We start from the raw sequence: 60,948 nt of genomic DNA on the forward strand, positions 1-60,948 counted from the left end.
TTCAAGGTGAGTCAAACACACTTTGTCATAATTAGTGTGACTGCTGAAGCAGTCACACTATTGTTCTTCTGTTTGGCCATTTTCTTCCGCCTTTTTACGGTCTTCTTCTAGTCCTTCATACTTTGTGCTATTTCAACAATTCATATATCAAAACGTGCAGCTTTTTTTGAACTTTATCGGCATTACTTTTCTCTTTTTAACTATTTATACTTTTTCAAATATTTAACTTTTTCACAAAAAATCTCACATTCATCAAAGTCTCAACCTCTCTTCTTCACAACTCCACTGTAGTGTAGGGGTTAGGGTGGATGCTTGCCAACCCTAAGGTCACTGGTTTGAATCCAAGGGAAGAATTCTTGTTATGTTATGTTGAATTCTGCTCTCCTCCCCCGCCTTCAATTGGTTACAGGTGTTTGTTATCTCCTTGATTACTCATACCAGTTTGCAGCACATCATCACATTACGATGAATGACAACAGTCTTGAAAGCAGTGTGCTCTCTGTAGCCGAGTGGCAGAGTAAAGGTTTAGTGATCATATGGTCATGGGTTCGATTCCTGCCTCAGTCTTTTCACTTCATTGCTTGACTTTTGATTCCAATTATTCAGCTGTCATTGGACAGTCTTTGATTCCTCATAGTATAAAGCTCATTGTAACTCAGGTTCTCTGTGGCCATATGGTTAGTGCTCAGCCTGAAATTCACAGACATTTTCATTCTAAGTCATTCAAGCTTGACTCTCAAGCTTTCTTGATGTTGACAGTGTGCAGATCATTAACAGACAACAGTCTCTGCAACTGTGTGTGCACTGTGGCCTAGAGGCAGAGTGGAAGTCTAATGACCATGAGGATGTGGGTTCGGTTCTGACCTTGGTCAAACATTTGTATGGTGATCACTGCTTGCACTATTTGCTAATTCTGCAACAGCGTTCAGTTGCTGTCAGCAGTCACACCATTTCCATTCTTGGAAATGCTTTTTCTAGTTTGTCAATTGCTCTGAATACAAGTTATTTAATAAGGTATTTAAGGATCCACCACCACTGGTATGTTTTTCAGTTTTCATATATTTCTGTAAGTTCAGACATATTGAACAAGAGGCCTCACCAGACCGTAGGCTGTACTCCTCTCTCTTTCTGTTGTCACATCAGCAACATAGGCGAAGATGACGGAGAAGGTGACAGAGAAAGCTCCAGACATGGAGATCATGGCGAAGTACCACCTAGAGGATGAGCAGGTGTGAAGACAAACATTGGACAACTTGAGTTCTCTCTCTTTTCAACCTACAATGAACCTGTAACATGATGACTGTATCTGCATTAACATCAGCAGGGAGTCTTACCAAGGGCTGAGCCTCATCAACGGGATTGGAGCGCAGGTGAAGAAGACGGTGACCAGCAGGAAGGAGCGCCGGCCCCACACGTCCGACAGTGCACCAATCAGAGGAGCCGACATGAACGACAGCAGGCCCTGGACACGAGGAGATGAAATTAGAAACAATAGAAACTAGGGGTGTCACGATTTCGATTTTTTATCGAAATCGATCGAAATTACGTCACGATCTCGAGCATCGAAGTCAAAGAGAGGATCGACGATCCTCCCCCGCAAAGCTACAACTGCCCGTTATCCCCATTGCGCACCAAGCGTCTTGTCAGTCACTGGTCCGAGTTCTCCTTTACTTTTTATTTCGAGACAACACTCATTCTCTCTCTCTCTCTCTCTCTCTCTCTCTCTCTCTCTCTCTCTCTCTCTCTCTCTCTCTTTTTTTTTTTTTTACGGCGGTGTCAGCTGATGTGCACGTCTGCAGCAACCCAAACAAATGCACATGTTGACTGGCTCTATTCCAGCCACGTGATTGGTTCGGCACGGCGCAACTCTCAATATCATTGGCTATTTGCCAAAACATGGATGAATGAAAACTATCGACCACGTCTCATATTTCTATCGAAGAAAAGTTTTTTCACAATTTATAGCGTTTTATCACCCAGCCCTGGTGGGCTACTGTCCCTCCGACCTGGGAAACAGGAGGGAGACGCAGCTCTAACTACACAACACCGACACGCACTGAGAGCCGCATGTTGCAGAGACGTTATAAGATTAAAAAAAAAAAAAAACCCGCAAATAATAAGCCGACGAAAAGGTGCAACTTGCCACTTTTTGTCGATGTATTATTTGCGGGGGCTTTCAGGGATCTGGTGACGGTGGAGGATCCGGGACTGATTGACTGTGGGCACCGCCAGTCTGATCAGGTCCTGATCATCAGGTCCATGGCAGCACAGCAGCTGCAGCTCTGCCCCGCTGTCACATGACTCTCCATATCAGCGCAATCTCGTTTACATTAAGCCGACATCAGGAGAATAATGAGACACGACGGTAAATTAATAAAAATAAAATTATGATAATGTACAGATATAAATATATTTGTTTAAAAACCTTGGGGGCAATTTTGGCCCCTGGATCATGATTTTTGGGGGCATGTTACCTTTACATTGTAAAGAAATTATTTAAATGTGACCATTAGTGCCTAATGTGATACATTATGGAAATTGCATCACTTATATGTAGCCCGTCTTTTGAAATAAGATTTACTGTACAAAATTTGATGAATAAAACCAATGATCGTAGACTAGACTAGTCTGAAAATAGCATAGGCGTCTGTGCTGTAAGAAAAAGAAAAGAAATCGAGAATCGAATCGAATCGTGACCCTAAAATCGAAAATCAAATCGAATCGAGGATTTGGAGAATCGTGACACCCCTAATAGAAACGCTCCATGGAGACAAGAACAAGATCCCATATGGATACAAGACAACCTTATGACCCCCACCATCCTCACCAACTAGCAGATTTATAATTAACACCATTTCCTCTTCCAATGTATTCATGCAAAGGTAACAAAACCAACCCAAAACTTGAAGGAGAAGTGTTGTTTTTTACAATCTGGACCTTATTTCTGGCATAAAATGCGCTCGTTTACTCCCCCATATAACTTTGGTGTCATTAGGATCCTTCAGACAATATTTAGATCCATTCAAGATCTGTGTATATCAACATAGTGGGAGTGATCAGGGTACCAAAATGCAGCCTCTAAATAACACATCATCTGCTGCAAAACTGGTTCATTTCACCAACATGTTGTTATGTTTCACTAGTGCTGTTCCCCAGTCTGGAGTTTCCTGTAACCATCATCCAAACAGCTCACTCACTCTTCGTCTATCTTCGTCTATATCATTCATATAATACAGCTGGCTTAACAGTATTGTTCTGTATATTCTGCATTGCTGCTCTCAGGTCAGTGAAAGATACATCACCATTTATCACGGTCAATCACTTCAATCACTGTCTATCACGTTCAAACGCGGTCAGAAAAGTTTCTGCTTTCCACCTCCACACACACCTGAGGCTCATCACGCTCTTCCCTCTATCAACTTCACCAACAAAATACCCCACCTGGTGGTCAAAACACAAAACTAAAAGCTAAATGGCTCCAACAATCTGTTTTATGTGCATTTCTCCACATCTCCAGGCAGCAGGGGGATGTATGGACGAATGAACGAGCAGAATAAGATGCAAAACAAGATGCTCAGTGCCAGACCTTCGGTCTTATCTAGTGTTGCTATCGACTTTGCTCAAATGGCAGCACAGAAATGATGGTGGGAGCCAAAATCAGTGGGTTACTCTCCCTGACCGTGGTGTTATCTCTGGTTATCTACGGTTCTTACCTTCACACCCTGAATGAGTCCATTCATCAGGAACGTGTGCTGTGGAAACGTCTCGTGTAACACCTACAAAAACAGAAAACATTTAGAAAATCTGAACAAAAAACAGAAAGATGCAAACTACCATATTTCTCCTGCTTCAGTGAGCAAGGTTAAGCTTTGATGTTTTCTGTCTTATTTAAAGGTTTAACATGGTCAATGCTTATTAAAACCTATATTTAAAAAAAAATACACTCACAGGGCATTTAGAGGGGTGCAGAACACAAGTAAGTATTTATTTAATTTAAGAAATTTTGACGGTTCGACAACGACTTCCAGTTTACATCGTACCAGCCAGTAGCCGTCACTTCTCACTGTGTTGCTAAGCCTTCTCCCGGTCGTGTGCATTTGTTTCAAAGAAGCCTTTTATAATCAATCAGTGGATCGATGGATTATCATAAAAATGTTATACAATGTGTGTATTTGTGTAGTCGTATCTCTCATTAACAGGAGATTGCGGTTTGTGTCGCGGACCCACTAAGACGAGAGCAGTGACACCAGGTCAGAGGCTCTGATCATGCAGGTTTGGTTTTACTACTTCTTGGCCACATGTCAGTGAACCACCTGCTCAGTCAGACATGACAGTAACCTCTCCTCCTCAAGACTTGAAATATGTCATTTCACTCCATTTGGCTTCAAAAGGAGAAAAACATATTCTGATATCTGATTAGATCATTAGGTTGAAATTAGGGCTGGGAATCAACAGAGATATTACCAAGATTCTTGTGTCTCGATACGATATTATGGTGATATATAGCACTATGCTGAGACGCGCTAAAGGTAGAGACATACAGTACGTTCATTTCTCCTTTCTACTGTAGTATGTTGTGGGACACTCATTGAAACTATCTGAGTCTGTCAGTGTGAAAAAATGCAGGTTTATAGGGCGAACTTTGATGGGAGCCACTTGCCCGGTTGAAGAGCGTTAGCTGGGCTGCAGGCTGCCTGCCCGGCTCAATACTGCAGCCACCTCAATAAAAGCAGGGCTCCAGACTGCGACTAAATGGTCGCATTTTGCGACTAAAATTTGATACAGTGCGAGTAAATTTTTCATCTACTCGCGCATGTGCGACCAGTAAATTTGCAGATTTTTTTTTTTTTTTTTAATGACTAATGTGTGAAAAGAATAGTGTGTTTCTCTTCTCTACATCTCGGAGGAGACGTCTTTCCGCAGCGCAGCCCCGTGTGAAACAGCAGGAGACACACAGACCGGTGACCTGCATGTGTGTGTGTGCGCTGTGTCACCTGCATTTTTTTTTTTTTTTTTCGACGGCTCGCTACAAACCTTAAACATCCCATAATATGCTCACGCTCTCAGCAGCGGTACTCAAATGGTCACAAGGCAACGAAGCAGGTTGACTCGCGCTGCAGAACGCGCTGCACAGACTAGGCTCGGAAATGATTGATTGATTGTTGATCGATAGATCCTTTTTTTTTTTTTGGGCCGTGAGGAGGAGGTTGGGGGGGGGGGGTGTCGACGAGTTTGATGCCAAGGAGTCCGTGCACATGTGGCTCAGTCAGGGTCAGCAGACAAGGAGGCCAACAAGGCCTACACAGGCACCTTATCCCCAATGGGGGGGGGGGGTCTGTTCTAGGATGAGTTTACCACAAGTGGTGTGTCTACTTGTTCTGTTATTGGTCAGTGCAGCCTAAACATTAACTTTATATTTTCAATATTTAGACTATTGCACAATAAAATGTGAATTTAAAACATTATAGTTTATGCATTTATGCAGTATTTATCAGTAATACAGTGAAAATTAGAGGAAATGTGCAAATTTACTTTGCAAGTCGATTTCGGTGTGCGCCCCTAAATTTTCTGCTTGCGCTCCTAAAATTTTAAGTTAGGGGCCACTGTGCTCCTAGTCAAAAAAGTTAGTCTGGAGCCCTGAAAAGTATTATCCATCACTCACGTATACAGAAAAACATATGAAAACAGGGCCCAGGTTTTAAAAAAACAAAGTTTCCCTCTAATCTACTTGCTTTTTAGCGTCCTCTCACAGTTCACCTAGTACTCACTAAGTAGGTTAGTGACACACTGATTTTAATGGAACAGTACACTGATGACAGTGAGCTGGGGATGAGTCTGTAAAAGGACACTGCTGAAAGGATGACAGGTCGGCCAATGAATCATTCATTTGTCTTTGTTCAATCTGGTCATCTAGCTAGAATAGTTTGTACAAACCCATTTAACAGCTTAGTTACTAAAATTGCTTTGTCACTTACAGTGAGCATGGGTGTGGTGAGCAAACCCCATGCGAAGAACTCCAGGAAGATCACCACCACTGCATGATACACGCTGGGCCTGCCGATACCCTGCTGGAGCGGAAACACACACACAAACACACACATTTCATTAGTTTAATAACTGGCTTGTTCGTAAAATTTTGTGAAAATGAACAACAACAAAAAAAAATGGTGGAGGAGCCTTTAACCTCCAGGACCAGACTGCCTCATCTCTGATCATTTTCTATATTGCTAGTCAGGTTTTAGATTGATCTCCTTCTCCTTCTCCCAGGCTGTGGTGTGTTTTTGTCTCCTGTGGCTCTGACATCTGAAATATAATCTGTCTGTTTCATCATGTCCACTGGTCCACACTGTGTTTAATGCATTATTCACAGGTTAAGACCACGGTTACAACAAATCACACTTCAACAGATTTTACCCCTGCAAGGGGTGAAAACATTGTGATCCCTTCTCACAGACCTCAGCAGTGTAAAAATGACTCAAACTTGGTGAGGCCGGACGCCTGCATGGGAAAAATGTGTGAGCCAAAAGGTTTTGGTTTGGTCCCAGCATAGATTACAACCAAGATTACAAAATACAGCCTTTAAATGATTACACTATACAACTACAACTGCCAAACTACAAACTAGAAAATAAAACCATTTTCTCACAGCTTAATATTTTGGTCAATTAAAATACAGCAGCATTACATTAAATCTAAAATACCAGAGCCATAAAATATCTTGTTTTTGCTTTTATTTTTCCCTATTCTTTTCCTGCTTTATCCTTTTCTATTTAAAGGACAGCAGTCTGTCTGCAGACTGGAAGAGACAGACTGCAACTTGGGAACATAAATGCAAGCTATCCAAATCAAACAGACCCACATGAAATGTCAAAATGAGATGATGAAAAATAAAGTTTTGAACTGTTTTCTCTATGATCTGATTTCATGAATGCCCATAAATAGAAACAATACAATAACATTATATAGTGATAGATGACCAGACTGACAAATTAATAGCTGTTTCTAAATGCCTCCTCTTGCTGATGCTGAGTGAATATTGTGAATGCTGTGATACATTAATGCTTTATTTGTGATGACAGATTTGTTTTAATAAGTACAATCACTCCAGGAAGGGTTATCAGCCATGTGTTGGTGCTCCTGTTAGCACTGGAGCTAAAAACAATACGGAAATTTTAATTTTCAGAGTTCCACGAGCCCCCCTCTATTCCACATGTTTGAAAGTCCCACACTGAAGACATCTTCATGTTCATAATTAATGCTTAAAGGTCCCATATTATGAAAAACAGTTTTTTTCTGGTCTCTACATACATAAACTGATCCTCCCTGAGCCTACCAACTCCTAGAATGAGGAAAGCAAACGGGTCCTGCATCGACTCTGCAGCCCACCGACTGGTAAAACGGTGCTCATACAGGCTGTTCAGACTCAGCTCCTGTGGTGATGTCACGATGGGAGTGAGGCCGGCCCCTCAGCGCGATAAAACACCTACCACGTCTATTTCTATGGCTGCAGTGCACAGCAAGAAACTCCTGAGCTAAATTGATGAAATACCAACCAATTGTAAGTCATAAAGTGGTAATAATCTTTGCCGTGTTCAGTAACCATGTTACTTAAAGGTGCAGGCACAGAAACAGCTTGTTCTCAGTAGAGCTCATTTGAGCGACTTTTAGACAGCCGACATTCAGGACCACGGATCAGTTTGGGGCAATACATTTCGAATACAGTTTAGTTGGACGTCTGACAGCTGAGTGAAATTGAGTAAAAAGAGTATAATATGGGATCTTTAATGCTCTATTGAATGTCTGTGACTGGCTGGTGCCGATCAGCAGCACAGTCCTCTATCGGCGATTGAAAGGATCGTCGACAATGTTTTTTTTTTCTTGCTGTTATAAAACACACACGCTGCTACAGCTGTGCAGCTCTACATCCATTGAGCTGTGGCTCAGCTGATCGGTGCTCAGATGGAGGTTAGATCTTCACATGTTGAACTTCTTTTGTACAAAGTGCAGCCAAACACCAGGCTGAAGAGAGAGGAACAGCAGAGCTCCTCTGACAGCTCAGTCAGCTGCAGGTGAACCGGCTGGAGAGCACAGCGACGTCCTTTATTTTATTTTTTTTAAATATACTTTTTAAAAAGTTTAAACATCATCACGTTGCACCCTCTTCTTCTTTGTTTAATGACATGAGTGGAGCGCCACAAACTGTTTCTCAAGGAGCTTCATTTCTAATGTTTGACGACCTCATTTCGATGAGCATCTACTGACATTACCATCATGGATGCAGTTGCAAACAGAAATGCAGTTTTTATTTACATGTTCCAGTGTTTAATGACAACAAATGGCTCTTCTTCTTGATACACTGTATGCTGCCACTTCTATAGCAGGACTTTCCACTGTCACCTGCTGCCAAATTGCAGACATTACTCTTATTTACTGGAAATCCAGTTCTGATTTGCCACTTGAAAACAGTGACTGCACAGCACAACATTTATAGACTACTGTACGGGAATTGATTTCTGGAAAAACTGCCATTTAAGTGTGAAACATATTAGGGCCGTTGCTAGGAATTCTGGGCCCCCTGAAAGTATACTAAAGTGGGCCCCTGCCCCCTGACTTTTCCACTTTTTCTCTTTGACTACGTATATTATCATTTTTTATTTAGCCTACTTTGTTTTGATGCTAATGCAGCATTACTATTCTATTAGTCAGGGTCTCATGCAGAATAAATCAGTCATACAAAGATTAGACTACTAGGCTTTTTTGTGGGCCCTACTGGGCGCTGGGCCCCTAGAATTATCATCACCTTTCTCCCCAACGGCCCATATGGTACAATACAGATGCTCAATCTAGTATCAGAGGCATTTTTATTATGAGCATGAACTTTACAATTTACCCAGAAAATCCATCATCAGGGTCAGGATCTGTTGGGCTGAAAACGCACGACACAAATATAAAGGACATTTTCGTGTTTGTTTTGGAATAATGTAAAGTGTTGGTGATGAAGCAGCCATGGAGGCAGTCTGCCTGCCCTGAGCCCTCCCATGTATTTCAGGCAGAGAGCTGTTACGTAACAGATAATGGCTCCATCCTGACCACATCAGCATCCTCACACTAAGCCGAGCTGCTGTCGTGGGGCCGGCCCACGGTAAAGCCGCTCTGCTCTGCTCTGCTCTGCTCTGGCTCCATTACACCGCACACTCATCCACGCAGCAAACAATGCCATTTTGTACCAGACCGGCTCAGTTCGGGCCCATTTTACCTCCACTCACTGACTCATTTATTCATTTATTTTACCGTCGGTGACATTTTATCAATTCAATTTTTATCGCTGGTATAAAAACAACAGACCCAATAGGAAACGTCAACAGACAAAATCAGCTGTGCACTTTCCCAACGATGCTGTTGTGTCCTATGTTACAGTGAAAGTAGAAATGTCCGTTGATCCATAAGTCATGCGTTGTGTGATGATACCCTGTTATGTCACCCACACACACGCACGCATACACGCACACTGAGCGTTTTCCCCCCAATACAAAATACATTACAGACTATATTAATTTGATAATGAATCCTGAGATGATACGACGGTCATTGAATCTAACACAGCCCACACAGTTAAAGAATGAATGAACGGATGAACACACAACGGCCTGGATAACAGAGGCTGACAACAGCAGCGACAACAACATCAATCTGTGTATTTATATCATCTAATCAAACGGGAGTAAAATGGCGGGCTGTCCACCCACCGCGCCTCCGTCCTTCATGATGATCTTCTTGACCAGCACCACCCGGCCGGGGGCCGCCGCGGGCTCCGCCGGCATCTCCTCACACCTGCCGTGCTTCACGAAGCAGCCATGCCGCGTAGATATCCGCGGTTCTCCGACTTCTTCCAGGATGTCTCCTTGTTTAGCCCAGAAGAGGCTAATAATACCGAGTGAAAGGATGAAAAACAAAATGTGCTCCCTCCGTGACGGATGTAAATCCACAACCTGTCCCCGCAGACTGTCCGTCAGGTCGTCGGTAGTTCGCAGCTCGCACGGTACGGACACTGACACCGTCAAGTTATTAGACTGAGTCGGCGGAGGACTTCCTGTTTCTTTTCACAACAAAATCGTCATTTGTGCTACGCCACGACGTCCCTGAACTGACATCAGACTCCGCAGGTTTTACCCATGGATGTATTATATTATAGACCCATGGTTTCACCCAGCCAATCGTTATTTACACAGACAATATGGATATTAATATGAATTTAGGTGAACTAAGAGAAACCCCAGCACATTACCGCGGTAAAGTGAGCCGCTGTTTGCGAGTCAGCCGTTGATTTTCGTTGCGCCCGAACTAGAGTAACTACGGTAGGCTGAGCAAAGTGAAGGTCCTGAAAGATACATAAAGCCTACGTGCGTTTACTGGAGAAATGTGGAGAAAAATCACATCCAAGATGAGTCAAGTTATATTAGTTATATGTTATATATATTATATATTATTGGTTATATTTCACTGCCTTAATGTAGAGAAAAATCGGGTTAAAACCACCCTCATGATTAATTCTATTTACATGTGCTCCTCATTTCTTTTGCATATTGTTCCTGGGGTCTTACTCTACTTCTGCTATCATTTTGGTGGCATTTTACTGTAGCAATGTGGAGAAAAATCATTTAAAAAATCCCACCCATAATGACTCAACTCCATTTACAGTATGCTGACCTTTGACCTTACGTCACGTCAATTCCTTCATACATGTGCTCCCCATTTCTTTTGCAAATTGTTCCTGGGGTCTTACTCTACTTCTGGTATCATTTTGGTGAGCTTTTACTGTAGCAATGTGGAGAAAAATCATTTAAAAAATCCCACCCATAATGACTCAACTCCATTTACAGTATACTGAACTTTGACCTTATGTAAAATAAATTCCTTCATACATGTGCTCCTCATTTCTTTTGCATATTGTTCCTGGGGTCTTACTCTACTTCTGGTATCATTTTGGTGAGATCTTACTGTAGCAACTTGGAGAAAAATCAGATTAAAACCACCCTAATGATTAACTCAATTTACAGTATGCTGAATTTTGACCTTATGTAAAATAACTTCCTTCATGTGCTCCTTATTTCTTTTGCATATTGTTCTTGGGGTCTTACTCTACTTCTGGAATCACTTTGGTGGCATTTTACTGTAGCAATGTGGAGAAAAATCAGATTAAAACCACAACTCATGATTAACTCTATTTACAGTATGCTGACCTTTGACCTTACGTCACATCAATTCCTTCAAACATGTGCTCCTAATTTATTTTGCATATTGTTCCTGGGGTCTTACTCTACTTCTGGTATCATTTTGGTGATATTTTACTGTAGCAGCATTCTGTAAATGGAGTTTATTATAGGGGTCATTTCAAAATTATTTTTCCTCCAATTTCTACAGTAAAACGTTACCAAAATTGTACCAGAGGTAGAGTGAGATGTCAGAAACAATATGCAAAAAAAATGAGGAACACATATGAAGGAATTGATGTGAGGTAAGTTAAAAGGTCAGCATACTGTAAATGGCTTTTATTATAGGGGTGAATTTAAGGGGATTTTTCCCCACATTTCTACAGTAAAATGTTACCAAAATCGTACCAGAGGTAGAATGAGACGTCAGGAAGAATATGAAAAAAAAGAGGAACACACATATGAAGGAATTGATGTAAGATAAGGTCAAAGGTCAGCATACAGTAAATGGCTTTTATTATAGGCGTCGTTTTAAACTGATTTTTCTCCACATTTCTACAGTAAAATGTCACTGAAAGGTGATTTTTCTCCCCTTTACGGCAGTGAAATATAACTAAAAAGTTGACTCATCTTGGAGGTGATTTTTCTCCACATTTCTCCAGTAAAAGCACGTAGGCTTTATGTATCTTTTAGGACCTTCACTTTGACTCTCGAGAACCGTGACTACCGTATTTACTCTAGCGCGCGCCCAACGAAAATCAAACAGCGACTCAATTTACCACTATCTCGCAAACAGCGGCTCACTAGTGGACATAAGCCTTCTTGACTACTGTGCGTGCGTAATTTCTCTAGTATTACAGTAAACTGTTTTTTCTCGGAAACTTTTTCTTTTACTCCTATTCACTGTGTTTCTACTTTTGGCTCCACTATAGGCTACATCAGTGTGGATCACAAGAGAAAAGTCAACTTTCCTAAAATCATGTTGTTGTAATGTTGTGTTGTCGCTAACCTGGCAGAGATGTTCTCCACCTATGGCAAACAGGAGTACAGATTCATGTTGTTTGTAGTTTTCTCAATCACTTTAACGCAATTCACACAAATACATAGCCTATTCAATTAACATAATTTATGTATTTATTTAGGTGTAGGCCTACCTGCAATCTGTATTGAATTTGGCCTGATTCTGTTTCATGAATCAACATTTAAAGGCAAGGAGTTATTTATATAATCATTTTTTTAATTCCATTCTTTTCTTATTCTTTCATATTATTTCTTGAGGTAAAATTACGGTTTGGCTCCTGGACTGATATTCTACAGGCTACTATGAATAAAGAACGTCTTATAAACAAACAAACAAACAAACAAACAATAATTTAAATTCAGGTGTATAGCAGAGAAAAGGCAAAAACTAAACCCCTTAAAAGCACTCTAATTCCATAAGCTTCACAATTTAAACTGTGGCATGCCATTTTTAGTTCTTAAATCATGCAGAGAAGTCAATTTATCAATTACAGATTCCTTTAAATTCCCACAAACAATAGCTTAGTCAAATAGCATTGGGTGTAGGTAGGGTTTGCGATTGATTTAGAAAACAGTTTAGAAATCAGTTTTTGCTTTGGTACATTTTGCACATTGAAATAGTCAATGTAGTTTTCCCATTGTAACTTTTTTCTCTCTTTTAGCGCACATTTGACATTTATTGTGAAAGTCAAGTCAGCTATATCCTGTGTCGGTAGCAGGCTTCACTATTCACGCTGCAGAACGGTACACGGAGCAAAACGCCAACAAAACAAACACAAAAAGGAACAATAATAATATTTATTTTTTAAAAAGAAAAGAAATAAAAAGGTAAGCTTGGTTTGATGACTCTGATAACGACATTAAAGGGATAGTTCACCCAAAATTCAAATTTCACTCATTATCTACTCACCTTCATGTCGATAAGGGCTAGGAGAAGTTTCAGAGTCCTCCGTGCCTTCTCTGAGTTACAGCGGGGCTCCGTGCAGCACTGCATGTCCATGTGACGGTTGCGAACGGAGCTCACTTTTCTTCGTCCAAAAAGACACACCAAAAAACATCCAAATACCTCCACAGCTTGTCTGTAATGTCCCTCTTGTATTGAAGCCCCAACATGAGAAATTGTTTTGGTGTGTGTTTTTGGACGAAGGAAAGTGAGCTCCGTTCGCAACCATCACATGGGCATGCAGTGCTGCACGGAGCCCCGCTGTAACTCAGAGAAGGCACGGAGGACTCTGAAACTTCTCCCAGCCCTTAGTCGACATGAGGGTGAGTAGATATTGTTGAATGAATGAAATTTGAATTTTGGGTGAACTATCCCTTTAACAAATAATTGGTAACACATCGAACTGACAAGCACAGAGCTGCACCTGTTGGCCTGAAGGAGAGATTTGATGGATCAACAACAACGTCAGACAGGAAATAAGATCTGGGTTTCACAATCAAAGCTCCCGATAAACTAAATGTACAAATGCATTTACAACCAGAATTGATATATTGATGTTATAATCACAAACCAGCTTCTAACGTGTACGTTATTATCTCCCATCTCTCCTGGGGAGTTTCCCATGGGCTTTTTATTAGATAGTCAAAATGTGTACTTTATTTTGAAAATCAAGCAGTATTCCTGTTCCATGTTTCTCACGTGCCAGTAGCTGTGGTTGTGTGTTGTGTGTGTGTGTGTGTGTGTGTGTGTGTGTGTGTGTGTGTGTGTGTGTGTGTGTGTGTGTGTGTGTGTGTGTGAGAGAGAGAGAGACAGAGAGAGAGAGAGAGAGAGAGAGAGAGAGAGAGAGAGAGAGAGAGTGAATAAAACATGAGTGGTGACCGTGGGAAACGTGACTGCCTTAGCCTATATGTTATGTCATTTTCTTTTTCTTAATCTCTCAGGGTTACAAAGATAGAAGACAGACAGACAGACAGATAGACAGATAGATAGATAGATAGATAGATAGATAGATAGATAGATAGATAGATAGATAGATAGATAGATAGATAGATAGATAGGATGTATTTGTACAGAGGAGGAAGAGGAGGTGGGAGAAGAGAGCTACAGAACATGAGCAGCAGTCAGCATTCATTACCATATGTTGTATGTTAATAACAACTAAAACAAACAAACAAAAAAACCCATACCCATAGTATATAGGCCTAATGGCGGTATAAGTGCTGTTGGTTGTTTATTGTTATAACAGTCATGTTATTACCTAGGGAGAGACCTTGTCATCACAGTTAACCATCACCACATAGGAACCACACACACAATTTTACACACATTCCCTGCAGTACAATGCATAAAAAGAAACACCCTGCATAACATTTCATCTGTCTGTTCATACTCATCTCATTTTACCAGTGTCACCAAAATCATATGTTCTTCACCCCCACTCTCCCTGGACTGACCCCGTGTTGGTAATTCTACCTGTACCCATAGTGTTCAGAGTGATATGCAGTTACATTTAGAGCACTTGTAATCCAGATTTGGTAATCTTGAAAATATTATGTCTGGATCAGAGTCAGTTCAGCTTTGCTTTGAAAAACTGTGACAAATTAGGATGGATTACATGATCCTTAATGGCAAAACAATGGATTCCAAAATCCAGATCATTGTGATCCAGATTAAACCTTTTGAACAACTGAGCCCGTGATTACTAAAGGGGTGAACTACCAATGAAGGATGGCCATCTCCTGTACAGAGGAGGTACTGCAGCTGGCAGAGCTGCAACACAACAATGCTACACAGGTTCAAATCCAAATGTCTCATAATACAATAAGCAACATGGATCACATGGAATAGAGAGTAAATGCTGCATATTTTGACTTCCATTGATTTCATATAAGAGTTGTGTATCCAGGTAGTTATATAAAGACTTGAGTGTCTCTAAAGTGTGCGAAGCATGACTGACAAATGTCATTCATTGATAATAAAGTTCAATCAATGTAAGGTTCTTCTGAAGACAATTATTTATCATTTATCTCTTGGCCCCATCAGTGGGAATAACAGTAGGAACATGTGTATTAGCCTTTGTGGGATTGGATAACTTTAGTTGGAGACTCCATGCATGTGCAGTGCAGATGTAATGAGATGATCATAAATAACTAACGAAACAGTAATAATTAAATGAGTCTCCTTCCCTTGGCTGAGCTGTTACACAGTCTGATAGTTGTAGGATCCTGCTCCTTATGTTACATGTATCTCTCAACAACTCAGACTCCTGTTATCACAGACCAGTCTTGTAGATCAGTTTTGAGTTTTCTCATTTACAAACACGCCACAGAGCAGATACCTCCGGTGTGTTTGAGGCGTTGCTAAGTAACAGTGTTCCTGCAGAGAAAAAGTGTATGTTACCTGTAAGCTGAGGCGTAGACGACACGACAGCTGTTGGACTGTGAGCTGAGATGACTCATCCATGGCTCAGTGCAGCTTCAACAGAACGACGATAACCAAGAGAGTGATATCCTGAGTGACAAACCTCAGCAGGTAGGTTTCATCTGGATGATGCTCGTTTTATGATGGAAAACTGGAAAACATCCAGAGTGGATACATCCACCAAGGCCACACAGCTGTTTCAGTGCAGAGAGAATATAATGATTCTTTTGCTGATATATCAGTTTGGCCAGTCCAGTTCCTCTGTCCATGTCGTGTTATTTTAAGTGTCTTACTGTAACTGTTGCTTCTTTTTTTTTTCAACTCTTTGTTAGAGGGTTATATATACTCTGGATATTGTGTGTCTTCATCAGCAACACTGTGGTAGAAAACATGTTGATTCAAGTGAGAAGCTGCAAACAACAATAGGACCTGCTCGCATTGTTCAGCCCATATGAGACTGTGGTAAAGCCAGCTTCCTCTGTGAAGAGCACAGTAAAGCTAGTCCCCATTTTTGTTTTGTTATGTGAGCATAAAAGGCATATGGTGAAAACTAATTTCAAAATAAAAGCAACCAAAAAAGTGACCAGGATTTCACAGTCATACGGCCTATCTATCTATCTATCTATCTATCTATCTATCTATCTATCTATCTATCTATCTATCTATCTATCTATCTATCTATCTATCTATCTATCTATCTATCTATCTATCTATCTATCTATCTATCTATCTATCTATCTATCTATCTATCTATCATCTGTAGTAATTAAGAGGTAAAACAGCATGAAATTTTCAACATCACTCACACTTGCACCTGCACAATTTGTAAAAGTGATTCTGTGAAACTGGTTGTGAAATGAAATTTTGTAACAATTGGGAAAAAAAATAGTCCCACTTACAGAGGGGTGTGTGTGTGTGTGTGTGTGTGTGTGTGTGTGTGTGTGTGTGTGTGTGTGTGTGTGTGTGTGATATACGTAGAGATGGCATTAGCCAGTGGTCAGTGGCTGGAGAGAGAGATTAAAGGAGCAGCCCCAGGTCCCAGGTGAGTCCCATTCCTCCTCAGTGGTCAACAGCAGTGACAGTGTTACTGTAACTGGGCTGGTTGTGTTGCCTCATGTTGTGTACATTATAGTAGCTGTCACTGTCTAACTGTAATTGTAACGTTAAATAATTACTGGGTCAGTTTCAAGCTCATTGTCTTACTGAAATAGTATGAATTGTCTCATTGGAAAATTGTCTCATATAAGAAAGGTTCAGATGCTTTGTTGATGTCTCTCTCTCTCTCTCTCTCTCTCTCTCTCTCTCTCTCTCTCTGTGTGTGTGTGTGTGTGTGTGTGTGTGTGTGTGTGTGTGAACCCTCAGGTATGGACACACATTAGCTTTGGCAGGAAATGTTGCCTTTCTGTTTGGAGGAGCCTCCAGCATCAACCAAGAGGTGACTTGAATGTTTCTCCTCTTTTTAAAGCCCCTCTTTGTTCAGGTTGACTTGACATAGGAACAAAGAACACGTGAAGCTGCACAAACATGACAGAACCTTGAAATCTGGAGGGTACATTATTGTTTCTCTCATTTCTTTAGGAGGACAAACCTGTTTACTTCAGTGACTTCTACATGTTAACAGGTACAAATAAAAGATGTCTGTATCCTGACAGATCTTTTCCATGATACTGTGGATCATTATCATTCCATGAAGCAGTGTTTTTACAAACAGGCAGCTCTACATTTTATTTTATTTTTTATTAATTTCCAATCATTATCAAAGTAATTCCCCAATAAGTCAGATTTATGAACTAACCTCCTTTACCTGTTAACCTGCTGTAGCTTGTTTCTGTCTGTAGTTTCTCCTGATGCTGTGACATGGGAGGAGATTCCTCAGAACGGAGAAGTTCCCTCAGCCAGGGAGGGACACACTCTGTGGTAACTATTACTAGAATTACTATAAAATGTTTGAAAAAAACAAAACAAAAAACAATGTTAATGTGCAACGAAAAAATAATAATCATAAAAACAGTGCATCTATTTTGTATTGTTGTATGACTAACAAAGTCAGCTACATTTGGACTAACTTCAGCACCTTATTTCAAAAGTATCTTGCAAATAGATGAAGCGCTTGTGCTTTACATAATGTACCAATGTTGGACAGCTAAGCCACAGTTGTGGTTGAGGTTGTGGTTTCTATCAGCTCCTGCAACTTTTTAGTGTTTGTTGCTGAAGCACCTGCATGTGATGAGCAGCACCGGCACTGCCAACAACAATACTCTAATGATTTTCCTTCTCAGTGTTGTGAAGGGCAAGTTATATCTGTTTGGTGGGGTGTCCAGCCCCGACGCCACCGAGTGTCTCCCAGGAGTCTACAGCTTTGATATAGGTGAGGATGGAAGAGGAAGAATCCTGTTTTTCTGTCTTGTGTATATGTGAGTGACAAAACTCAACATGGTTGCCACGGTATTTCCTTTTTCTAACAGTGTCCTTGACATGGGAGTGCTTAGTAACTGGGGGTGTGGTCCTCAGGACGCTGGGCCACAGCTCTGTTGCTGTGGGGGACAACATCTATGTATATGGAGGCTCTCTGGGAGCAAGTCCAGTCGACGATCTCCTGGTCTTCAGCACAGGTCTAAAAATATGAAAAGACACACACAGTGTTATCAAACTGATCATCATCTTGCATATTCCTTCTTACAAGAGTTTCTGTATGTGGCTCTCAGACTCTGTGCTGTGTTTCAGTGTCTCTTACCTGGACACCAGTTAAAACCAGTGGATCACCGCCTCCTGCACTGTGAGACTCCTGCTTCCACTCATCACTGTTGTTTCACAGTTTTATAAGAGAAAGAGATTAGATTAAAATGTTAGGGGGATAGTTCAACATTTTGGCAAATTGGCCCATTGCCATAATCCCTATAGTCTTAGCAGTAGGTTCATTACCTTTAATTGTCGGTGCAAGTTATTCTTAGAACGGCGGAGCAGAGCAGCTAGCTGCTCAGAGCTACGCTACGGAGGCTCATTATGGAATTTCTTGGTTTCCCTCATCAAACTTATCAAATACACAATCCAACAACTCCAAAACGCTCTGGTGGACAAGTTGTGAGCTGCACATTCACCACGCTATGAGATAATAACACAACGTTACCAGACAGAGTTGTTTTAGAGGTAAATTCATGCAAAACCGCTGATGCGCATTGCCTTCAGGGACAGTTTTTCATCAAGCAGTCTCTGCATTTCCCTCTAAAACAACTCTGTCTGGTAATGTTCTGTTATTATCTCATAGCGTGGTGAATGTGCAGGTCACAACTTGTCCACCAGAGTGTTTTGGAGTTGTTGGATTGTGTATTTGATGAGTTTGATGAGGGAAACCAAGAAATCCCATGAGCCTCTGTAGCGTAGCTCTGAACAGCTCGCCAGCTCACACCGACAAATAAAAGTAACAAACCTACTGCTATGAAGGGATTATGGCAATGGGCCAATTTGCCAAAATGTTGAGCTATCCCTTTAAATTTTTATTGTCAAGTTTGTACTAACTCAGCAGCTTATTACCACTACATGAGGAAAAATATAATGTGTTGAATGTCTGGTGCTTGTGTGTTGTCTGTGCAGCTTTGGTCAGAGTTTTGCTCTCGTCAGTGATCAGGTGTTCATGTTTGGAGGTTACCAAGCAAGTGGAGACTTTTGTAAGGACCTCCATGTCCTCAATACAGGTAGACATGGATTTAAATGATCTCTGGTGTGACATATGTGTTCATGTAACATGTACGATGTGGCAACACAGTTAAACACACTTTCTTCAACCATTCACATGCTGCTAAAAGGAAGTGCCATGTCTTTATTTAGATTAAGAATTTTGGTACACAATATAATAATTAGAGTGATTTCAGTCTAATATAGTCAGCCCACACTTCTATACAAAAGTCTAGTTTTAAAAAAGAAAAAAAAAGAAAAGAAAAGTGCTCTATGGATCCATCCATCCATTATCCAGGTTGTGGTGGCAGCAGGCAATAGGCAGCAGGTTCCAGACATCCTCTCCCAGGAAACACTTTTTAGCTCCTTGTGGGGGATCCCAAGGTGTTTCCAGGCCAGATGGGATTTACTGTAAAATCCCTCCACTGAGTTCTAGGTCTGCCCCTGGGTTTCCTTCTGCTCGGACATGCCTGGAAGGCCTCCATACATACATTTTTAGCCTTTGTAGGTAAATTACTCCCATTTGTATCATCCACATCACGACTGTGGCTCAGGAGGTAGAGCGGCCGTCCAACCGGAAGGATTCCCGGCTCCCCCAGTCCGCATGTCCAAGTGTCCTTGGGCAGCTGTATGAATGTGTGTGTGAAAGGGTGAATCTGACAATACAGTGTAAAGCGCTTTGAGTGGTCCAAGTGACTAGAAAAGAGCTCTAAGTGCAAGTCCATACCATTTAAACGCATCTTCATCTGCACCATCCTGCAAAACTGATTCTGATTCAACAGTTTCATCTCCACAGATTCTACACTACAATATACTCTCTGACCTCTGTGTCTGTCCTGATTTTAGAAAACCTGTTGTGGCAGAAATGGGAGGTGAAGGGAGAATCACCTGCAGCCTGCAGTGGACACACACTGACTGCCCACCATGATAAGGTAAATAGTCTGTTACCCCTCTCCATTTCTAATGCACACACATATGCATGCATGTATGTATGCATGTATACTGTATGTATATACTGTATGTATGCATGCATGTATGTATGCATGTATACATGCATGTATGTATGTATGTATGTAGGCTATGTATGTATGTACTGTATACACTCATGCATGTATGTATGTATGTATGTATATATGTATATATGTATGCATGCATGTATGTATGTATGCACACACAAACCAAACTCCCAACCTGAATCGCTCAAACTTACCCCTCAAATTCTAAACCTGACCCAAATCCAAGTTTTATTTCTCATAAAGCAGTGTCCAGCTCATTAGGAACTCATTTTGTCTATAATTCTTACACCAGCACATTTTTGCTTTTCTTTGTAAGTTTATTATAGGGTCAGGTTACCTTTTGATTTTGTGATTTAGGCCATGAACACATATAGTACAGTCAGAGATTTGTTTCTCTTAGACAAGAATACTGTATGACCTGTTTATTACAGTAAATGTACCCGATTTCCCCTCATTTCAATCCCATGCAGGACATCTACTGGTTTGGTGGCAGAAGCGTAAATGAGGATGGCACAGTGTCTTCATCAAACGAAATCCATAAACTCAGTATTGGTGAGTGAGACACAGCAGATTCACTGATAACATTGTGCCCATTCCTAAAAAGCCAGATGCTTCAGAATTAAACGATTTTAGGCCCATAGTACTCACCTCTGTTTTAGGCAAGTGCATGGAGAGAGTTTTAAGTAAACATATGATAGCCTCTATACCAGAGCACCGACGCCTCAGAGAGAAGCGAGGTGAGCGCAGCGCACACCTTATTTCTCCTGTGAGGAAGAAAGAAAAAACAAGAAGCCTGTGGTCCGACCTGACCCGAGTTATTGAACATTTACGTTTATTTAGAATAAGTTAAATTGGTGCTGATTAAACTTATAAATGAATGCTGCTCTGGATCCGATTCTTTCCTTCTATTCTGATCCATTTAAACAGTGGCCAAACAACAGAACCATTTTATTATATTAGACTATATTCCATCTTTGCTGAGCAGTTTGTTCTGAATTAAATAAAAGCCTGTCCCATATAGACGTGTGTCTTTCTAGACAGGTCCGCTCGGCGCACACACACACACACACACACACACACACACACACACACACACACACACATACACACACGAAATGTATCATTATGTGTTCTGTTACTGTGAGACATGTCTATGGTGGTGAAACCAAGAGGAATTTCCATCCTCTGTGGATAATAAAGTTTTTGTATTCGTATTCGTATTCGTATAATTAGTTTCAGGTCTTCCAAAGAAAATCAAATGGTTGAAGGTTTGCTGTAATATTTCACACTGTCTCTGCAGCTAAGATGAAGTGGAAGGTTCCTCTGTATGTTGGGATCCCTCCGGCTCGCCGGCACGGACACACAGCCTTCATCCTACACAGTCATGTCAGCCTGCAACTCAGTAGATTAACACCATATTTGTATATGTTTGTTATCACTATTCCTTATAACACAGTATGAGATGTGTGTGTGTTTGTTTGACAGTTGTATGTATTTGGAGGAAGGAATGAAGAGCAGGAGTTCAACGACCTGAAGGTGATGAGACTCATCAACCCCTCAGAGAGACAACCAGGTCTGTATTTGGTTTTTAAAAAATAACATGAGGGTCAGGGGGATGCAGTGTGAAGTAGAACCTCAATCTAAAAGTGAAGAAGAACAAAAAAAAGAGGAATTAAAAACTAAAATGTGACAGAAGTAGCCGTGGGAAAATTTGAAAACAGGCAACTTTTTCTCTCCAGTGATGAAGGAGATTCTGTCAGAGTTTGGTCTTCAGGGGATCAGCCACAGGTCAGCAGCTGCTGTACACATCTGCATTCTTTCATGCATTTCATCGGCATGTGTGTAGTTTCAATCTAACGTCATGCTCTGTTTGAGTCTCTTCTCTCTGTTTCAACACTTTGGTTTCATTCTGGTTTTGACTGTTCTTCACCTCCAGCTTCACCCCCACAAAGGTCCCCAACGTCCGCTATGAGCTGAGCGAGCCTGCTGCGTTCAGCCCGTCCAGGAGCGCAACAGCTAATGCACAGGTGAAGTTCATATAGTTTATTACATCACTGTCCTTACACTGGTTATATTATACATACATACAATATACATATTACGGAATTGAGAATTAACAAGAAAATCAGTAATTTTCAGGCTCTCTAGGTTGAAATCCATGTGGTTTTACGAGCTGTTCCCTCAGTTGTCTGGCAATGATGTAACTAGTTTTTGAATTTGCATAACCCCACCCCTACCTGGTACCAGTAGAAGGGGCGGGGCAAGCAGTGGTTAATTTGCATTTAAAGGGACAAGCACTGAAACCAGCCGTTCTGAACAGGGCTGTTTTGAGAGGATGAAAAGAGCTGTGATGTTTGATCCTTGAGGTATTTTGACCAAAGCATGTCACAGACATGTCTTTAAGACACCTGGGAACTATTTTAATTTGTAAAAAAGGGGCAGAATATGTCTCCTTTAACAAGGAATTCAGATCTTCTACCATAGGATTTAGTAGATTCAGTTAACACCCATCATGTCCTCTCATAAATAATAATAGTAAAAAAAGGTCAAAGTTAATTCACAAAACTGAGTCTGTGTGCTCTCACTTCTCCTACTCCTACTGTTGTGGCTGCAGCAGGGATCTGCCCGTCTGTACCTGACCTTGCTTCCATCATTATCTCATGTTTTTGGAACTATATGTCTGAGACACTTCTCGGTTGTTGATTTAAAAAGCTGGATATCAGTTGCATCCCACGACCACTCAGTTCTATGTTTGAGGCACATCCAAGGCCATGGCAGTGATACAGCAGGTGTTCACATTTTTGTCTCTTGGTGCAGATGTTTGTCCACAGAGACTTCAATGCAGTTCGTGATCAGGCCATGACAATGATCCAGACAGCCTTCACTCTGCTGGACCAAGAGTTCCACAAACTGGATCGGTACATGTTTGTTTCACATCTGTATGTCAGACCACAAATAGTGCAATATGCATATACAAGATATTGCAGAATCTCACACAGCTGCACCATCAGCTGAATAAAATATAGTGGATGGATGGATGGATGGATGGACGGACAGATGGATGGATGGATGGATGGATGGATGGATGGATGGATGGATGGATGGATGGACGGATGGATAGATGGATGGATGGACAGATGGATGAACGGATGGATGGATGGATGGATGGATGGATGGACGGACAGATGGATGGATGGACGGACAGATGGAGGGATGGATGGATGGATGGATGGACGGACAGATGGATGGATGGATGGATGGATGGATGGATGGATGGATGGATGGATGGATGGACGGACAGATGGAGGGATGGATGGATGGACGGACAGATGGATGGATGGACGGATGGATGATGGATGGATGGATGACAGACAGATGGATGGATGGACGGACAGATGGATGATGGATGGACGGACAGACAGATAGATGGATGGATGGATTGAACTCTATGAAAATGTATGTGATTTTAACAGCTAACTATTTTCCACCTGTTTCCAGAGAGAAGTCAGAGTTGTCTAAAGCTGCTGCTTCTTTGCACAGAGAGAAAGAAGCTCACGAGGCCAACAGACAACAGCAGCAACAGGTCTGTTACTAATCGCAATTTATTGACTGTAATCTGTGAAAATAAATCCATTCTATCTTGTCTGTTTACAGTTTTTCTCAGTTGCTTTGTTACATTTCTTGAATAACATTTGTACAACATTAAGTGCATTTCTCAAAACAGATATTCCAAACTGCACCACACAATGGATTATTTCTTTGTGTGACTGCATGTGTCAGGAGCTGCAGGAGATGCTGGACAGACATCGCTCTCAGAACGAGGCATGGCTCCGAGCCAGAGCTGAGGAGAACGACCGAGAGAGGAGGGAGCTCTGCAGACTCAGAGTCAGTCAACACAGTACACGCACTAGCCCTTTACATTTACCTTAGCCCACCCCCAATAAATGTTTAAGCCAAAGATGTACCCCAACCTGAGCCATCAAACATCCACAAACATCCAGAAAAACCACCACATACACATGCGTGGATATTAGAAAAATGATGCTATTGACTTCACAGCACATTGTGTATGATAATATGATACAGTAATAACTTCTCTCTCTAGGAGGAGGTGTTGCAGGAGCAGGAGAGGGTGAAGGAGGAGCAGAGCAGCATCCAGAAACGAAGTGAACATCTACTCTCCATCATGCAGCAGTTCAAAGGAATGTGAGATAGACAGATAGACAGATAGATAGATAGATAGATAGATAGATAGATAGATAGATAGATAGATAGATAGATAGATAGATAGATAGATAGATAGATAGATAGATAGATAGATAGATAGATTCATGATGAGATATTATGATCAGAAAATAATAATTCCATTGTTTAATTGATTGATGTGAGAGCAGTCAGAGCTCAGATAGTGCAAACAGTGTAAAGCAGGATTCCTGCAGGTTGTGCAGCAGCACAAGATGCATCTGTAATGCACATTATATATGAGAGGTCAGCATCAGTCATCTCACATAATGCCATAATGCTTCTCTGTAAGATGAGTATGACTGTGTGGATGTGGAAATATAATTGCTTGTAATGATGAACCCACTGAGTTTGCAGTTCTCCTTCTCTGCTGTTGTCTCATCACATCATATCAGATGCATCAATAAAGCTCTGAAAACTCTCACACAACCAACAGCAGACAGACAGAAGAGGTTCACTGCTGAACACAGCAGTGGCAGCGAGAATGAAGGAACCTGGTATTTCCCTCAGGAGTCAGGAGAGACATTCTTTTTATAATTCAAAATTAAATGCAAACTCAAACACAAAGTTGGAGGTGTATATAATTTTACAAAATCATTTTTATAACTCTCAGGCAAGACAAGAGATGAGTCACAGAGACAGAGGGGAGTAGAGAGAACAGAGTAGAGGATGAAAAGAGAAATGAACATAGCCTACAGAATATCCATGAGCCTTCTTCGTCTCCATGCATGTGACCATTCAACCATTTCTGTTTCAAAGTTCAGCATTCACTGCCCCAGACAAGTCTCCTTTTTTCAGTTTTCACAAGTTTATAAAGCACAGACACATACTTACACACAATCTGTGTTTATTTAGTGAAAGATAATGGTAACTTAAACTAAGGTGTGGTATTAGGCTATTGAGACCAATCCAACACAAAAGGTGCAATAAACTCAGCTTGTGACATGAGGACAGCTGTGAAGACACTGTCCTCCTCATACAGTTAATCATTTGACTGCCCTTCATGCTCCTCTCTCTCTGTTTCATCTCAGCCTGTCTGTCTCCCCCACTGTCGCATTCAACACCAGGATGGAGCACTATTCAGCAAGGAAAAACAGCGTAATGCGCCAGTCTGTGCCCTCCTATTTCCTTACAGTTGCACTATTTGGCAGAGAGATGCAGGGGCGGGGAGAGAGTGAAGAGCGTCATGTTCACAGCAATAAGACAGGAAGTGAAGCGGCAAAGTAAAATAAAAGTGAGGTTTTGATTCACACTCTGATTTGACCTCATGCTAACTTCTCTTTCACCTCTGTCATATTTGCTCCCTGTGATGGTATTTCGATACAGCCCATATGTGCACTCTGTCTACATTTCTCTTAGCCTTAGTGCTTTAAGACTTCACAGATGTTGACAATTATACAAATCATTAAACAACTGAAAAAATGTGTACACAAGAAAATTATTAAGTTACTGTAATGTTTTGCCAACTAATCTTATTATTATTATTATTTTAATCAAAACTGAATTCATTTTTAACTCATCTCCTCTACAAAGAATAAAAGTGTAAGCTTGAGTAATGGTTATTTTATCAACGGATTGGTTCTGTTAAATCTTGTTGAGCAACCTTGTTGGTGAATAAGCTTGAACGTCGGCTGGAAACGTCTTACAATTTACTTGCAACTCTTTTAGTAGGCTACATTTAGATGGGGGTATTTCCCTCTTTAAAATGTCAAGTATTTAAATGGGTTTCTTCCTCCCTCTCGTCTCTGTGCTGAAATTGGCTAAAGGTAGGCTACATAATCTATGCACTGAAACCACAGAGACATTGATATCCATTTCCTCATCTGCGCAAGCTCTTTTATTGTGAAAGGCTTGACCGGACGTCTCCCGTTTCCTTGACACCGACTTAACTTTCCGGGGTGAGATGGCCGAGGAGTCTGTGCTGGTTCCTGTGAAGTGAAAACGGGCTCTGTGGACAGACAGCAGGAGGCGAGAAACCCCGCCGCTGCCCCCTCCGGCCGACATTTTTAAATAAACAAGAACGGTAAGACAGAAACACACACGCCTGTTTAGCTAGCTAGTCGGCCCGCAGGTTGTGCAAGGTAAACAGCCAGAGAGCAGCGCACAGTGAGCGCTCGTTTCGCCAGTCGCGGTCTCCCGCCGAAGGTTGGTCTTGCGGGGGAGGGGCGGGGGGAAGACTTAACCCAGTCTGCTGCTGTCTTTCTTTCTGGGATATTTGTCTTTAACGCAGTCAACAGTCGGACAGTCCCCCCGTTGTCCGCTTGTCAGAAGTGCCCATGCCCCCCACCACCACCACCACCACCCACCTGATCTGGAGCTGTAGGCCTACATATAAAAAAAAACAAAACCAAAAAAAAAACCCAATATGGCTGACGCTGGTCCTGCAGAACCCGCTTGGTAATTTATCAGTGCATATTATGACTATATGTATCTATACACACACATGATGTATGCATGTATTTATATGTGTATGAACAATATATGAACTGGTTAAAACAGCTGTCAAAGTGTAGACTCATCATTGAAAACCTTTTTTGAACATTGGACACAGCCTTATCTGCATGTTTTCATGCAATAATGTCATAAAGTGAGTTCGATGAGCGCGCTAGTTTACTGATAGCCACGCCCCTTTTCTAACTCACAACTCAATCTGGTCCTGCAGGGAACAACACACACCTACTGAAAATCCTCCTTTCTCATTGATCTTGGAGCTGAGATCATGAATGATGTCTGTGTCTTCAGCTGAGAACTACTCATTCTGCAAAATGTCTTACTTCAGGATGCATAAATTCCTGAAGCTGAAGACCTTTAAAACCTATATAACGTCTTTAAATTATTAGAAACGTTAGCTCACTTGAAATACGGAATCCCTTTGGAAGGAATAGAGGGTATGCACGTTACTTCGCGGTACTTGGAAGTCCACTGAGGCTGTTTTCGAAACCGCATGCTACTGTTGCCTACTACATACTGTGTTAGCATACTGAATGTGGGATTCAGTATGCTACTTCAGCAGACAGACACTGTTCACACCGCAGTATGCAGTAAGTTTCCCAGAAAGTTTCCCAGAATGCATTTCGCGTAAAACAGGCAAAAAGCTGTTTGATTCCCCGCTAAGTTTTAATATTTTTTCATGCGAGAAAGTAACTATTAAGATCCCAAATATACGGACTGTTTATCCAAATGACGGCTGTTTCGAAGTTTGCTCCGATGTTTTTTGCAGTGTTGCCAACTCCTCAGTAAGCCAAGTCGCTAAATGACGTCATTACCTCAGCGTGTCTATGGCGTGGAGCAGTGTGTCTCTGAATGCAGCGGAGACAGCTCTGTGACACTACTGTGTAGGCTGACTACCGGTGAGTGCTTGCGGCAGCATCGCTGCTCGTTGAAAACAGCTGTGATAACGTGCTTTCAGGTCCGAGTCTCCAAACCAGAAACGTTTGTAATAACACTGGAAAAAGTCGCTAGATTTGTCGTTAGTTGCTTTTGACAAAAAAAGTTGCCAAGAAGGTTTGGAAAGTCGCCAGATTTAGCGAGAAAGTCGCCAAGTTGGCAACACTGGTTTTTCGGAGAAGTGAAGCTCCGCAACGACCGCAACATCACAGAGACAGCAGCCGGTCTGCAGAGCTGGTCGGCCGGCCAGCTCCCCGGGGGAGAAAAGACGATCACTAATTAACTTACCTGCAGGTTTTTAGAGGTTTACCCCCGGCTGGTTAAATTATGTTTAGGAGATAAATGTTGGTCTCATTGATGAAATCTAACAATTGTGGGAGTAGCGTTTGAATGAAAAGTGAAGCTTCCTGTGTGTAACGTTATTGGACAGAAGAGCAGCGCTGCCTTGGGGCTCTGTCGCCTACGTACAGAAATCACCACATTTACAAAAATAAATAAAAGTTTTATGATGAACCGATCAGTCTGCATTAAGTTTTATTTTATTAAACTAAATAACATTTACGGTACGGCAAAGAAAGATACTTCACTACCGTCTTTGGTTACGGTTAGACGTCAGGGGCGCATTGCATTGTGGGATACAGTACGCAATGTAGACTGGTCAGATGCATACCAAAGACGGTTTATAAACCAAGACCTTTCATGACGAGTCAGCTTCCTGTATGCATGTCACGTGGGCTTCTGCACGGCCACGCCCCTTTAGAGAGACCAGAGGCAGCTTGGAGTGTATTGATTCCTATGGGACAATTTAATGTGAACACCGATTATGATCGGGTCTTTCTCCCCACGGTCACTGAAGCAAATTTTGGACTCATTTTTCACAAGCCACATCTCTTCTGAACAGTTTGACACCAAAATGGTAATTTTCAGACGGAGAGATCCGGAGAAAATCCACTTTGTTCCAGACCTGTCTCTGTCTCTACGACACACTCTCGCCAGATTTGGCACCGATCTCCTAGGCAACGTCAAACAAACGGCCGCGAACTCCCGTGAAAATGATTTAAATTATTTTTGCCATGCTAAATATTACTGTTAGTAGTGTAAATATTTAATGTTATCATAAGAAAATATAAATATCTCACTTTCATCTGCCTAAAAATTGTATAAATCCACACACACGTTCACAGACGAGGTGGGGTGACGGTTGGCCACGCCCATTTAGAGAGACAGGAAGTGTATACCATTTCATATCATTGGAGCAGCCGCTCATGGAGTATCTTTCCATTTATTGAATATCTTTGTGCATACTTCATACATCAGTACGACATCCGGGAATTTTTTGCATACTGCAGATTTTGCTTTTGTTTGCATATTACTGCATACTGCACATAGGCGGGTGCATATATGAAAAAAAACACCTAACCCTTAAAAAATTCTCAGCTGTTTTTTTAATAGTATTAGATGTCCTTAATAACATACTAAAAGTTTACCAAAATTTGACCACTAGAAAGGTGTCATTTTCAAGATGGCGTCCAAGATGGGTTGGAAGCCCGGGGAGACACCCCAGGTGAATAGGGTAAACTTCCAAAGTTTATCACTTACATTAAGACAAATATTTTTTGTCCCAGTATTCCTGGTCTAGGAGGAATACAAAGCCAGCTTCTGTCATATTTGAATTTTTAGGGGTGGTGACAGTATTTTCTCATTTAAGTGATAAAAAGAGATAGCCTATCCAAAATCCCCTCTGTAAAACCGTCTGACTCTAGTATGTCAACAAAATAAAACAAGAATTTTGAAAGGGGCTTTATCCATTGTTCAGCTTTTGGTTCTGGAAATGTAAATGAGTGCAAATTTAATTAGATATTGCTTCATTTACATATTTAAACATAAAATTTGACAAAACTTGTAATACAAAAAGTATTTGTCTTAAAGCTTCAGTTGGTAACAATTATTCAGTCATATTTGCTGGAATTGTCACTATATTCTGATGGTCAGACATTAAATGAGTAATTTAGGACAAAATCCAACTCCTCTGGCTCCACCTACAGCCTGTAATCGTATTTGCCAAAATCCACCGCGCCCGACGATTCTCCACCAGTCAGGTAGAGGGAGCAGGAGGAGCAGCCAATCGCCGCTCCTACACGTCGTGCTATGGATACGGTACATCTTTTTTTTTTTTTTTTTTTCTCTGTGGGTGCGTTCATGGCTACTTTGTGTGTGTCTGTGTGTGTGTGGGGCGCTTGGCAGAGGTTCATAAAGGGACCTGACGGAGTATTGTCTTGAAATTTCCGACCAAGTCGCGGAGTTTACTTTCACTTTCGTCAACTTACCAACTGGAGCTTTAATGTTAGTGATAAACTTGGGAAGTTTCATGGTGATATCTGTTAGTTAAAAAATGTACCCTATTCACCTGGGGTGTCTCCCCGGGCTTCCAACCCATCTTGGATCTCACTGGAACTCATCTCCGAGCCCACACAAGTCTGACATGTCTAGCTTTGCCAGCATGTAGGCTAAAGCATGACCTAACAGAACTGCAAAAAATCTTGAGGATACGTCTCACTTTGACCGAGTTTACATTCAAGAACCTGTTCTCAATGACGGAAAGTAAATTCACTGGAGCGGTCATTCTTTTCGATCGATCAGCTGTGTTTACCGTTTCAGGTGCCATAGTTATGATGGTTAGACAGATAAATTAGTCCTCTAACACATCCTACAGTTTGACTTGTTAGAGTTTTTCAGAATAAAAGCAGCTCGGGTTTAAGCGTCGGGAGTCACTGTCAGGACGACAGTAACAGCTGTAATCTCGTCCCTCTGCACAATAACAGTGAGCCTGTCTGTTACAGGATTGTCAGTGTCCGTGGAGCAGACGGTTTTGTGGAGCTGGTTGTCGATTCCTTTTGACATCAATTTGTTTTGATCATATTTTATCCAGTTTATAAGTCCACCGCTATCTGCCAGCACGTTGAAGGAGGTTTGTTTTGCCACTCAGTCCGAACGGAAGGGGCGTTGCCGAGGGCAATGTGACGTAAACGCATACCCTCTATTGGCAGAGTCACTGGACATATGTTAGTTTTATTGTAGTTGTGGGTCCACACAGAGCTGAATGTTTTTGAGGGACGCAGCAAAATGTTCAGTGTTTGATACATTTTTCCATCTTGGGGGGTCTTTACTATAGCAGTACTGGGTGTGTGTGTGTGCATTCATAAAATCTATCTGCGTCTGCTCCTAGAGTTTGTTTCACGACTCTCGCTCTCTGGTTCCAGTAAAAGGATGTTTACTTAGTTGTAGTTGTACTGCTTGGTCCTTCAAAACAACATGATGACTAATCATAAATTGCTTGGAGCAACTGGAGGGAATTCACCAGTTACAGCTAAACACTCTTGTGCTTTAAATCTTTCACTGCCAGAGACGAGTTATCTTGTCTTTGGGAATCCAAGCGTACATTGCCAAAGACGAGATAACTCGTCTTAGCGTTTTTTTAATTGCAACGCCATGCTGAATGTCTTGTCCTACTCCTCTGTGAAGATCAGACTTGTATCATCAAAATAAAGTGCAGAAAAACGCATTTGGATTGAGAGATATAAAAATATAACGTAGGGCCTCACGGAGCAGTGCAGCTGTCTGACTGCAGCGGGGGCCGCTCCGTGACACTCTGGCCGCCGGTGAGAGCTTTGGGGCGCCGCGGGCGGGGCTCATGGCGGCTCGGCAGCTCATTGAAGCTCCGTGATACAAAGCACAAACGTTAGTAACAACAGTACCGTTGATCACTCGCCGTTAGTCGTCAAGAGTGTGTGGAAAGTTGCCAGATTTTGCGAGAAATCACACAGATAGCAGCTTGAAAATCCCACGATCTAGTGTGTTTGAGGAGCGGACGTCGCAGGCGTGCGTGACGTGACGTGAGCTAAAGGTGGTGGGAGTGTCTGTTGTGAGCGTACATAGACTGTCTGTGGTTGTGAGTTCAGGGGGCACGTCAGTCAGCCAGAGCTGTAAGCTGTGTGTGTGTGTGAGAGAGAGAGTGAGGCCGCTGCTAAACTAACCTATATTCAACCGCCAATTTCACAAGACTGGAACAAGATAGAAACAAACAGGTTTTTTTGCTGGAAAGTAGAGACTCTCATCTTTCATTTGATGGGTTGTATGTGTATGTAGTGAGAGTACATAATATATAGTGGGTGTAATGGGAAATTTTGGTGTAACCCATTGTATGCTTTACAAGGGTTGTATAACCATGTTAACTAAGTGAACTTCCTTTCACCTTGTGGAAAGTGGTACTCAGCTAATCCTTTTCTGATACCTGTATGACATACACCAGACACAAATCACTGAATCCACACAGAGCAGGTTAAAGGTCAGACCAGTGCTCTGTGTGAATTTACAAGGGGAGTTGTGTCCTGGCGGTGAAGCCAGGCACAGCTACCAGTGCCATATATTTTGTCTGCTGTTCAATGTGTTTTGGGAACTATAAAGATAGCGCCCTGAGAACATCTTCAGGGCACTCACTCACTGACTGTACTCCTGTTCGGTTGTGTTTGTGACTCCATTCATGAATGCCTTTTATTAAAACTCAAGAAAGACAGCTGACGTGTCCAGTTATCCTTTTTTAAATACTTTATTGAAGGAACAACATTTTTTGCCACCACATGGGTCTATGAAAATCAGTCAAAAAGCTGGAAAATGCCTGCAAGCTGGAGGAAGCTGCTGTGAGAATGGCTGGCAGTCAAAGAGTTAATAAGTAATGAGTGTTTGAGTGACGTCATTGGCCTCCTGTCTCCTGCACCAAGGCAGTGGTCATGTAGTTTTTCAAGAATTGATCACATCCATCCATCCACTGTACCACTAAAGGTAGGGTTGGAGATCTCCTTCTGGAGCTTTTTTTTACTGAATTGCTTCAAATCCTCTTCAAAAGGTCAGTCACCTGTACAAACATACAATCATTTTGAATGGCATTTTAAAGGTCCAGTTTGTAAAATTGGGGGAAAACCGTGATATCAAGCGTTCAGATTCTAGAAACCATGTCTGCTGTTTCCTACTCCTTCTTCTTTCCTTCCACCTTCTTCTTTGCTGGTTTATTAATGAATACGAACTTCGTATAGCTAAACTACGAAACGTGCTCTCTGGCTGGATTTTCCGTTCGGGCTGCCGTACAAACATGGCGGCGCAAGATGGTGACACTAAAGCAAGACCCTTGCTATATGCAGTGTTGTTTTCGTTAACGATGACGATGACGAAATATTTTCGTTGACGCACCTTTTTTTCATGACGATAACGAGACGGTGACGAGATAAACATGGCTCTCTGATGACGAAAACATGACGAGACGTATGTGAGTTTTCGTTGACGAGACGAGAACGGACGTAAAAATTTGACCTGAACTACTGGAAATAGCCTAGACTTTTCCATGTTACTCTAGTTTATTGAGATGCCCCTGTAAAACTCAAGGATGTGGGACATTGAAACAACAGTGACAGGGAAACAGCCAGTCATCTAACAGCTGTATAGTTCGGTTGAAGCACCGTCCCCACGTGTGTTTATTGACAACAGGGTTATACCGTAACGTAAAAAGGACACGTTAGCTCGTCGGTATGGTAACTAAACGGTAACAGATGACTGTTACTGCGTGCGTCTGCCCCGAGTCTGAAACAGCGGCGACGTTAAAGAAGCAGCGTCAGGACGCTCACCTTCAGTAAACGCTCGCTGAAATCGCCGATTAAATACGACAAGCCGCGAGCGACGTACATCTCACCTGGTAGAGCCGGTAGAGCACACCCGCTGCAGCGACCCAGTTCGATTCCACCTGACAGTCCCTTTGCTCCGCTTCAATCCCCCCTCTCACTCTCTCTCCCTCCTCCCCGGTGTCTCTCGCATGACGCGCGTCTGTCACCCGCGATATTTTTTCTTTTTTCCAGTAGTTCACTTGCTACAAACCTCAACATCCCATAATATGCTCGCACACTCGTATCATTACTAGGCAGTGAAGCAGGTTAACTCGCGTTGCAGAACTGCGCTGCACAGAAACAGAAATGATTATTGATTTCTGAACGAATGGATATGTCGCTTAATATTTTTTTGGCCTGGCGGGGGCTCTCGTTGGCCTGGCGGCCCGCCAGGCCTGTACAATGGTAGGGGAAACACTGTCTACCTTACCTTTAACCGTGCAGGGAGCCAATTGCAGCTGACAGGTCACCAGTCTGTTACAGGGCTGAGTTATAGAGACACATAACACATAGAGTTGCCAATTAACTTAGAATGCATGGTCTGAGGACTGTGGGAAGAAGCCAGAGGAACTGGAGAGGGCTCATATAGGCACAGTTGACAAAAAAATAAAAATATTCTGTTAAAAAAGGTTTCTCAACCAAATTTGAATGTGTAAGTGGGTATGCTGATTCTGAAACTGTCCTCTGGGTCAGAAACAGAGTTGAGTATCAGGGTATGTTTTTGTTAGTCAGTATTGAGACACCTCTCTGTTTACTATGGTATGTTGAAGTAGAGAATATTCAGTTGAAACAATAAGGAACAGTAAAGAGCAGGAGAGGTGGGTGGGGTGGGGGTTGGTGGTTGAAGTGTGAGATGTGACCGGTGTGACACTTTACCCATATGCCAGGAAGTCCTGGTCTGCTGTAGTTTACTTTACATTACAACATATAATTTATCTCCAATTCTTGTTTTAACAGCAATGTTTCGAGTTTGCCTGAAGGTCTGAAGGTTTTTAAGGTTGAATGACACAGAAAGCAGTTGGGGGGTCAGATCGGTTACATAACAGCACGCCAGCAGATGAATAATACACTGCAGGTCTTCCTCACAGACTCCACCGATCAATAATTCAAGTCTCATGACAAGGACATGAAACTTTTTGAATCTGATCCACTGTTGGCTGAAGTGATGCTGATCTCTCACCAAGCTACTGCTCATTGTTGGTGTTCGATGCAAAGTCCCTCACATTCAGTCACACCAGTAAAAGAAAAGAAAAAACACAACATCTGGATTGTTTGTGGCTTTTCTTCAAACTGTGACAAACAAAACCGATGGTTTGTTGGATTTCTTTCAGCCTGCAGTCAGCGCTGAGGGCACATGCTGTCAAAAAGAGAGACCAGGAACCAGACAGCATCACTGTATCAGTCAACACAGCACCCTCTGCTGTTCACACCTAGAAACAAACAGCTTCAATGAAGAGACTCACATTTTTTGATAAAATATAATATCTCAACTTATGATCATGCTGCCTTTTCCACAGCTTTCAGATTCATCTCACAGTCTTCCTGACAAAAAGTTCATCACATGAGTATTACACATGGATATTAAGTGACAGGTGATAATCTATCAGTGATTTAACAGAACTCATTTTATTGTTATCAGTGACTTAGAGTCATAGTGAAACACCTGTGACAGGGCTGAACCTGCTTACAGGCCAGTTATGTCTCATTAGTTTTGTTGAATTGTGTGTTTTTTTTGTCACAGGTTTGATCCTGATCTCGTCCTACGGATGTGAAGCCTGAACTATTGAAGACCAGGGGAAGTGCCCAACATCTCATCACCATTCCTAAATACTTGAGGCAGGATAAAACCTTGTTTTTAATGTTAACCAGCAGTGGAAAGTAAGTACCAACAACTCAAAGATTTTACATGTCTGCACAATTAAGCTTGTTAGTCCAACAGATGCCATATTCTCAACGTGATGGAACTTCATATATTCAGTCTAACATGGAAGATTAGAGACAACTTATTTAAGGTTTCTGTTACACAGCTGTAGAAGAACTTTGACTGGGTAAACAGTCTTAAATAGGCAAGTGAACAATAGTCAGTGAGTAATTGTTATTAAATGTAAATATTTCTTTGTTCCAGGCCTAGGCAGGGTTGACTTGTAGATGTGTGACTGGCAGCCTGGCTGCCGCCCTGCCTCCAGATGAATGAGGAACACTCCAGGACACAGAGACACAGCTGATACAGGTCAGAGGTCACCGTCACTGTCAGGACACACGGCTTATATACATTTAACCTGCAGCCTACCCATAGAAGAAGCATTATTTGTGTTGTTTTGATTTCTTTTTTGTGATTTTTTTTCTTTTTAATTAATGAATTTTGTATAAAATCTAATTGAGTTGAGTTCACCCAATAAATATTAAAGGTTGACTATGTAGAATTACAAGAAAAACAACAGAAAAAGAATTCCAGCAGTCGATTGCCAGACCGTTGCTAGGTAAAACGGGCCGTTGCTAGGGACTCCGCTCTGATCAGAGGACAGCTGAGGAGGAGAACTATGCAGGATATTTACCTTATGTTTCATTTTTACCGTCATTAACAGCATAATAAATGACTTGTAGCTTGTTACAGGGAGAGTGGGCTCTCTGCTTCCACACCGCTGCTGCTCAGAGCCTCAGAGCCTCCACTGTCACTGCTCTCCTCAAGTTGAAAAAAAAAAAAAGGAGCTCCGTGGCACCGAAAGTCCGCGACGATAAACGTGTTTATGACAGATAAGACTACACAAATACACCCATCCTAACAAGTATATGATAATCCATTGATCCACCGATTGATTATTAAAAAGGCTTGGTTGGAAAACAAACGCATCCGACCGGGAGGAGGCAGGAAAACAGCGGAGAACTGAGCCACGTGTCGGCTACAGGCAGGTGCGAATGTAAACAGAACGTTGACAGAAAGTCATTGTCGACCCCGTCAAAAAAATTAAAAAAAATGTTTATGGAAAAGCAATACTTTCATTCTGTACCCCTCTAAAGGCCCCATGGATGTATTATTTTTGAAAAAATATAGCTTTTAATAAATATTCTACATATTCAACCTTTAATAAATAAAAAAAGTTCTGCCTGTGTTCTTGCAGTAGAGCTGTCTTCTTGACTGTTCCCCAGGAGTTTAACTGAGAAAAGAAAAAGTCATTGTGCATAGTGATGAGGGCTTAAAAGTCTCAGTAAAATAAATCTTTTTGACATAGTTCAGTCCTTAAGCATTGATTTTCATCTTTAAAGGGGACATATTATGGAAATATGACTTTCTGAAGGCTCTTTAACATACATTTAGGTGTTTGTCTTGTCTTCTGGTAGCCTCGTAAACCAGCCTCTCGCGGAAGTGCATTTCATTTCATTCCGAGGGAGAGTCTGGCCTCATCCCCATTCTAAGCGTTTGGACTGAAACCCTCAGAAGGCCGAGCCAATCAGCGTCGCCCGCTGTGATTGACACAGCACGTTGGCCAATCAGGGACCGACTGGTGCAACGCCCCGTCACTACACCAACTTGCTGATTGGCTGAATGGGGTTGTCTGTCAACGCTACTACCAAAGATATTAAACCGTCTTTGCTACTACTCCCGCCCAGCTCCCGCCCACCCCAAACGCTTAGAGGGGGGATGAGGCCAGACTCTCCCGAGAAATGAAATGAAATGCATTCCGTGAGAGGCTGGTTTACGAGGCTAGTCTTCTGGCCCCCAAAATATGAAAATTGACCAAAAAATCTGTAATTTTCAGGCTCTCTAGGTTGAAATCCATGTGGTTTTATGAGCTCAGTTCTCTTCCAATGATGTAACTAGTTTTTGAATTTGCATAATCCCACCCTGACCTGGTACCAGTAGAAGGTGGCGGGGCAAGCAGTGGTTCATTTGCATTTAAAGGGACAGGCACTGAAACCAGCCGTTCTGAACAGGGCTGTTTTGAGAGGATGAAAAGAGCTGTGATGTTTGATCCTTGGGGGATTTTGACCAAAGCATGTCACAGACATGTCTTTAAGACACCTGGGAACTATTTTAATTTGTGGAAAAGAGTCATGATATGTCTCCTTTAAGCACTGATTTTCATCTTTAAAGTGGTGCAGGAACCCTGGTTAAGAACTGTGACAAAAACCTTCTTCAGACTTGTTTTGTGCTGGCAGACCTGGCAGAAAGTTTCCATATAGTGAAAATTAATCTGAGGGCATGGCTGTTGCAGTATCCTGTATTCCTAACAGGAAGTGCTCCTTTATGCATCGGCCACTTTGCCTCACTTGCTGCCCTGCTCCTCATGCCACACTGGGCTTTGGGGTGTAGCATCTGAATGAGTAGATGTTTGCAGTCTGCCTCAGTGCAAAAGTTTTTTAAGAGGACAGAGGAAAAACCAGATTATGATCTGAGCTGCTGGGTGGTGAAGCAGCGTAGGTCTCCTTGGCATGTGCATTCTACAGATTATCATTTGCTCCATCAGTTGCAGAACCAGTCCTCTACCTTCATTCTGTACATTTGCTCAGGTGTCTGGCTGCTTGTACTGCCGCGAAGCTTTTCATCCAGTTCATCACACTTGTCATTCAGGGAGTCAGTCTTGTAGCGGTGTAGTAGTGATTCTTGTTTTAGTTTTGCCAGAAAGTTGTAATCTGTCTAAACGAAACGATAAACATGCTTTCTTTTCTCCTCAGGGCATGCAGGTGTTTCTGCAAATATGATGAAGAAAAAGAACCCCCATAAGTGAGTTTAGCATCATTCACCATGACCAACATGACCTCACTCGTCTCTTGCAGATCATCTTGACTGTTTTTTTTTGTGTCACTGTGAAGGAAACACAAGAGCAGCCTGGGTCCCACCACCAAAGTTCTGTCACAGCCTCGACGCAACATTGTCGGCTGCAGGATCCAGCATGTGTGGAAGGAGGCAGGAGGCCACGTGATATGGAAAGGAACGGTGCTCGATCAGGTAGTGAGGAATGAATGGAGTTTAGGGACAGTATTGACTATTTAACCGTTAACCAACCATTAATCAGTTACATGATTAAAACTACAAGTTTACATTTAACCTGTTTCGGTGTTGTCTTTGTTGGACTTTCTAATGTATAATGTATATCTTAAATTATAAGATTAGGCCATTAAGAACATTTACGCACATTTAAGAATAAAACCCTTCTCACTGAAAAAACATTTGTTTTATTGGTGTTTTTTCTCACAGACATTCATTATAAAGTGTACATTTTAATTTTGCTGGGTAACAGTTAATGCTTTTTATCAATGGTTCATTCCTATTGTCCAGTAATAGACAGGGAGTCCATATTAAACATGTGCTGCTCATTCTGTCTACATACACCTGTGCGGTGCGGTGCTCTGCTACACCTGTTTTCAGCAAACTGAAAGACGTTTTGTTGTAATACATAATTAAAGGAGGAAAATTTGTGGATATAGATACAAGAATTTTTTTTTTTTTTTTTTAGTACACCTTTCTTTAAAGGTCTCATACAATATAAAAGTGGATAGCTCTGAAAGTCTGAAAGGCTCAGTCCACAGAAAAATGCACACAACCATTCATAAATTGAATCTTTTTTTTACATTATTTTATTATAATAACCCCACCACCAGGACCTTATTTTTTTTTTCTTTCTTTCTTATTAATTTTTTTTTCTTTTCAATTTTAAGAAAAGAAAAAAAGACACAGTAATCAGGTGGCAGTAACATAAAAACCCATCAACATCACAAAACATAGGGGCGGACAAAATACAAACAAACAAAAAAACAACAACAAAACAAAAACAAACAAACAAAAAAATAATAATAATTCACTCTACAGCAGCCAAAAAAAGAAACAACAACAAGCACAAAAACAAAAACATACAAAACAATAAACTATATTGAATCTTCATCCCAAGTTTTTGTTATTGCGAAGATTTCCCATCTTTTTCTCTCTGCACTATTTTTCTTGTTTTTTGGCAGTATCTTTGTTTTTGTTTTTCACTTTCACCAGTGCAGTTGAAGGACAAACAGAACATCAACAGAAACATACAACTGTTGTTTAGTGGCGCCCCCCCGCCCCCGATGGTGGTTTTGTGAATAGAACAACAATTGTTGTATACGGTATGTTTATCTTACACAAGCCCTTTGATCCAGAAATGCAAGTGTCAGAAGAGCGACAGACACAAACAGAGCACCTTTCATAAAAGACGCTGTATCTCCTTTTCTAGAAAAAAAGCAGGGATTTTGGTGGAACCCAGCCATGTTTAGCTTGACTTTTCTCAGGAACGGAAGCACGTAGAAACAAACGGTTTGTGGCAATTTGAAGCAGAAAGTTTCACCTTTCAAATGAGCCACAGTATGTGTTGGTGGCAATAATATAGAATACGCTGTGGCTCTACAAAAATCGCCAAAAATGGTGTAAATTGCCGGTACACTTAGCTAAAACTTTGGAAAGGAGCGCGGCACTCAATGAGCTAAGCTCACCATTTTTAGCCCACCATAACTGTACTCATTATACAGGTAACCACGCTTTATTTTGTCTGGTTTACCATTCCATAAAAAAATCAAAGGCCATCTTTTCATATTTCTTGAAATGGTCTTCCTTTGGTGAAGGCAGTGCCATAAGAATATAAACAAATTGGGGAATTACTAAAGCATTTAATATCGTTATTTTTCCATATAAAGTCAAATTAGCCATTCTCCAGACCTTTAGTGTCTTTTCTGCTTTAAAAAGTGCTGCTTCAAAATTTTCATTTATTAAGTGTTCCATATTTCTAGGCACATGTATACCTAGAATATCAATAGGACCATCAGACCACTTAATTGGCAGGCTAGAGCAAAGCTCAAAGTTAGAACCTCTCAGGGAGCCCACACGCAGTACAGTACATTTATCATAATTTGGCTTCAATCCAGAGATAACCGAAAAGTCATTTAGCTCATCAACTAAGGCGGAAAAGGTTGCCATATTTGGTTGTATTTGAAAATTTACATCATCCGCGTACATTGCAACTTTTGATTATAAAGTATGTATTCTCAAACCCTCAATTTTATTGTTTACTCTTACTTTTTGGGCTAATATTTCTATAGCTAAAATAAATACATATGCCGAAATTGGACACCCCTGTTTCAGTCCTCTTTGTAACTTAATTGTTTCTGAGAAAAAGCTATTATTTAGAACTTTACAGCTTGGGTTACTATAGATTATTTTAACCCAACTAATTAAAGAGGGGCCAAAATTATAATATTCTAAAGATCTGTAAATAAAATCCAAATGTATTTTATCGAAAGCTTTCTCAAAGTCAACAGAGAAGATCAGAGCAGGGATGTTTTTTTGGTTATAATATTGAATGACTTCTATTATTTGTCTAATATTATCAGTAATAGACCTACCTTTTAAGAACCCACATTGATCTGGGTGTATAGTGCTTGGTACAAGAGATACAAGAAAATTTGTGTATTTTTCTGTGTGTGTTTGAACCAGGTGCCAGTGAACCCAGCTCTTTACCTGATAAAGTACGATGGCTTTGACTGTGTTTATGGTCTGGAGCTTCATAAAGACGAGAGGGTTCAGGGGCTGGAGGTGCTCCCCGACAGGCTGGGTAAGGCTGACCACATGCTAAATGCTAATGAATTTTCTTGTTAGTGCTGGTAGACGTCAAGAACATGTTAAAGCGATAGTTCAACTTTTTGGAAAATTCACCTATTGCCATAATCTCTATAGTCATAGGAGTAGGCTCATTACTTTTAATTGTCGGTGCAAGATGTTTTTAGATCGGCGGGGCAGAGACGTGAGCTGCCCAGCTAACGCTACGGAGGCATATAGTACTTTCACCTTAACCTCATCAAACTAAATACACAATCCACGCTATGAAATAATAACGTATAAATATGTAACATTACGACACATAAAGCAAATACTTGTGTTTTTGAAGTCACTCCGCCCAGCAGCCGTGTCTGGAAAGTAGTTCCGGCTATGCATTTGCCTTGAAAATGTTTTGGAGTTGTTGGATTGTGTATTTGATGAGTTTGATGAGGGAAAAGCAAAAGTACCATGTGCCTCCATTGCGTTAGCTGAGCAGCTTGCGTCTCTGCCCCGCTGATCTAAAAACAGCTCGCACTGACAATTAAACTACCCGTATGACTATAGGGATTATGGCATTAGGCGAATTTGCAAAATGTTGAACTATCCCTTTAAGAATGTGCTAATACCCGGATACACACTTTTGATCTAACTAACATTTAACTAACATTAACATGACTTAGATTTTGGCACTACTGTCCCAACAGACTTGTCTAGATAGCGGTAATGATTGAGAACAACATGTTCTGTCCATTAGTTTTGCTCTCTGGTGTGCATTGGTTGTACATAGTGCTAACATGGTATAGATCTTTATCTAAGATTGAAGATTTATATTTATATATGAATATTTATTTTGATCCTTGTAGCTAAATCCCGCCTGACAGATGTCAGCCTGGCAGATACCATGATAGGTAAAGCAGTGGAGCACATGTTTGAGACAGAGGAAGGTCCAAAGGAGGAGTGGAGGGGGATGGTTCTGGCCCGAGCTCCCATCATGACCACCTGGTTTTACATCACCTATGAGAAAGACCCAGTCCTGTATATGTACCAGCTGCTGGACGACTATAAGGAAGGAGACCTCCGCATCATGCCTGACTCCAGTGAGTCATCTTTTTATTCAAGATGAGAGTTTATACTACCACTATACTTATTAGAAGCAAGTTCCAGGCTCTAAAGTTCTTGTAGGGTCTTAACACCTTGAGGATGGTTGTGATGAGTCATGAGATCATAGATATATATAAAAGAAGACTAGATGACTCACCCAGCGCTGCTGTCCAATGACATGGCGTCACCACACAGCCACCATCTTGGCTCGGTCTGCTCGCTCCCTCTGAGCATTATGTCTATGGTGCTTGTTCTACTAAAATAACCAGAACTTGCTCACTTTTTGACCAATTTTCAAACACTTCGGTTTATTATGAACATCAGAAATGCAGATCTGATACATGCATACCATAATTTCTGGACTATAAGCCGCTACTTTTTTCACACGCTTTGAACCCTGTGGCCTATACAACGATGTGGCTAATTTATAGATTTTTACTGACTAACGGCCTACGGGGGGCGCTCTAGCAGGAAGCGCAAGTAGGACAGACATGTGGGGAAACATTATGCGCCGAAGAAGACACTAGTTCGTGTTGGTGCCATACTGCCGATTTTCAGGCACAGTTTGAAAAAAAGCATAAGCAGGATTTCTCCTGTGGCTCTGCTACATTTTTACCTTCATTAAAAAGCTCTGGAGTAATTGTGATCGTTAACTACATGACTTGTGACTTGTTACAGTGAGGATGGAGGCTCTCTGTCTTCACCTGACGTCTCACGGCTGAAAACCAACCTTGCAACATCAGTGTAGTACCTGGTCTCTGCACCGGTGTCCCAGCTCTCGTCTCTGCACACCGCAACACAAACACGCTCCGTAACCCGTAATCTTTTGTTCATGACGGTTAAGACTACACAAACACACGTCGTAACATCGTTTATATTATGTAATTTTGTCCACCGCTCCATTTATTGATTTTTCGCCGGCTTCGTTGTCAACAAATGCACATGGCTGAGAGGAGCGTAACCGAAACCGCTGAAAAGCGAGTGGACTTGCATAGTTCCACACATCTTCCGTGTGCTGTCTTTCTGTGTAAATATCTCTTACAACATGGAAAACCTGCGGCTTATATTCAAGTGCGGCCTATATATGCAGAGTTTTCCCTGCCTGTTTAAGACCAAGGCCGGGCCGCCTTGGTGATTTTGGCCACCGCTTTGATTAAAAAGCGTGTGTACATGGGGGGCCGTTCAGATGTAGCGTCTTTTGCGTGCATTACTTTCAATGTAGACACATGTCATGTGCGCTCACAACCCAAAGTGACGCCATAGCGGCGCACATTTGGTGCAACGCGCTTGTTTTTTCGTGACCCTAATGACTGAGGATCTGCACAGACTACTGTGGTAGTTGTTTTATCCATTTTACAGGCATCCAACTAGGATTAAGACAAACTCCAGAAAAAAACTGATGTTTAATTGAATTATTCTATTTTAATTGAATAATTAAAACATAAACATCCTTATTGAAAACTAACAGAATGGGTTTAATTCTGACATAATACCAAACAAAGGAGCACTTCCTCTGTATCAGCCACATCACCCAGGGCAAAGGATTACAGCTAAGGTCATGGCTGTTATATTCTAGGACATCGTTAGTAAGTTTTTCATTGATTGGTTTTGTGTCCCTTGTTATTGTTGTATATCTTATATTTTGTCCTTCTCTCCATCTCTGTAGACGACAGCGTCCCGGCAGAGAGGGAGCCTGGTGAGGTGGTGGACAGCCTGGTGGGCAAACAGGTGGAGTACGCCAAAGAGGACGGCGGCAAACGAACGGGCATGGTCATCCACCAGGTGGAGGCCAAACCCTCTGTCTACTTCATCAAGTTCGACGACGACTTCCTCATTTACGTCTACGACCTGGTCAAAACTTCGTAAGCTCAGCCGACGTCCTGAGCTGCCCCCCCCCCCCGACAGAAACTAAATGCAGATCATGTTGAAACATCCGAAGCGTTTTGATCCAGTGCTCGTCCCTCAGTCCATCAAACATAAAAACAAACTCAGAAAAATGTTTGTTTGTTTTTTGCTGCAGAAGAACACGGAATAGATTCTTTTTGAGGATGCTGGGTTGAAGTTAAGTCAAAGTCTTTCATCTATGACCAACTTAGATTCTTAGCATAGAGGAGATGAATCAGTCTTGTTTTTACATCACCTGTTACCAGGTCCCCAACTGTTTGAAGCCCCTAGATAGTTAAATAGAATTTTTTTTTTCCAAGTAACTCTTTATAATCTCGCTTTTTAAACAACACCTAAAGAAACTAACTCTTCAAAATCATTGTTAGAGTCTGATTTCATCCAGTGAACTAGATGCAGTGGAAACTTATGAGTCACAGTGAAGATGTAAATGAAAAATCTCTTCTGTGCTAAGAAGCATGATGAGAATGATCAGGAGTTACCGGCAGCATGGAACTGATGAAACTCAAAAGTCTTATAAGATTTTTTTTAGTCATGTTTCCAACATGAACAAACAAACCTAGCTGCAGAAAGTGACTCAGTGTAGAGCTGATTGGTGGAAGGGGCTTCAAAAAGACAGACTGGGAGAAGGTGAATTCTTGAACTAGAAAAAACACACACTTGCTATCATGAAGACAAGAGAGAGCTGGTGTTTGTTTTGGGGACATTTTGAGAGAGGAACAAAAGAAAACTGCTGAGTCTTATAAGGATAGGATCACCTCGATGTGGGAGCCCATTTCTTACAGGAAAAAAATAGACAAGTGGTAAGAAATGACCAAACAAACGTACTAATGGCAAGTCAACATTATGAGATATGGAGTCAAAATTGCAACAAAACAATGAGGTTGTTAAAACACTAAAGGAAGACAAAAGTAGAATTCTATCTGTTTGAAGTTTGACCACCTGAGTCTCAAGATTTTACTTGTCTTCATTTTAGTTTTAAGTAGTAAAACTAAATTTGCATTTGAAATGTTCTTCAATCAAACGTTCAGTAAGTAACTTTAGTGATTTTATGTTTACTAAAATGTGTGTTTTTCTCTGGTGGAAATGAGCCTCCATACAACGGCGAGGAGTGTAAAGGAACAAGACTGAATCTGCAGGTCGATGGACTCTAACACCCGGAGCTTTTAAAAGAAAAAAGTCTTTTCGGAGTATCCCACATGTTGGCTGATGAGTGGGATCCTGTTCTACTTGTACAGAGCTAAATGAGACAGACAGCTTCATCACATAGTGCAGTTTCTATAGGCTCCATTTCACCAACTTCAAATGAGCACCGATGATGGTCAGCAGATCTTCATCTAAAGTCATCTGCAGTTAAAACTGATTTTTTTTTCCTTTTGCTTTTATCATTGCCAAACATCCTTCCTGTTGTGAAGTTGTTTGATGTTAAGGACAATCGGACAGCTGTCTTGTGTTTTCACTAAAGCCTTCGGAATTGCTGTTGTGGTGTCTTTTCTAAATCATTTGTGAAGGAAGAACAAAGCTGAAAGATTGGCCCAAGTCCTTTCAGTATTTGACCGTTTTATGTTTGTGTTTAATTGTTTGTTTCAGATCAGCAAGCACCCAGATGTGCAGTTTCATAAGTTCTCTTCCTCCACAGCACAGTGATGTATTCTCTGTCAAATGTGAAAATACTGAGGATTTGAGAGACTGACAAAGAGATGAGAAGAATAATCTGTGGACAGTCCATGTGCGTTGTCACACTGTGTGTCAGTCGATGACGTTTTGAGAGGTGTGACGCTCTCCTGGCCTTGAGAGCCGTGAAGATAATGTGGTCCCCTCCACAGCGTTCATGCAGTAGGAGCGAACACATCATGTGAAGAGATTAAGAAGCAAAGACAAAGTTTAAACCTTTTTACTTTGTTGGGATTTACTCAAGAGTGAAGGGTTTTCATAAGTTTGTGTTCTCTGCTGATTTGCACTTGGGGTTTGTGAGTTAACGGTATTGAAGTATGAGGTTGGAGCTGGTGGACTGACCTCCCAAATAGACTTGCTACTTTCACTTTAAATATTTTATCAGCCAGCTACATTTTCAGAGGGAACAACCCTCAAAGAGCCTTCATCAAAGTTAAAGTTAAATGGTGATTATTGTCAGTCTTGTTTTTGAGGTTAAACCTTTTAAAAATGCAACAGTAACTGGTAATTCCTACCCGTCAGGTGAGGTTTTTGAGCAAAGCATTGTGGGGGATTGCTCAGCGGAGTCGGTGCAATGAACAGGTTTCCATGTGAAACCCTCAGTCTGTGCGGTTCCTGTGACGTGGTGGGTTGCAGAGGCAGATTGGACTCTTCCAGGGATCTGAAGGTTTCTGTACTTGTGTATTTTTTTTTGTTTTTCTTTAACGAGAATTATTATTGTGATCATCTCAGCAGGCACAATGTTGATTAACGAGAGAACTCGTCACCACAAAGACTTGTTTCACAGCGAGGTTATGTTCAGTTCCGCCTGTCCATTTCACTATTTCAATGAAAACAGATTATCGTTTAATGTTTGAATGACATCGGCCTTCTATCATCCTTCTGCCTTGTTATTGCTTTTGTATGTTTCCAAATGTATGTTAATAATTTTTATCGCTAATGGAAAACCTAATGGCTCTGTGTGCTTTGTTTTCTTCACATCACGGTTCACCTTCACAATTTGATATGTGACACTGTTCTGTTTATCACCAGGTCGGAGAACTGAAACGAGAATTATGTTTCAGTGACAGAACATTATGATCAACGTTTTAATTATTCAATAACCACAGAAGATTTTAAGGAATCTTTGTCAAAAAACATTTGTCAGTTTGTTTTTTAACAGGATAGCTGAGAGAGACAGGAAATGGGGAGGCAGAGAGAGGGGGAAGGCAAAGGGCTACCACATTCAGGATTCAAACAGGGGCTGGCTGCAGAGAGGACTGCAGCCTCTGCATATGGGGCGCCTGCTCGACCCACTGACCCACACGGCACCCCTAGTCTTGTTTTATTTGACCGAGAATCCATAGCCTCAAAACATTGAACCTACAGAGATATAAAACTGAAAAATCCTCTTCATGTATGGCCAGATTTTGGTCTATTTTTCTTCCTTAACATGCATTCTTTAAGAAAAGTCAAAAGAAATGGTATAAAAACCACATTATGGTGGTTATTTTACTTCATTTTGTCTCTTTTGTCAGTAGATTTCTCCTAAATTGACCAAAAGTTAACAGCTACTGTGACATACTGTGCTGTGCCTGCTGACCCATGTCATGTTATCAAGGTATCAGGTATTGTAAAGCTCTCTCTCCTGAACAATGATGTAGGCTCCAAAAATGGTCATCTCCTCCGTATCCGCAACCAATGGTAAAAGTATGATTGACATTAACAATCTATGTAATTTTACAGTACAAGTCTTTCAAGGCCGTTTTCTCAAAATGAGTTTTTCCTCAGACTCTAAGCTAGAAATCTCCACTTCAGCAGCACTTACAGACACCAAACCTTCCAGTTTTATTCCTGTCTATATTCTGAAGGTTTTTACAGAGGGGATTGTTGATATATCAAAGCCTGATTTATACAACATTTTATTACTAAAAACTTGGCAAAATTAGGGCTTGTGACAGTATTTTCTCATTTACTGAGTGATAAAAAGAGATATCCAAAGTCCCCTCTGTAAAAACTTCTGACTCTGGTATGTCAACAAAATAAAACAAGAATTTTGAAAGTCGCTTTATCCACTGTCCAGATTTTGGTTCTGGAAATGTATGCAAATTAGCGCACATTTCATTAGATATTGCCTCATTTACATATTTAAACATAAAATTTGACAAAACCTGTAATACAAAAAAATTTTGTCTTAAAGGGATAGTTCACCCAAAATTTCACTCATTATCTACTCACCCTCATGTCAACTAAGAGCTGTGACAATTTTTAGAGTTCTCATGTTGGGGCTTCAATACAAGAGGGACTTACAGACGAGCAGTATGGAGGTATTTGGATGTTTTTTGGTGTGTCTTTTTGGACGAAGAAAAGTGGTATCCATTCACAACCATTATATGGAGAAATACTGCTGCGTGGACCCCCCCTGTAACTCAGAGAAGGAACGGAGGTCTCTGAAAATTCTCGCAGCTCTTAGTTGACATGAGGGTGCGTAGATAATGAGTGAAATTTGAATTTTGGGTGAACTATCCCTTTAATGTGAGTGATAAACTTGGGAAGTTTCATGGTGATATCTGTTAGTTAAAATGGTTACCCTATTCACCTGTAGTACCCCTTAAGTGACAGTCATAAATGTTGTAGATTTATTTTTTGTTGATTCCTTGACTGACTGTTCAGAGATGAAGTGAAGATGAGCTTCTCCGACTCATTTCCTGCATCACAAACACATTCTCCTCCAGGGATCATGGTGAACATTGGAAAACTATACATGAACTCCAGCTGCTGCTGCTTTCATTCACACATTAAACACAACTCGCACCTGAGAAACATCATTCTTAGAGCTCTTTAAGCAGCCCCAGCCCTACATACAGGCTAGAATCTCTCATTGTTTGTATCCACACATCTCATTACTCAAGAAATGTTCTCATTGTGTTGATGCAGCATTCCTTATCTGACTCTGAAAGAAGAAATAATTGCATTAGTGTTTCCCAACATGTCACTGTTGTATCTCTGAGCTCTGGTTTTCTACAGTTTCAGCACAAGTGATTAGTTACTACAGAGTTGTGAGAACACGTGAGTTGCAATGAATTTGCAATATCATCTTATCAAGTCACTGTCATTTCCTTTTTTTCAAGCTGAGTCAGCATTAACACTTGTGCAATTCCTCCCTAATGTTCACATTTACCACTGGTATCACCTCAAGTAACCCCCAACTTTACTCTTGGCTTTATTATATAGTCATTTATAAATATCATGTCCAGTGTCGGAAATCAATAATATATATACTGTATATAAAATGTGATGATGCTAAACACACTAGGATAAATTCAATCAACTTTCCTTTGTTCAGAATATATATATGACTGGATAACTGTGTAGTTCCAGTATGGTTTTAATGCCACCTCAACACAAAAATGACAACTGAAGTGTGAAACAATAAATAATAAGAAAAAAACCAAGTAGCAAAATGCAGTAAACAGTAAGCGGTCACCTGAACTCCTGCAGAGACGGAGCAGCAATCACCACCCTCTGTTCCCATAAACCTCTGCTTTTTGCACCATTGACACACACTTGCGGCTGTGACTTTGGTTTCCACATTTACACAAACAGGTTCGAGTTACACAGACATTTGAATCGTGCTCGTCTTCTCATGCTGCAGCTTCCTCCGACAGAAGAGCTTCAACAGAGAAGGATGAAACCAGTTGATGTGTCCGTTTCTTAAGAATCAGGTGAGATGGATATAATGTTCTGCATCCTTTTACATTTTTAATTCTACACCTGTTTTATAAACAAGAACATGTAAACTAGACGACTTTGGTGTTTTTAAAAGGTGGATTTTTCTTCTTCAGGACCTCAGCTGACAGATCCACAGGCCTCCAGGCTTTCTGATGACACTATAAAAACTTGATTCAAATCACTGTCTATCCTCTTATCTGCAAAAATACATCCTGTTATTGGCAAACTGGTGGATTTCTCGTTGCTAAAAGTGTTCAAAATCATTTCACAATAACTCAGGCACCAAAACTTGATCAGTTTCACCCGAAGGAAGAAACAGAAAACCGCTCGAATGACAGAACAGAGGTGTAAAACAATCATTAAACTCCATTTTACATGAAACCGACTTGGTTTGAGAGAAAGAACAAGGTCAAAACTTTCTCAAATTTCTCAGCTCACAGTTTATTCCACTTGTCATGCCCTTGATGATGCCTGATCGCTATGAAAATATCTCTCACTATATAAACAGGTATAGTTAATCTTTCTGTACAGGTGTTTCTCCACACAGCACGCCATGTGTGTGTGTGTGTATTGGCACTGAGGCAGGTGTGTATGTTCTAAATGGAGCGCTGAGGCCATCAGTCGTCAATGAATGTCAACCGGCCTGGTCCCTCGTTCTTCATCCATCGACGGTACCTCTTCATCCTCGGGTCGGTCGCCATCTTTATCTTCATTTCCTCCTCCTGCTCCTTTCTGTACACCTGAGAAACACACAAGGAAGGAACAGTCATATTATGGGAATTTCACTTTTGAAGGCTCTTTAACATATATTTGGTGAGAACTGACAAAAAAAATCTGTAATTTTCAGGCTCCCTAGGTTGAAATCCATGTGGTTTTACGAGCTGTTCCCTCAGTTGTCTTCCAATGATGTCACTATTTTTTTTGCATTTTTTTTTTTTGTTTTTGTTGTTTTTATTGCGCGCCTTTTCTACTTCTTCCCCCAGTTGAAACCATACTGTATGGGGTTGAAACATGGGGACTGCGGTGGAAATTATGAGCCGCATGCTGGTAGACTGGACTTCCCTTCACACCAGACGGCTGCATCACTGGTTTCTGCTCATCTATAAAACCATTCTCGGCATTACACCTCTCTACCTCTCTTCTCTTCTGCACCTCTCTCACCCTGCCCGCAATCTAAGGTCCAGTGCATTCATCAACCTCTCCATCCCCAAAGTCCGCACCGTCTTCGGACGCAGTGCCTTCCGGTTTGCTGCAGCCTTCGACTGGAACACCCTACAAAACACCCTTAAACTTTCTGTCTTCACCTCTCTCTCTGTTTTCAAACAAAATCTGCTACAAATCACAGTCGACTCCTGCACCTGCTAATAGGCCTCTATCATGCCCTATTGATTAACTGTTTTATTCTATTGCATTGTATTGTATTATATTGAATTTTTCTGTGGAATTTATATAACCTTGTTTTCACTTTTAGCACTCCCCTCCCCCTTCCCCTTCAGGCTGCACTTGAAAATAAGAATTTTGTTCTCAATTTGCTCGCCTGGATAAATAAAGGTTAAATAAATAAAATAAAAAAATTTTCGAAGGTGTTATAGGTGCAAACACGGGCTCGTATTGGTGCTGGAGGCCCATTTGAATAAACAGCTCAGATCCATAAAAAGAGCGAAATTTAGGAGGGTACTGAGATGGATAACATGCAGCTTTCATGTTCAGCTCGACCGCAGCAGAAGGGGTGCGTTTGATTTCAGCTCCGGGCCAAGACGGACTCATGTTTTCATTCATCAAGAATTAAAGTCAGAGGTTCAAAGACGATCACATACCGTCGTAGTTCTGACCATAAACGGTGATTCAGCGGCGTTATTCTCATGACTCGCCACGAAACCGAAAGTAAGGAAACGCTGGTCGGCTCGCCCAGCATTTCCGCCACCACTAATAATAACAAAATAACGATAGAGACAAAACGATATATTTATCGAAAATGGGCCCATTAACAAGTGTGGGTAGCGGAGATTCATCCACATTAACGTGAGACTTTTTTATAACCGAATAGAAACTCCTCGTTGTCCCTTTAAAAGTAGCGCATGTAGAGCTTTCAGAAATTAAAAGCAGCCTCCTATCTTGTCATATTTGCAGCAACACTGATGCTTAAGGCTATGATCAAGCTTTTTTGTATCGCTCATACTCTCTCCATTAAAACAACCTGCTGCTCTTGGCTGAAATCAGCCCGTTTGGTTTCTAGTGAAACCAAAGTCACATGACCACTTTTTATCGATATTCATGATATTTAATCAAATTTTACTGTGTAGTGGAAAATGGCCATGATAGGCTTCACATAAATGAAGTCCAGCTGGTTTGGAAAGAACAGGACCAAGTGAAAGTAAATAAAGTAGCGACACACAACAATATTTGATTTCGAGCGTAGAAAGAATATTTTAGAATGAGTTCTGCTGCTGAATGAATAAAACAAACATTACACTAAAACCTTAAATTATTTAAAAATAAAAGACCTGGGAAAACTGTTGCATTAAATGTTTAAACAGTGCTGCACAAGTTACAGGAACAACAGTGGGAGTTGTGTTTTGTAAATGGGTGGAGCTGAGACACCCACCTCGTAGTTTTCTTTGATCCACAGATGTTTCTCCACGAAGGACTGTCTGGTGTGTTCATCCAGACTGTCAAACTGAGACTGAGACATCTTCATGTTCCTCCTGAGGGTCAGATCACACACACGCTGCTGTGAGACATTCACTGTCACAGTGCACATGATGTGGCTGCACCAGACTGTGTTGTGGTAAAGCATGTTATCGTCAGCTGTGATACTCATCTTCCATTAATAATGACTAGGGCTGCCCCCAAATAGTCGACCAAGCCCTGGTCGACCAAAAAATCATTAGCCGATTTCATTGGTCGATTGGCCGCAGGAAAGAAAAAAAAAGACATTTGGAGCCGTGTCTTGTCAAAATTAAGTCAAAATCAATATGACTGAACTGTAGTGTAGGCTATATGAAAGGCTATAGGGCTTTTAATTTGAAGGGCCAGATATAGGAATGGGTGTGGTGTGGTGTGAATGGGTGGGTATAGGAAAGTGTGAGTGCCATTTGTTGTCATATCAAATCTGGCATCAGGAATCATGGCATTTCACTGGTATTTGCATGAAATGATTTTTTGGGGGGTGGCGTTATGCCGTTTCCATGGTAGCCTCTGCATGCGAACTGACCTGATGATGTAGAGCTTCTCCTCCTCTCCGTACTCCTCCCTGCATATGGTGAAGCGGTAAATCCAGGAGACGTACCAGGTCACGTAGTTGGTCAGATAGTAGGGGAAGAGCACAATCTGACACAGCAGAATGTCCGACAGGTTGGGCTTCTGGTAGCCCCCTTTAATGTCGATCTTAGTTTTGATGATGTCGCGGATCACCTCCTCCTCCTGCTCCCGCACCTCCTCCTTGGACCGGCGGTTCTTACCCTTCTCTTTGGTGCGGTTGAGGAGGCCCTGCTGCTTGGCTATCTCCATGGCCTGGATTCTGTATTTGGGGACCGTCACCAGGTAGTTGATGGCCTCGTTGTAGCTGCTGTTCCAGCTGTAGTACTGGAAGAGAGAGGGAGGGCTCTGTGTTAATGGGTTTTACCCAGAGATGTCCCAGTCACATCGTTTTGCCTCACAGTCATTTGATTTTGAGTATCTGCCGATACAGAGTCCCAATTTGATACTTTGGCAATGCAGTAAAAAAAAGAACCTGAAGATCAAGACAGTGGGGGCGGTGTTTAGCTCAGTTGGTAGAGCTGCCGCCCCATGTGTTGAGGCTATAGTCCTCACTGCAGGCGACCCCGGTTCGAATCCCGCGTCCCTGCATGTCATTCCCCCCTCTCTGCCTCCCATTTCCTGTCTCTCTCTCAACTCTCCTGTCAATTAAAGGGCAAAAAAGCCCCAAACAATATATATAAAAAAAAAGAAAAATAAAGAGAACAAGACATTGCGCTTTCCTCGTCATGTCTGCAGTGTACAGAGTTGCATCTCAATAAGTATCATGGAAAAGTTTATTTATGCGAGTAATTAAATTCCCCGATAGGGGAACATAGGTACGCTCCCCTATTGAGTACCGCTGCTATAGGGTTCAAATCCCCTGGTGGCCCCTTTGCTGCATGTCAGTCCCCCTTTCTCTGTCTCTGCATTTCCTGTCTCTCTCTATCCTTTTAAAGTCCCCCTCCCCTCCCGTGACCCTTTTTGGTTATTTTAAAACATTCTCTGTGGTCTTTAAATTGTGATTATGAAGTTTTTAGCCAAAATAACCAGACCTATGCCATTTCCCCAGGCTCTCCTTCTGCACAGCACCAGCAGCTCATTATTATTATTATTATTAAGCCGATGGCTTTTTTGTGTTTTTATCCCCTTGGTAGCAGTTGTGTTGACGTATGTTTTATTGTTTTTAAAACATTCTGTATGTTACCAATAAAGATGTCTATCTATCTATTAGCAATGCACCTCTGGAGGTTGGGCGGAGACTGCGCTGCCCGGCCCAGCCACCCCCTCGCACCTCCTTGAAACTGCCAGTTTGCGTCTGCCATTGGTTCACAGCAATTTGAAAGGCAGAAAAACTCAGAAATGCAATTTTGCACTTCCTTTTCCGCTGATATGCCCTCTAACATAAGAAAATGCCACAGGAACATGTGAAAAGCACGAAAAACACGATTTTCATGGGAGGGGGTCTTAAACCAAAGGCAAAAAACCTCAAAAAATACCAAAAAGTACTCGGAAGTAGACAAACCATTAAATTAGCTAAATACAATTCAAGATTTATTGTGTAAAACTTCTATAGAAAAATGCTAAACTGTCTCTCTCATTACATCCACCTCTGACAAACAAGAAGAAATGTCACCTGAGTTTTTCATCCCAATGGGATCAGAACTTTCCTTAAAGAATAAGAAACAATAAATGTAGAACATCACCGTGGTGAATGTGTCATCCTGAGTCAAAGTTTTACCATGTTACTGAATGTTTGAGCGGCTGGTCTGTGAAGCTGCAGTCTTACCTGAAAAATGGAGATGGCACAGATGGTGACGAGGATAACGACCCTGACGTCCACTTTGGGGGTGAGCTGTCGGCGGTAGTAGGCGTAGTAATGCTGGTAGTACTCCTCTGGATGGTCCAGCATGTAGTCGTAGTCCCGCCGGGTGTCCTCGTCCTGCAGGCAACGAGACAAGGAGGCATCAGGGCTGATTTTTCATTTCTGGATTGGAAGAAACAATCAACTTTCCATTTCATAATGTTATTAAAATTGCTTGATGCGAACATTTCGATACACACGCTGTGGGCAAATGACATAGTTTGATGATTTTTAAGGGTGAAACAAAGTAAGTGCTGTAATAATAACACATCAAACCCACAACTTTCTTCACTTGTAGTGCACTTTTTCAATCTCATGTGTCATAATTCATGACTTCAAAAACGTTTTATCCTCGTGTGTGAAGTCACGTTCAATCATACCGACTACTTTCTTGCCTTTGTGTAACTACACTTTATTCTTGTTTTATGATTCATTTTGTCTTTGTTTGTTGTGTTCTTTCTTTTCTTGTTAATCACTTTTTTAAGAAAGGTGCTATAATAAAATTATTATCAAAGTTATCTATATTCTCTGATGTATAGTTTATCATTCTGCCTCCTCAATTTTACATTGACAGTATAATAATTTGTTAAACCTTGTACTGAATCTAGAGCTCTTCTGTCTTCTTGAGGCTTGTATATACTTGTCCTTACACTGCTGTAAAGAAGCAGCAGTGGCCTCCTGAGATGTTGAGGTGATGACAGTACAAAACACCGCAATACAGTGATGAGAAAGGCTACAGTTACTTTTCTAACACGTTACTATTGTCCCTGTAGTCCAGTTTTATTTACTCTTTATATTTCTGCAGTTGTCTGTTTCTAGAGTCAGGAAGGTTTTTACATTTTAAAACTTCATCAAAGCAGCATTTTACTTTAATTACACTGGTTTCCTGCTCATGTGGCTGCCGGGGGAGGAAGTGTGTTGAGGTAACTTCCACACGGACTTGGACGAACCTTTAACGTCTCGTAGGCGGTCACGACGAGCAGGAACCTCCTCTGAGCGGACTCCTGGGTCTCTCCCTCCAGGCCGGGCTCCCCCGCCCTGAACCGGTCCGGGTGGTACCGGCGAGCCAGCTGCCGGTAAGCCCGGGCTATCTCGGCTTTGGAGGCCTCCCGGGTGACGCCGAGCACATCATAGCAGACCTCCGTGCCGCAGTACAGGCCCTCCACCAGCGCCGTGACCGCCGGCAGGGACGACACGGACAACACGAGCACCGCGAGCCGCCACCAAGACGCCGACCCCCGCGGACAGCCGGCGGACCGCCCGCCGCAGCTCTGCTCGGTGGACGCAGCCATGTCCGTCTCCCAGCTGCTGCTGCTGCTGCTGCTGCCAGTGGAGCGCAGGCTGCCCGGTCGCACGCTGTCTGCGTCATCGTGATACGCCGGAACGGAAAGATGACGTATCAGAGCTCTTTTTGTGATGTTCGGTTTGGATTTGGCCCCTAATAAGTTTTTTTTTTAACCAACAAGGTCAAAGAGATTTCATTTAAAATGCTTCATAGATTTTACCCAACTAATCATTATTATACAAAGGCTTAAGAAGGACATTGATGTGAACTGTACCCACTGTGTCTCTGTCAATGAAACCTTGGTTCATTTTGGTCTTGCCCACACACCAGACAACTTTGGAGCAGACTGGCACGCTTTATCAGTGATCATATTTATCTCCACTTTAATTTATGCTGGAAAAATGTTTCGTTTGGCTACACTGAATATGATAAAAAACGAAATTCTCAGTTTTATATGATTAATTTGTTAATTATTTTATCCAAATTTTATATGAGTCTAAATTTTCTGGTAAGAAGCCAAACTTCTTGGAACTGTCTGCATATGTTGGTCCTCTGTGATTGTGAGAATAAAAAAGCTGTTAAAATGTATGATCTTTGTAAGCTTTACAAAATATTTATTTAAGTCTATGTTTTTTCTGTCTTGCTGTCATCCCCTGGCGTATTTATGATGGTTTGGTTGTGTATTAATGTTGCATACACTTATTTCATCTAACTGTATTCAGTCCTGTGTATACTCTTGTTGTCAATAAAGTTGTTTAAAAAAAAAAAAGTTTGGATTTGGCCGAACATTAGTAGCCTTTAAACATGAACTGCACTGTTATGCTGCCACAATCAAGGACATAAGAAAGCCGCCAAACGTACTCTATTATGGAGAAATGTCCTGTAAGTGACTTGTAAAGGCCTCTGGCTGTCTTTTGTTGTGTTTTTTTGTTTGCTTTAACGTCTCTCTTTTTGTATATATATATCTATGGTGTCTATGGTGTAGCCTACCAGGAACAACCACAGGGAACAACGCACCGTCCTCCCACGCTAGAGGGCGCTGCTGCCGGTGAAACGCTGAAAAAAAAAACATCAAGACGGGTTTCTTGTGTATAAACAATAGGTCCTGCTCTATCACTTTTTGTCGAGGATTCATCATCCAAAGAAATTAATAAAATACTTAGCAATTTCACCTGGAAAAATAAGAAACACCATCTGAAGAATGACATTCTCTCTGCATCCAGGAAACGGTGGCTTTGAATTGTAAATGATTTAAATAACACTTTCAAAATAAAATGGATTAAGGAATGTCTCAAAACCCCAAATTCAATAGTTTTTTTTTATTCCAAATGATATTTTTAAGAAATTAGGTGGTCTACATTTTTTACTTAGCTGTAACTTCAGTGTTACCAAATTACCTTTGAAACGATCAACATTTTACCAACAGCCTGGAAATTGTGCTATTCCCACAACTTTTCCCCTCACAAAGCCATAATATGGAATAGAAGATATTACTGTCAGGAAAAAAATCCATATTTAAAGGGACAACGAGGAGTTTTGGAAAAGCAAAGCGTTTCCACACTACATTTATGAGCCTCCGCGCACCATGAAATTCTTTGACCGGTGCAAGACAGACTCATGTTTTCATTCATCAATAATTAAAGCAGATATCAGTGGAATGTTTTTGTTAATATAAGTCCTAAATAGTCCTATTTTCCGTCAGCAATCACTTACATGAAGTATTTCAGCCTAAACACGAGTCTCTCCGTCACTCTGCTCTGCTGTAACCCGAGGAGAAAATTTTCCTTGTGGGATACAAGTGTTATCCAATGAGGGGAGAGAACGGCATGAAGGGCTGTGTGTGCAGCCAAGGGATGCGCGTGAATGTGGTGACGTAGCACGAGGACCAATTGATGCCTGACAAGGGCGGGGGCTGCTAACTCATGGTGCGTTCAAGGAAACTCGTACTTTGTGTTTTTCCTTCCTGTGAAGTCATACCAGTTCGATCTGGTACGAGTTCACGGGTCGGAAGTTACGAGTGGCCGTTATAGGGAACTTTCACAGACAACAGGACGGTAAAAACACGAGCTACGGGTTACCTGGAACGCTACCAAGTCGTAGTTGTGACTTGAAGCTGTAACGTACGGTTTCAAAAGCCTGCCTTGAACACAGCATTAGCCGAAACGGCCGTGCCGATGATATCTGCTTTAAGGTCAGAGGTTCGAAGACGATCACATACTGTCGTAGTTCCGACCATAAACGGTGATTCAGCTGCGTTATTCTCATGACTCGCCACGAAACCGAAAGTAAGGAAATGCTGGTCGGCTCGACCAGCATTTCCGCCACCACTAATAATAACAAAATAACGATAGAGACAAAACAATATATTTATCGAAAATGGGCCCATTAACAAGTGTGGGTAGCGGAGATTCATCCACATTAACGTGAGACTTTTTTATTACCAAATAGAAACTCCTCGTTGTCCCTTTAAAGCAGAAGTAAGCGATCTGGTCGTTTTGGCTAACTTCTTGTCAGCCGATGGAGTTAGCAGTCCCCGCCCTCGTCCCTACGTCACCACATTCACGCGCATCCCTTGGCTGCACACACAGAGAGGACCGCCCCTTTATGCCGTTCTCTCTCCTCAGGTTGTAGGATACAAGGAAAGTTTTCTCCTCGGCTTACAGCAGAGCAGAGTGACTGACAGACCCGTGTTTCAGACCAAACACTCTATGTAAGTGATTGCTGTTGGAAGATATTTATTTTAACACAAATATTCCGCTTACTTCTGCTTTAAACAGAAGTGGACTGATAAGAACATTATTTTTGTACGTGACCTTTTTGACTGTCATGGTAAAATGCAGCAATGGTGGCAAACTCTACTGCATCCGGAACAGCGGTGACTCCATCAGCGAGCCAGGTGATGATGTTTGGGTCTACAGCAGAGAGCCAGGTGGTGGTTATGCCAGGAGGAGCAGCTGAGGTGGCGCCAGGGGCGACTTCAGCAAGCGGTGCGGCAGCAGGGGCAGTTGAGAACAGCCTCTTCTTGGGAGCCCGAGAGGAGGGACGCTGTTTGGCTGGACGACGCTGCTTCACGGTTTTCTGCTTTTCCACCACTAAAGCTGCCCTCACTGGGGTGTCAGTAAGTATAGCAGTTGTCCTGAAAACATTAAAATGGACATTTTAATGCTAATTTAATTACTTGAAATGTGGTAGGGCTATATGACTGCAGTCAATGGAAGAACAGACAAGATATGGGATGAAATAAACCACCGGCCCAATTTCAACCAAACCTTCTGTGTTGGACTCCCCTCGGACCCCCAGATGATATATCCGAGTTTGGAGAAATTTTAATTTTTGGTCAAAAAAAAAAAATCTAACCCGCGGGGTGGCGTTTTTTTCAGAATGGGCTGTGTGGTTTTTGGTCATTTTCTCCAAAACCACCGGCCTGATTTCAACCAAACCTTCTGTGTTGGACTCCCCTCGGACCCCCAGATGGTATATCTGAGTTTGGAGAAATTTTAATTTTTGGTCAAAAATAAATAAATTAACCCGGGGTTGTCGTTTTTTTCAGAATGGGCTGTGTGGTTTTTGGTCATTTTCTCCAAAACCACTGGCCTGATTTCAACCAAACCTTCTGCGTTGGACTCCCCTCAGACCCCCAGATGATATATCCGAGTTTGGAGAAATTTGAAGAAATTTACATTTTTGGTCAAAAAAAAAAAAACGACAACCCTGCGGGTTAAATTTTTTTCAAAAAAGGAGCATGGTTTACTCATCCCATACTTCCTAACCGTGTTCCTGCTTACATCCTGTAGCTCTCTGATGCTCTTATACCCTCACTCATCTTTATGAAATCTTCCACTTTGGTTTCTCATATGTTCAGCCAGTTCATTACCATGTGGAGTCATGTTGCATTAGACTCACACAACCCAGCTCAAGAATTGAGGAAGCTGTGGTGTTGTTGTTTTTTTACCTTGTTCATGCATTTGTCCTTAATTGGTCATCGCAGGTTTCAGCGTTTTGTTCCAGTGAAGTGCTTTTAGTCTCTGTGTGACTCTCAAACCTGTTTGTCTTGAATTGTATATCAAAGTTAAAACACCAACTCATTAAAGATTAAGTGTTGCATTAGGTTTTGTTGTACATTATTTTATCAATAATGACAAAGTGTTATCTACTATGTAAATGTCTATATCTTTAGGTTGTAATATTCACATCACCTCTGCAGTCTTTTATTGAATCAGTGCTCTTTGTCTTCTTTATCTGGTTGACACTTTGTATGAATGAATGAATGAATTTATATTTATTTACGTGTCGTGCACCAATTAAGGCGCCCAGCCTATAAGGGCTTACAAGACACATTATCATCATATTTAGACACCAAACAAAATCATCAGAGCACAGACAAAACCAAACAAAAACAGAAACCACATGGAATTCACATAAATAATTCACCTCTTCTTTTTGACCAGGCACTTTTTATGAAAGTAGCTATAGTAAAGACTTATTTTCTGAAGAACCATTCCAACTTTACTTCATCATCAACCCAAAACAACTCAGGTTTCACATTTTGCATTTTCTGAAACAAAAACTGCCTGGCTTCGTCATATAACGGACAATGAAACACAAAATGCAGTTCATCCTCAATTACATTTAAATTACATAATGTGCATAGTCTTTCATCCTCAGGTACTGAGTTAAACCTACCAACTTCTATCCCAGCCCTCAACTGGGCACATAAAGATCTCTTGGATCTATCCAGTGGCAAAGTCACATAGGGTTCTGAACAATACACATTTTTCAATTGGCAATAGGTTCTGAGCTTTGGTTTAAACCAGATATCATTAGCCCATACTCAAGAAATAACTTATGTTTCACAAAATTAACATTACAATGCAAACCATTAGTGAAAATATGTTGTTGATCAGCCTCGCTAAAAATAGCTTTCATCAAACTTCAAACTTCAAACAACTTTATTAATCCCACCAGGGGCAATTTCATGTCACGATACCAAGAATAGT

General features: G+C 41.4%; 4 protein-coding genes across 4 annotated transcripts in view; 2 read left to right on the forward strand and 2 right to left on the reverse strand.

The window, feature by feature from the left end:
- slc71a2a (solute carrier family 71 member 2a) overlaps window positions 1-10,059 on the reverse strand; it is a 17,557-nt gene extending 7,498 nt beyond the window's left edge. The window contains exons 1-5 of the mRNA XM_085793665.1: window positions 9,747-10,059; window positions 5,976-6,074; window positions 3,714-3,776; window positions 1,335-1,462; window positions 1,100-1,214 (exon numbers count right to left, since the gene is read on the reverse strand). Coding sequence (XP_085649791.1) covers window positions 1,100-1,214; window positions 1,335-1,462; window positions 3,714-3,776; window positions 5,976-6,074; window positions 9,747-9,821 — 480 coding nt within the window. The 5' untranslated portion in view covers window positions 9,822-10,059. The remainder of the gene's footprint in view (window positions 1-1,099; window positions 1,215-1,334; window positions 1,463-3,713; window positions 3,777-5,975; window positions 6,075-9,746) is intronic.
- Window positions 10,060-16,569: 6,510 nt separating this feature from the next.
- Window positions 16,570-24,556, forward strand: LOC146977415 (uncharacterized). The gene is made up of 18 exons (XM_085792427.1): window positions 16,570-16,636; window positions 16,957-17,029; window positions 17,173-17,215; window positions 17,433-17,511; window positions 17,874-17,962; window positions 18,060-18,206; window positions 18,319-18,370; window positions 19,186-19,286; window positions 20,113-20,198; window positions 20,753-20,834; window positions 21,583-21,668; window positions 21,768-21,855; window positions 22,022-22,070; window positions 22,219-22,309; window positions 23,100-23,200; window positions 23,781-23,865; window positions 24,063-24,167; window positions 24,388-24,556. The coding sequence occupies exons 1-18, from the start codon at window positions 16,575-16,577 to the stop codon at window positions 24,490-24,492; spliced, it is 1,524 nt and encodes a 507-aa protein (XP_085648553.1). The 5' UTR covers window positions 16,570-16,574; the 3' UTR covers window positions 24,493-24,556.
- A 1,833-nt stretch (window positions 24,557-26,389) lies between these two features.
- Window positions 26,390-44,467, forward strand: LOC146977416 (spindlin-1-like). Its single transcript, XM_085793666.1, has 8 exons — window positions 26,390-26,547; window positions 35,364-35,500; window positions 35,748-35,852; window positions 38,297-38,345; window positions 38,435-38,570; window positions 41,076-41,193; window positions 42,041-42,274; window positions 43,945-44,467. The coding sequence occupies exons 3-8, from the start codon at window positions 35,813-35,815 to the stop codon at window positions 44,142-44,144; spliced, it is 777 nt and encodes a 258-aa protein (XP_085649792.1). The 5' UTR covers window positions 26,390-26,547; window positions 35,364-35,500; window positions 35,748-35,812; the 3' UTR covers window positions 44,145-44,467.
- Window positions 44,468-49,981: 5,514 nt separating this feature from the next.
- dnajc25 (DnaJ (Hsp40) homolog, subfamily C, member 25) lies at window positions 49,982-56,013 on the reverse strand. Its single transcript, XM_085793669.1, has 5 exons — window positions 55,617-56,013; window positions 54,592-54,744; window positions 52,780-53,150; window positions 52,171-52,270; window positions 49,982-50,305 (listed from the first exon to the last, which is right to left on the reverse strand). Exons 1-5 carry the CDS (start codon window positions 55,956-55,958, stop codon window positions 50,183-50,185), a joined length of 1,089 nt encoding a protein of 362 aa, XP_085649795.1. The 5' UTR covers window positions 55,959-56,013; the 3' UTR covers window positions 49,982-50,182.
- Window positions 56,014-60,948: the final 4,935 nt, after the last annotated feature.

This window comes from Trachurus japonicus, chromosome 12 (assembly GCF_045865225.1).
Source record: "Trachurus japonicus isolate A0001 chromosome 12, Traja_1.0".
NCBI classification, from domain to species: domain Eukaryota; kingdom Metazoa; phylum Chordata; class Actinopteri; order Carangiformes; family Carangidae; genus Trachurus; species Trachurus japonicus.

Excerpts from the sequence above, each read along its gene's own strand:
- LOC146977415 (XM_085792427.1), top strand. The coding sequence starts at position 16,575 with ATGGCATTAGCCAGTGGTCAGTGGCTGGAGAGAGAGATTAAAGGAGCA. Across the intron at positions 18,207-18,318 it reads TCTCCTGGTCTTCAGCACAG|TGTCTCTTACCTGGACACCA; the intron begins GTCTAAAAATAT and ends GCTGTGTTTCAG. Across the intron at positions 24,168-24,387 it reads GGGAGCTCTGCAGACTCAGA|GAGGAGGTGTTGCAGGAGCA; the intron begins GTCAGTCAACAC and ends TTCTCTCTCTAG.
- LOC146977416 (XM_085793666.1), top strand. The coding sequence starts at position 35,813 with ATGAGGAACACTCCAGGACACAGAGACACAGCTGATACAG. Across the intron at positions 35,853-38,296 it reads CAGAGACACAGCTGATACAG|GGCATGCAGGTGTTTCTGCA; the intron begins GTCAGAGGTCAC and ends TTTTCTCCTCAG. Across the intron at positions 38,571-41,075 it reads AAGGAACGGTGCTCGATCAG|GTGCCAGTGAACCCAGCTCT; the intron begins GTAGTGAGGAAT and ends TGTTTGAACCAG.
- dnajc25 (XM_085793669.1), bottom strand. The coding sequence starts at position 55,958 with ATGGCTGCGTCCACCGAGCAGAGCTGCGGCGGGCGGTCCGCCGGCTGT. Across the intron at positions 54,745-55,616 it reads CCGCCTACGAGACGTTAAAG|GACGAGGACACCCGGCGGGA; the intron begins GTTCGTCCAAGT and ends CGTTGCCTGCAG. Across the intron at positions 53,151-54,591 it reads GTGCCATCTCCATTTTTCAG|TACTACAGCTGGAACAGCAG; the intron begins GTAAGACTGCAG and ends TCTCTCTTCCAG.